A 72,089-nucleotide genomic window follows, 5' to 3' on the forward strand; every position below is an offset into this window, starting at 1 on the left:
TCAAAATAAAAGTTCATTGGAGAGTAGATGTTTGGATTGAATGGCTAGCATCTTGTAGTGATCAACCACATTAGCCGAGAAACTACAAAAGAGAGCCAAGGAGGAGATCAAGAAAAGAGCCCGATGGTTAACTTCAAAGTCCCAAAGTTTATGCTCCAGTCTTATGGAATCCAATTCAAGTTGACGATGAGGCACGAGGAGGATAGCACTAGAGAAGGCAGAAGAGATAACCTTTTGAGGAGGAGGAGAGGCCAAAGAGGACAAGGAATTTAAGGAAGAAAGAGCCTCTTTCTCACTATGGTCCAGGAGGTCAAAGTCCAACAAAGGATTGGCAATTTCAGGAATATTCTTAATTTCAAGTGGAATAGCTGGAGTACCGTTGAGAAGAAAGAGCTTGTTTACAATTGAGGTTAGGTAGAAAAGTTAAAGTTAAGATCCGAAGTGTCAATCAAAGGAAGGGAAGAAAGTAGTTTGTTGAAAGCTTCAAGAAAATCCAATTGGTCTTTTTTGGAAAGAACAAGAAGTGAGATCCATTCATTAACTGAGGCAATAGTAAAAGCATAATGTGACTTCTTGAGGGCAGCTTGCTTTTTGAAGTCCAAGAGCTTCTTGTGGAAGTCTGGACCTTTGAAGCAAGATAGGATGCACTATGTCCCAAGAGGAGGCACCGAGATGCTAGAGGAAGTAGCAGTGTAACCAAGTTTAACAAAGGAAGGAATCCATTGGTTCTGTCACACAGCACACATAATTAGTATCAAAAGAAAATGAGAACTCCACAAAGATCAATATTAGTAGACAAGTGCATATGGATTGACAAGTAATTCAACGCATAGTTAACCACCTATAATTTATCCAATAGCAATTTATACAATGACAATTTATCCACCAATGATTAGGAATTAACTATATGGTACTAGCCAGCCGACCAAGGGCTAGTTGCGAAATAAGAGTGTATCTTCAAATTTAGTAATCCCATCAAAATTAAACCATATAGTTAATTCCATCCTTTGGATAACTTGTACCACATACCAATAACAATTTTGGAGGTAAGTAATTAATGATACTAGGAGGAATGAAATGAAAGAAGATAATCCAACATCATAGATTTAATTGCAATGGTATTTGGACATGCAATAATTAATGGCAAACCAGTGTATAGAAATAATTGTCCAACATAACTAAAGAGTATACATGACATCCAAGTGCTGAATCATTCCAGAAGTCCAAAAATCAAGGTCGGGGTCAACTTACCTGCCACCATCCAAGGGAAACTAAGTGTTAGAACAACATAGTCTCAAATGGGTAGATAGGTAATGCCTGCTTACCTTGGCTTGTTATCACTTCTACCAACAATGAAACTACCTTCTAGATTCCAAAAAGCATGTCGTACTAGGCATGTTTGAGTCGGAGGCTAATCCATCCCAATACTAGGAACATTTGAGTGATCAACGTTTAGCATATTTTTAGCACCAAAGAGGTGATGGTGGGTAAGCGAGATTTTCTGAACCAAGGAACCTGTGCGTCCAAAGTTTAGAGATGACGGGCAAGGACAGCAGTCGGGACATGGTCGAGATGTATGGAATTGGAGACCCCAGGGGGAGAAACGCAATCTCACTGATTGTTACAGGGGCAGAGCTAGTAGAGTTTCGTAGTAGGTGCCAAAGAGCTGGCAGAGTGTCATAGGCGATAGAGGGTGTTGTACCAAGTAGAGCTTCATAGAGTGAAGGTCACATACAGTGTAGGTAAGGATGACAAACAGGGTGGAGTGAGGAATGTCTAATAATGAGAGGTTGGGGTTGTTGGGGGAATGAACCGATTTGACGATCAAGGGGGAGTGAGAAAAAGAGTAAGCAAAAAGGACAGTTGGGGAAAGAGTTGAGGTTGAATGAACTAGGGGTCAGGGATGGTTAGGGGTAGTTCAGTAGAAGGGTTGGTTAGGGGTAGAGGTAAAATAGGGAGAGAGAAGGGTTAGGTTAAGTTGAGGAAAGTATAGTTAGGGAGAGAGGTTACACAAGAACAAAAGGGTTGAGTTTAGGGGAGGTACAGTTAGGGGGAGTTTAATGAGGAAATTAGAGAAAAGAATATGAAAAAAATTAGGGAAATTCAAGAAAAAATATATGTAAAAATAAGGAATTAGAGAAAGGGGGGGGGCACAAAGAGGAGGGAGGGGGGTGTTGTAAGAAAGAAATACGAAAAAATTAGGAAATAAGCGGGATATTAGGAGATCATATTAGGAAAATAGCAAAAAAATTAGGAAAAGTTTAAAGATTTTTTTTTGGGAAAATAGGGAAATAAGGGGGAAAAGTATTTTTTTAAAAAGAAAACAAGAGGGAGGAGTAAGGAAAAATAGGGAAAATAACAGAGAATTAAGGAAAGTAAGGGTAAATAGGGAAAAGTAAGTAGATTTAGGGTGGAAAGGTGTTGAGATATGGTGCCATGTGCACATAATTAGAGGCTAAGGTATGGTATAGGAATGCATTAAAGTAGCCACTCTAGGATGTGGACTACATGATGTGAAGATGGTGGATCGATGACATCCACAAGGAGAGATGTGGATCAGAGGATTCCATAGGTGTTGACTATTCTAAGTGCTCTCTCTATATAAGAAGCCTATCTTGTATTGTTGAATAGAGATAAACATTTTCCATCTCTCTCTCATGTCTTATGTAGTGTGCTTTTAGCACATCCATAGCTAGAACTATCACCATAACAATCCAAAAAAATCCAAGGCAGATGCACATAAAATATCCTTGCACCGATCCTAGTGATGGAATTCTTTCTTCAAGTAGGATCACTCCATAGCTCACTCATCACTGAAAGCGATGGTAGCTTGCATAGAACATTAAGTGCACTCAACAATGTGAGCATTAGTGAACCATCATGTAAGAGATGAGTACTGTAAGTATGACTTGGCAAAGTACAACGAAGCCGTATTTGTATATGTGTGTATGAGAAAGAGTGTGTGTGTTTGTGTGTGTATATGTGTGTGATTGTGTGAGTGTGATGATGCTATAGGTGTATGTGAGTGAGTGTGCATGTGTGTGTGTGTGCGTGTGTGTTGTGTGTGTGTGCATGTGTTTGTGTGTTAGAATGGCTCGACAATAAGGGGTGTGTGCATGTGTGTGTGTTTGGATTAAAAAGTCCCATCAATAATTGAGCCATACAATTAATTCCATCAATTGGATAAGCAGTTAAAAAATGGGAACATATAAGGAAAAAATGTTTGAGACATCTAAGTAGAAAAATGCAACTAGAGTTTGCAAAAATTTTCACCAAAATTAAGAATTTTTAATAATATTGAGTTGGACAAACACAATATTGAAATAATTTTGTTGGTGGGGTGTCATCTTATGAGAGTTAAAATGTGCAAAAGTAGATAAGGTGTTTTTTTTTTCAAATTGCAATGCTATTGTGTTGATGTGATTCTAGTGTTTATTATTTAATCTTCATTAAAACTTGGTACGTAGAAATGTGATGTTATTTTACATAGGATTAAATTGATGTCTAATCTTGCAGATTTAGTTGTTGCTTTGTTGGCTTGATTGTAATAATTTTGTGTTTCACAATATTCCAAAATTTTGAATTTGCTCTTAAGAGGAAAGTAGACTAGACAGATGAAATTAATTATGGATTTGTGTTGTTAACAAAAATTGGCTTTGTTTAGGAACATCTTTTGTCCACATATCCATACTATAGAAGTTGATGACAAATTTTAAATGTGCTCGTGTAGATGTTGGGATTTAAAATTAAAATTCAAAGCAACAATAATAACATCACAATATCTAAGCTATCCCTATGTCTAGCCTCATTAGTGGTGTAGCATCATCATTGGATATCTATTCTACCTCTATACAAAAGGACTCTCTTAGAAGTTCAAGTGTTAAGCAAAGCCATAAAATATCCAAAGCACATGAGATGCTTTTCTCTTGTCCTAAGAAATAGTGAAACTTGAATGTCGTAAACTTCTCATCGTCAGCACTCAAGAAGTAAATCCTATTAATCCAAGTATTGATGCAATATTAGGAGAGAAAACCCCTCACCTTACCAGCACCATATGTTTAGGAAATCCAAGACTTTCTATTATAATGAAAGCTACACATGTGTTGGTAAAAATCAGAAAGAAAATCATGCATGCACGAATAAAGGATGGGTTACTCATCTATGCATCTTTATGGATGAGGAAAATACATTGGAAGATAAAGTTATACAAACACTTATTTGCTAATCACTTGCTGATCTCATGCCTCCGCTTCCACAGCCTCATCCATCCTGATGTCCTATTTGCTGCTGACAATGATGATGATGATGGTTATGATGATGATGCTGACGATGATGCTGAGATTGATATATATATATATATATATATATATATATAAGTACAACATAGTCAGGATATGACTATGTTGTACTTAGTACTTAGTACTTCCATTTAGCATTTTAATGCATTCTGCATTGGTGTGGATGCTCGTTTAGTAGCTCCACCACACAGCTCATTGTATTCAGGTTTTTTCACAGTCTCATAGACCCATCGGTCTTCCGAAGACTTGAATAAAATTTCTTTCTTTCTTTCTTTCTCCCTTACACCATCTCCCGCCTTCCTTCCCTTCCTCTCTCTCCCTTCTGCCTCCCTTCCTCTTGGACTCTCTCCCTCATTTGCTCTTTTATCCCCTTTCTCTAATTTGCCCCTACCCCCTATTCTACTGAGAGTGCTCTCAACGGAAGCAAGAACGAAAGAAGGAGAGAGAGAGAGAGAGAGAGCCACAAGTTTTGGTGGGTGCAGAACCACCCTAATCTTCTTTTTCATTCATTTATATATGTGTTTGAGTATTGTACATAACCGGGGTAAAGGCACAGTGACCTTTAACCCCCACAACCTCCCACTTAAAGGACAATGTGCCTTTAAGGGAGAACAACTAGTGAGCATACTATCCAATGCCCATCAATACACGACAATACTCAAGCCGCTGACTAGGTAGACTCTTCGTCAGCATATCTACAAGGTTATCATCTGTATGAACCTTGACAAGAGCTATGCGCTTATCCTCAAGTACCTCCCTGATGAAATGGTACCTAACCTCAATGTGTTTGGTCTTTGCATGAAAGACCGGATTCCGTGCTAGCTGAATAGCACTCATGGAATCACTATGCAATGTCGGTACACCTATACGAATCCCCAAATCTCCCACTAGCCGATCAAGCCATATAGCCTCCTTGCAACCCTCTATGGCTACAACATACTCAGCCTCTATGCTAGACAAAGCAACGCACTTCTGTGTGCGAGACATCCACAACACTACACCGCCTGCAAAGGTGAACACATAACCAGAAGTGGATCTCCTACTATCCACATGCCCTGCATAGTCTGAATCTGTGTACCCAAGTACATGCATGTCTCCTTTACCAAAGCAGATGCACATCTCCTTGGTACCCTTCATGTACCTCATGATGCACTTAACTGCCTCCCAAAGCCTCTTTCCTGGATTAGCCATATACCGGCTAACAACTCCCATTGCAAATGCAATGTTTGGACTAGTAGCTATCATAGCATACATAAGACTCCCAACTGCTGATGCATAAGGAACCTTGGCCATCATGGCCCTTTCCTCATTTGATTTGGGACTATTTGTACGACTCAGTTTCACATATGGAGGCAATGGAGTACTCACTGCCTTCCCCCCCTCCATATTGAAACACTATAATACTTTTGTAACATATTCTTTTTGTGAAAGCCAAAGGAGTTTCCTACTCCGATCACGCGTGATGCGCATACCAAGAATATGACCTGCAAGTCCCAAATCCTTCATATCAAAGGCCTCATGCAACTTGGCCTTTAATGCATCTAGCTGATAAGTATTCTTGCTAGCCAATAGCATATCATCCACATATAGTGCTAGGATTATCAGGCTACTATCCTTAGCCCTTTTAGTGTAGAGGCAGTGATCAATTTCACTCCTTCTAAAACCCTGGGACTGAATGAAAGCATCAAACTTCTGATACCATTCTCTAGGCGCTTGCTTAAGACCATCTTCTTCAGCTTGCAAACTAAATGCTCTTTGCCCTTTTCTTCAAAGCCTTCCGGCTGCACCATGTAAATTTCCTCATGCAAATCCCCATGTAAGAAAGCTGTCTTGACATCCATCTGCATAAGCTCCATATCCTCTACTGCCACTAGTCCAAGCATGCATCTAAGTGTGGTCATCTTCACAACCGGAGAGAATATCTCATCAAAGTCCACACCCTTCTCTTGCTTGAACCCTTTAGCAACCAAACGGGCCTTGTACCTAGGCACATCATCACTTATGACCTTCATTTTGTAGACCCATTTACATGGCAATGCTTTCTTTCCATGTGGCAAAGAAACCAAGTCCCAAGTCTTATTCTTCATAAGTGAAATCATCTTTGATTGCATAGCATACTCCCACTTGCGTTGATCCTCGCGCATGATAGCCTCTCTATAGCAAGAAGGCTCCCTGTAATCAGTAAGCATCACATAGTCTACCCCTGGAACAAACCTATCAGGTGGTCTAGACACTCTAGATGATCTTCTCAAGGGCATTTCAGCTTGCTATCCCACCTGCATATTAGCCACATTTGGCTCATCATTTCCATCAATAGATGATCCATCATCTACCCTTGATTGTATACCTGTGGGAGTACTTGGTGGTACCATTTCTTGCACATTTGGTGCATGGACAGCTTGCTGTCTATCAACATATGCCGGTGGATTCACATCTTGGAAAGCGATTCTCCTCATTTCCACATCCCTCATGGGTGGCTTATGCATCTTTTTCTCATTGAAGACTACATCATGGCTGCGTATGATCTTCTTTGCTTCTGGATCCCAAAGACGATAGCCCATGTCTCCACTTTCACCATAACCTAGAAAGATGCATTTCCTAGACTTAGGATCTAGCTTCTTTCGAAGCTCTTTTGGCACATGTGCATATGCCTCACACCCAAATATATGCAAATGAGAGTAAAAGGGCTTCTTGCCACTCCATGCCTCTTCAAGAATACCACCATCCAAACTCTTACTAGGTGATCTATTGATCACATGCACTGCAGTCTTCATTGCCTCAGCCCAAAAACCACCAGAAAGACTTGCATTGGAAAGCATGCATTGCAACCTTTCTTGAATGGTGCGGTTCATAGTAATCCTTTTTCATATGGCCCTTCTTGCCACAATGGTAACACTCAATGTTTCGTGCCCTAGATTTGCTACGAGACTTCCCTCTTTCTTGGGACTTCCCCCTGAATTGTGATCTGCCCCTTTGCACATTTAAGGCTGCATCCTGCTTGTTGCCATCCATAGACTTCCATAGCTACCCACAACATCATCAAATTTCAGTACTCCACCAGGTGTAGAGTTACTGACAGCTGTACGGAAGGTATCCCATGAGGATGGCAATGAACATAAGAGAAATATTGCCTTATTCTCCGCATCAAAATTCATCTTCTGAGCCTGAAGCTGGCTGAAAATAATATTGAATTCATTCAAGTGAGAAGCAATGGAGACCCCTTCCTTCATCTGCAGCTCAAACAACCTCTTCATGAGGTAAACTTTATTAGAGGCAGTTTCCTTCTCATAAGTGGCACACAGTTTCTTCCACAAATCTTCCGTAGTCTGCTCATTTCTACTGTGAAATAAACTGACTCTGCAAGATGAAGTCTAATAGTAGACTTTGCTAATGCATCCAACTCATTCCAATCATCCTCAGACATATTTGCAGGCTTTGCTTCAATCCCTGCCAAGGGTTTAATCTGCTTCTTTTGAATAAGCACATCCCTTATTTGTTCTTTCCACAAAGAAAAGTTTGTCCCATCAAACTTTTTAATGCTGAAAAACTCCTTTTCAGACATGGAAGAGGATGCCATGATGCAAATGAAACAAAATCCCAAATGCTAGTGCCTGCAAGAGAGAATCACACCAAATACCAGGTGCACCCAAATGTGTATGCCACAATAGAGTGAAATATCACCAAAACTCAAAGCTCAAAGCATCAAAAGATGCATCTGACTCGTGCATATACTATGCATCCATATGAGCAAATCTGGCCCAAAAGAAAATGCCAATAAGTGCCAAATGACTCAAGCATAAACACCGTCCACTGGCATATGCATCAATAATATCTCATCCAAGAGAGCATAGCACTATCAGTGCATCACCTGCAATGTGTCAAAGCTGTCCCTCAGCATAAAATAGCATCCATGTGCAAAGCGTCCATAAAAATAGCATCCCACAAGGCAATTTGGGCCTATCAACGCATCCAATAAGGACCGCAATGCATCCAAATGGCCTATAAATCATCCACTACAACCCAATGCATACCACGAATGAGCGCACATTGCTCAAATTGCAACCAGAGTGATTTGCATAAGGTATGCTCAAGAAATCATAGTCCCACGGTAATGACCGCTACTGAAAATAGAACCTGAGATGCCTCAAAACATGGGCGCCATTGCATAATCGGACTCAGCAAGAAAATCTGCAAATATCTCTCTGCTGCTGGAACTCCAAAATCCCAACCGATGAGTAAGAAATAAGAGTCAACACTTATTCACTGCCATGTGGCATAAATCTAAGTTTTCAAAACCTTAGAATGAAAAATGCATTACAGAGAGACGAAATCGAATACACAGAGATCTATAACTCTGAAAATCCTCCACCGAATTGCTCAAGAACTGAGAGGTAGGGGTTTTTGGGCATCCGGAACGCAATGGGATAGACGGTTTTGGAAACCGTGGTCTCAATCACTGGGTCCAACACACGGACTGAAAAACGTTTTTGGAAACAGAGCTATTTGTAAACTCCACCGAAGTGCGAATGATGAGCAACATAGAAGTTTTAGGACCTCCTAAGTCCACCGGAACTGACAGATCTGCAAATGGTTACTCCAAACTTGAGTTCCAACACCCGGGCAAAAAACGTAGAAACTGACACAGTGAGTCACAAATCCAATAAAATGATCCTAGATTCAAGAATGAAGGTGTTTCCAAGCTCCTGAAGTGAAGTGGACACCAAAAGCAAGTAATAGTTGCCTCTACAAGTCAATATGGAGTCTCTGTCATCGAACGGAACAGGGAAAAGCTCAAAAAAACGAGTTTTTCTTTGAAAACACTTAACAGGCTCTCAAAACCACTTTGCAAAGCCAAAGTGACTTTTCCAAAGGTTCCTCCAAGGTCTCTGCACACTCGAATGCAAGTAAAGTCGCCCACAAAGCTTCCCACAGAGCTTCTCCTTCCTCCCACAGAGCTGCTGAGCTTCAAGCATTCACGCACGCTCAGCTAGATCACCCGGGCTCTGATACCAATTGAGAGTGCTCTCAACAGAAGCAAGAACGGAAGAAGGAGAGAGAGAGAGAGACAGAGAGCCACAACTTTTGGTGGGTGCAGAACCACCCTAATCTTCTTTTTCATTCATTTATATATGTATTTGAGTATTGTACATAATCGGGGTAAAGGCACAGAGACCTTTAACCCCCACATTCTACAAAGAAACTATAACAACTTCCACTAGCTATATAGTCAAGTGTTCACAAAACTCTTTAGGATAAATTCCTCCACCTAAAGAATTTGGATCTTTGTACACGTCTCTCAATAGGTTTCTCCAAGTTTGTAATATGGTCTTGAAGCAATAACTCAACTAAATACCTTGGTAAGACTAGAATATATCCAATCGTACAAATTTAGATTTTTTGTTGTTCTAATTTACACAGAAATAAACGAGAAAAAGAGGTAACTTTTTTTTTTGAAAAACAAAAGGAAGACCTACTTAGCAAGCAAAGCAACACTTATGTCATTGCATAAGTAGCTACACTAGGTTTCTAAAGACTTGCGGAGTCTCTTGGGCAAACCCAATGCTTACTAAAATGCATCACATAAACAAAAGAGAAAGAAAACAAGAAATGAAGAAGAAAGGAAGAAGGTGAGTAAGCAAAATAAACAAGCAAATCAAGAAACAAAATCTTCCAAAAAACAGGACAAATCTCTCTATCTCTCTCTCTCTCGTGTAGGAATGAAGGAAAGAATTTAAATAACGAATGAATTATGTAAAACATAAAAAACTAAATGAACCCCTTACACGTATGTACCGCTTCCTACAAGATGCAAAATTACATTCGTAACTTAGAAAGCACAAGCATCGTCAATCTAACTCTCTTTTGAAAATAGTAGAAAATCGGGCTATTCAACTCCTTGATTTTTTTTTTCAGCTTAGGTTCAATCATTCTAAACATGCCTAAGGATGATACACCATCGATAAAAAATTGCATATCTAAGATTGTCCGTACTTTTTTCATGATTTTTGTTAGATTATACCTCTTGTGTATTAGTAAAGTGATCAAATTATTACTAAAGTGATAAAAGACTCCTTAGTTTTACAAAGGCGGTTTGAGCATTTGTCTACATAAGAAATCACAAAATTTTGCTGGGATTTAAACGATGATATCTCATCCTCAGCTAAGCAAATATGTAGAAAAATGACATCAGCCCAGAAGCATGATGCAGACATGGATGCCATGCATCTCATTATACTTCAGGGATACTATAAAGCTCAGCCAAGCAAATCCTGCATAGATTGCTTTTATGACCACTATCAGAGATTTCCAATCTTTTTAGGAGCCTTAAAAATGCATGGCAAATTGTTTGATATCTCGAGGGGAAAACTATGTAGGGTATGTATCACAAAGAGACCCAGACAACTGGCTGGCCGAACAAGTGGAATCACCACAAAAATTTTTCAAATAACCAAAGCTCGTAATGAATAAGAAGACCCTAAAAGCCATAGGAAGACATCCTTGTGTACCCGCCATATTCAAGTAGAAGCATGGAGACTAAGCTTCGGCTATCCACATGAACACCCAGGGAGCTAAGGTCAAGTTCAACCAACAAATTGCTAAGGTAGGCTAGCTGGGCAAGAATAGAGCAAGTGAGAGAGACGTACAATATAGATGTTGGAATGGAAATCATATAAGAGTGGAGTGGGTAACAAAAGGAGGAGACTCGTGTAGGTTGCAGGCCACCTCCATCTACATAGAGAATTTCCACCTCCATATCAAGTGTGTTATAATGGCTCGACATCGGTGATAAGGGGGGTGTGTGTGTGTGTGTGTGTGTTTGGATTAAAAAGTCCCATCAAGAATTGAGCCATACAATTAATTCCATCAATTGGATAAGCAGTAAAAAAATGGGAACATATAAGGAAAAAATGTTTGAGACATCTAAGTCGAAAAATGTAACAACTAGAGTTTGCAAAAATTTTCACCAAAATTAAGAATTTTTAATAATATTGAGTTTGACAAACACAATATTGAAATAATTTTGTTGGTGGGGTGTCATCTTATGAGAGTTAAAATGTGCAAAAGTAGATAAGGTGTTTTTTTCTAATTTCAAATTGCAATGCTATTGTGTTGATGTGATTCTAGTGTTTATTATTTAATCCTCATTTAAACTTGGTACATAGAAATGTGATGTTACTTTACATAGGATTAAATTGATGTCTAATCTTGCAGATTTAGTTGTTGCTTTGTTGGCTTGATTGTAATAATTTTGTGTTTCACCATATTCCAAAATTTTGAATTTGCTCTTAAGAGGGAAGTAGACTAGACAGATGAAATTAATTATGGATTTGTGTTGTTAACAAAAATTGGCTTTGTTTAGGAACATCTTTTGTCCACATATCCATACTATAGAAGTTGATGACAAATTTTAAATGTGCTCTTGTAGATGTTGGGAATTTAAAATTAAAATCCAAAGCAACAATAATAACATCAAGCTATCCCTATGTCTAGCCTCATTAGTGGTGTAGCATCATCATTGGATATCTATTCTACCTCTATACAAAAGGACTCTCTTAGAAGTTCAAGTGTTAAGCAAAGCCATAAAATATGAATGTCGTAAACTTCTCATCATCAGCACTCAAGAAGTAAATCCTATTAATCCAACTATTGATGCAATATTAGGAGATAAAACCCCTTACCTTACAAGCACCATATGTTTAGGAAATCCAAGACCTTCTATTATAATGAAAGCTACGCATGTGTTGGTAAAAATCAGGAAGAAAATCATGCATGCATGAATAAAGAATGGGTTACTCATTTACGCATCCTTATGGATGAGGAAAATACATTGGAAGATAAAGTTATACAAACAATTATTTGCTAATCACTTGAAAGTGATACAAATTAACAACAATAGTCATCTAAAAGAACTAAGAAGTCATAAAAGCTTTGAGCTCATTCAAAACACCCAATCATTCAAACATTGTTTAGACACCCAAGTCAATTGAATGGAAATTATAGTTATTGCCATCAAAGAGGAGAGGCAACATGTAAACCAAATAGGGCCCCCAAATGACTTTTATTCACCTATTTGAGAGTAAACGGAAGCTGGTGAAAAGATGTAGTGAAAGGTGGGGGTGTTAAGGCTAATAAGTAGAAGTAATAAGGTTTGTTAAGGGAGGGGTCGCCATGTTACGATGCGAATCCGGTACGTGCCTGCATTCATTCTAAAAGTACTCTCTCAAGTTCCAAGTTCCAACCAGATGATGATGATGCTCGCCCTCGCTCACAGCTGCAATGGCTTGCTGTCCGCCGATTCAATTATATTGGCCTCTTTAACATGCCTCTTTGCTGCATTTACCACTTGAGAATCTCGTGCCTCTCCCTTGCTTATGGAGGCGCCTCGATCGCATTCCAAGCCAGTTGCTCACAGATCCCCCGATCATTGCCTCCAAGCTGCACAACAGCCCCATGACGCCCCGCGCCCTCAACTCCCCCCTCGACTGCATCCTCACAAGGTGTCGCGACAATGCGCAGACGCCTCTCCTTGATCTGTAATCTTTTACGTGTGTTTACGTCTCTCTTAATTGTCAGCCAGATGTTTGATGGTTCTAAAGCCGAACCGTTTTTTTTCCAAATTGCAGGATGTTGGAACATGCGGGCGCAATGGTAAGTGCAACCAACCATCACCGAGTTCATCACCTTTCGGCTGAATATCTATGTTTTTGATTTTCCGAGTACTGATTGCAGATGACCGACGTGTTCTTCTGGCAATTACCGTGGAGATTGCGGACGGCCGCATGGAGTTGATTTCTTTGCGAGAGGGGGATTGTGCTGAAGAAGTTGCAACAAAATTTTGCAGAGATCATGCACTTCCGGATCGTTATGTAGCCCCTCTGACCGAGCATATTGTTAGCAACCTTAAAGACATCAGGTATGTAATCATTCGTGTTCAGTGAAATGTTTAGTAATTGACAGAAGTGACCGTACACAATCACTAAATGATTTTCTCGTGTTGTTTGGCCTATGCTCGATTTGGGACTTTCCAACGAAGTTTTAGCCGGATATCACCTCGTATAAACAAATTTTGTCGTGTCTGGCATGCCTCAACGATGGTTTTGTAGGGTATTGCATTCGAAGTGTCCTTGCAAGGAAATCAATGTTACGCATTGACCAGGCATTGTAGATTCGACCCTCTTTGAAAGGGTCGAGACCTTGCTGTGAAACATCATCGTGCTCTTGTCTTTTCTTACCCTGGAGACTGCTTCTTATTTAAGATTTTTCAGAAGCCACTTCATGTGCGTATCATTGACATTCGTCACGAGTCTTCCCTATGATACCAAAGTGGATACAAAGCTGTGATGCCTGGATGAACTGAACTAGAAAGGAAATTCTCTGTTTCAAATGCCAGAAAGTCTTTGTTACTTTTGTCTTGGGGACCAACACATGTGTTAATAGACCTAAAGTTTAGCCCTATGGGACAAGGATGTGCCTCGGAGGTAAACCTTTTGGTCTGAAAAAGCTTCTGCTGGGGGGGCTTCTCTATGTTTTTGCAGCAGCTTGGATGACACCACTGTCGGACAGGATGCTAATCCAGTGGTTAATGACGAGAGGCCTCAAAAGAACCTTGAGTCTGGTCATGGGGAGATTTCACAATCCAGCATACCAGAAAGACACAATCAAAAACAGCCAATGTCTGAGAACATCCAACCAAAACTATGTGACCACAAATTATGCTCTCTCAGATCTTTGCTTGAACACGAAACACACAAAGTGAAAACAAGGAAACCAACAAGTCATCACGTGTTACCTTCCTTTACAAGTCTAGCAAAAGCTCATAGGATCGAACCTATTTATGAAAAGAAAATGGAAGCACAAAGTTCCCCCCAACTTTCCCAAAAAGCGGTAAAAAATGCAAGGATGTTTAACTTTTATTTCGTAAAGCAGCAAGTTCAAGTTTATGCAAGATTCCCTTGAGGAATGTGGAAGAGCCTCCAGGCGTTTAAATAATAACTAGGGAACTTATAAAAATTGTTGAATTCTTGAACAGAAGGCTGTCTACATGAGGCTTTACGTGGAGTTTTTAAGACACAAGCAGAGGATGGAGGAAGAAAAGAAAATGTGTTTTGAACAATACCAGGAGAGGCTAGAAAGGGATAGGCCTGCGTATACAAAAGTAAGCACAGCTCTGCTCCCTTCGTTGACAGTCTTTTTACGCAGGCATAGAGTCTGTCCATCCGTCACCTGGTCTTTACTTTTTCTATAACTGCCAGAGATTTGGTTTGACTCTTTATTTCACTCTTCTCGTGTCCCATTCGATTAAGGTTCTTTATAACTCAAAGTTATGGAATAAGAAATTGTTTGAGTGACATGACAGTTTTCTTATTTTGTCTTCTGCAACTAATGAACAATAAGGTGACTGCATGGTTTCACGGGTTAGCATGACAGAAAAGAACTTGCTGGAAAGAACTTGATCAGGGGATAATATAAATTGTATTAATTGAGTAAATGATTTTTTTTGGCTGTGTTTGGAATAGATAGGAAGTTTTACCCTCAAGGTGACGGTTTTTGTCTCGTATTGAGGAGTGTCGAGATTTGAAGACAATGTACTTTGCTTGTCATCAAGCTGACGTAATCTTGACGTTTGCTAGAGGGCGCATGCTGATATGAAGACTATAGCCCTGACAGGAAAATTTGTTTTGTGAAATCATTATTTTCTCATTTTTAAAGAGTAATTGCTTCAATAGATCAAATATTGACTTGTAAGTAGTGAGCTTTCGAAGTTTAATCTTATACAGGCCTTAGCTTCAGCTAGGCACCTATGGGACCACCTATGGGACTTAGGTACTGTTTCACCGTTTCATGTATAGGCCTCAGCCTGTCTGCACGCCTTTTGTTTGTACTTCCCAATTTCTTGGAAATTGTAAACAAGTGTTTATTTTTCAGTAACTATGATCTACCAGGTCTGCAGGATAGCCATGCATATGTCCCTACTGTACTGCCCTCCTTGGCCTGCTCCACAGTAGCTCTGGATTGAAAGTCCCTGCATTTTCTTTATGCTCTACAGTCCATGCCCCTGATGCCGGTTCACTGCATTGAGGGCCCTATCTGCTTATTTCCAGTGGAAAAGTTGTGTTGATCGTCAATTGACAGACTGAAGGTTCCAGTATTTTCCATTTTTTCAGTCTTGTAGTCCTTAGTGGCTCTCATGAAGGGCATTGTATCTACTGTCTGCCCCTCTTCATCTTGGTTGCAGGTGCTCCGTAAACATAGGGACAAGGTAACCTTGAAAGTAAACTTTGAAAAATTCAAAAAAGGCTTGGGTGATAGAATGGAAGGTTGCTGGCACTAGAGACATAATTAAATAAACAAATGGTTAGGAGACGTTAAAGGTTTATCGTGGCATGCAGAAAGGTTTAAATTTAAACCTGCAGTGTGATTCTAGAAGGAACACAAAAACAAAGTGTGAGAGCAACAGTTGTTAACTCTTTGCTTATTCATGACATTTAGAGAACACGCAGAATCATGCTGATGAGAGGAAGAGCTGCGAAGCAATTCAAAAATTATGGTGAGCTTCTCTACCGGGAGGGTTTAAGCAAGGATGCCGAAAAGAAGAAGCTTGCCGAGAAGAAACAACTAGATGACGAGTCTCTTGAATTGAAAGAAGTCACTGCAAAACCTATAATAAGGTATCTCAAAAGTGATCTACTTCTCAGAAGAAAACTGGTTGTCAGATAGACAAAATGATGGGGAGTCTAATTATTTGCATGTTGTGTATACCTATAGACACAAAGGCTTTTGTGAATGTCGAAGAATGCGTATGTATTAATGGTGAAGGCATATTTGGAATGATTATGGATTCATCTGGCTATTTTTTTCCAGACCTTGTAATATTTGCGCCTATGCTTGAAATTGCAGAGTCGATTACAGTTACTTCCTTTCTCGTTTAACTATTGTGTTTTTCTAAATATCACTAATATTCTGAAAAGGTTGACAGTCTATTCATGCTTTTGTGAGTGAAGCAAGTTGGCAAAGCGGTTGAAAAGGCCTGATCAGAAATTTTGGGAGAGGCTTTCAACTGACACTACCAAGTTTCATCTTCGAGAGTTGCAGCATGAGGTAATTGCTTGATTGTGGACATAGTTGGTCTGTTTGAGATTGAGGAACGGTCCCTAAAAGATTTGGCAGTTCTTGTGAACTTTAATACAGTCCATTTGTTTGCAGTCTTTAGAGACAAAGCTCATGGAGTGCACTTTCAGACCTCGGATTAATAGAGCATCATATGGGGATCAGGACGCATCTGAAAATGCCAATCGTTTCGACCAATTGTTTTGGGATGCTGAAAACCGTCGGCGTCGACAAGCTGAATACATGCAATGGTATCCTGAAGGGTAAGAAAGGACAATTCAGAGGTTCTCTATAGCAAATGAGATCCTTTTAGTTTCTGACCCTTTTTTCCATGTTGCAACACCCCTCAGATTGTTTTTGATTGCACACTGTGCTGATATGTGAGTCTCTGTTTCTGTGATGAGTGTATGGGGGCAGCATGTGGTTCTAGTATTGGAGCAATTTCAGTCTTAAGGGTTCTTGAGGCTAATGAGGATACCAAATATAATCAGGTGTGCCAGGTGCTATGAGATTCATACTCCAAAGTCAAAGTTCTAGTTGGCCATTTATTGATCATAATTAATGAGTTCTTCATTTATTTAATTATGTTCAAAAAGTTACATTTATTTGGTCAAAGTATTGACTTGGGTCAGAGATACTTAACCTCGGTTAAGTAAGCCTAACCCCAATTAGGAAGACTTGGCTTCCGGCCAAGATGGTTAACCATGGTTAACCAAAGAACCAAAGCGTTGACTTTGGTCAGAGAGTGTTGACTTCGGTCAACAAGACTTGGCTTATGACGAGACAGTTAACTTCGGTTAACCAAGATGTGCCAACCTCGGTTGGAAGACTTGGCCATAATTAAGGCGCTTCAACTGATGGTCAAGCCCCTTAATTACGACCAAGCGGGTTGACCTCGGTCGACCAAAGAATTGGTTTTATGTTATGTGCATATGTTTGCTTGGTGGGGACGCCCATAGTGACTAGGATTAGTCCATAGATTATTATTTGCATGCAAAGCGCTAACCATTAATGGGTGCCATGGTTGTGCGCTTTAGTGAATGGTTGTAGGTACTAAGAGGGATTGAAGACCCAAACAATATGGAGCTGAGCGAGCGATTAGGAGATCACTCGAGTGACCAAGTGTTTCGAAGACTCAAGATTTGCCCTTAGGTGGCATGTAATTGGGAAAGTAGATTAAAATTTGACACTTGGCATGTTGCCAAAAAGAATGAGCCTGAGAGCTCTTTTGATTCTTCATGTTTTGGAATTCTAGTAAAAGCAGCTCTATGCAGAACTCATGTACTCTCAATTTTCTGAAGTAATAAAGACCTTCCGGGAGTCCAGCCTGACGATTGTCCTGGGCCCTAATGTGAGCACAGCGAGAAAGAGAGAGAGGGAGATTGTTTCAATGAAAAAGGAAAGAGAGTTGTAAGTAAAGTGCAGCAAAAGAATGTAGCAGAGGGTTGCATTGGTATCAGAGCCAGCCCTCTCAAACTTCCATGGTGGGAGCGATCAAAGCTAGAAAGAATTGTCAAAGCAATGCGTGGATTGATGGAGAGCTCCGACAGAACAGGGTTGTTGCATGATACTATGCCTAAGGCCCGGTGATGTGGACGGAGCGCTGCCTGTCAGTGTTGACAGAGTTGATGGCCCGACTGAATCGTGCGTCAGACGGGGGAATGGGCGTCGGTGGTCTTCACGTAGGCGTGCCCGACATACAATGCATGTTAAGCCGGGGGGTCTCCAAGCGGCGTGACATCGAGCTAATGTCCTGAGCAGACGACTGCGTGACGTGACTGACGGAGAGCTAGCGGGATGCAGACCATCTACGCCGGAGCGGAGTATTACTCTAGCGACAAAGAGAAATTGCATGGGAGTAGAGCGATGCTGCCGTTCAAGGCTTGTGCCGACACATCTAGTGATAGATGATCGCCATCCACCCCCTTGTGTTTTTCGACGGAAGGATTCCGACGCGACTAGGCGAAGGCTTGGACGGAAATTCATTCCGTCTGATTTCGGTAAGGATGCAGGTAACTAGCTTGGCTACCTAGGTGACACGTGGAGGGTGACTTGGCAGTGCGGGAGCAAGAAGCTGACGTGGCAGACACGTGGATGCTGATGTGGTACTGCTAGCTAGACAGTTGACATGGCAGTTGCCAGACCGGTGGTTAGTTTAGCCCTGGTCAGTTAACTCTGGTTAGAGAATCTGGTCAGAGGACAGCCTAACCAGACTATCTAACTAGACTAGACTGGTCCAGTTAACCAGTTTGGTTCCTAGTTACAGACCAACTAGTCTGTCCATCCAAGTAGACGAGAGCTCAGTTGGTGTGGTTAGTGTAAACAGACAGTTACCTATCTAGTTACTAGAAAAAAAAAGAGAGTTGCATAGACAGTTTTGGCCATCAGTTTCCACCTATGTGTCAGTTATTTTCCTGTCAGAAAATCAGCAGAAAACACAGAAAATCAGAGATTTGTACAAGTAAAGAGATGCATGCCTTTGTGGTCAGAAAAAGGGGAAAACAGATGCATTTTAAGTGCTTTAGCCAGCAAAAGGGCAACACATCATTTGATGCTCAAGTAGCCTTGTGGACTATGCCTTGAGGTGACAGCCTATTACTGGCACAAGTTGTGAATGCAATACGCCTCTTGTTGAGGTATTTTCTCCTTGAAAGCAAAGGCTGAGTGCATCAGCTACATACACAGTGTGTGTGAGTTTGCAAGTCTCAGATAAGTTGCAGTGATGGCTTCGCAGCAGGATGCCATACCCTCCCATGAGGAGAGTGCTAGGAATGATCAAACTATGCAAGAGCAGAGTCAAAAGACTGAGGCAAGTTATAGACATTACTGGTTAAGCTCATTGAGGCCAGAAGGGATCCATTATTTCGCAGGCTCGTAAATCCTCATACAGAGGAAGAGCAGCAGAGAACTTCTTTTGCGGCAATCCAGAGGGCCTGACAGCCAAAAAGAGATCCTTGGACGTAGTTCCTATTCTTCTTGTAGATGATGTTTATAGGAAGAGCAAGAAACCTTGAAAGGAGGACAACAAAAAGTGAAAAGTAGGTAGTCAAGAAGGGAGTACACCTTCCAAGAAGAAAAAGGCTAAGCACCATCATAGCTCTTCAAGTTCCTCTTCTTCTTCTAGCTCTACCTCTTCATCCTTATCATCGTCTTCTTCTTCTAGATCATCAAAGCCAAAGCATAAGAAGACGAAGAAGTCTGGCAAGAGAGCAAAGACCAAAGAGTTCAAAGAAGGTGGGAAGTCTGTTAGGTTTGCAACTTTTAATGGCCAGACAGAAAAAGCCGTGCAGTTCATTAGACAATTTGATGTAGCTTTTGGCAGGGAGAGATTTTCAAAGTCTTCGAAGCTGCGCATGGTTAGTTCACACCTGATAGCCACGGCTAGTGCATGGTGGAGCGCACAGACTACAGCTGGCACTGCTCCAAGAAAGTGGAAGGGCTTCAAGAAAGCCTTCTACAAATAGTTTATGCCCACGCAGTTCAAAGACCATGTCCTTGTCACCTAGGACAGCTTGCATATGGATACAGGAGATACTGTAGAGACCTACAACCAGAAATTTTGGGATGCATTTTTGCAAATCACTCCCTTCAAGAAGGTCTCAAAGAAGAACTAGGTAAGAAAGTACAGGTTTGGTCTCACGCCAAAGATTCAGGCTGTGGTTAGTACCCAGCAACTTAAGGGCATACAAGATATAATGCACACAGCCATTGTGGTGAGTTTAATGAATATGCAAGATCCCACCATTGTGCCTTGTCTTTATGCCGGGACAGCAAACAAGAAAAAGACAAGCCACACCTCAGACAGAGTTTCCCAAGGCTCAAAAGAGGGAATTTCAGCTTCAGGAGCCTAGGAAAAACCAAGTACCAAAAGCCTTAAAGGGAAAACCCCAGTTTTCCCCTGAGCAGATAGCCATATTTCGCAAAGAGGGGAAGTGCTTCAGGTGTCGGAAGAAAGGACATGTGGCTGCCGAGTGCTCCGAGAAATCTTCGGGTTCTAGGGAGTAGAGAAAGCCACTAGGACAGCAAAAGCCAATGGCAGGAGGAGTTCCGGACATTTTGGGCCGAGTGATAGACCCAGAGGAAAGAGAGTTGCTACTATCTTGGGGCAGGATCAGCAGAGATCAGCAGGCGTTGATTTTGTTTGATCCCGGGGCTACATTTAATTTTATTTAAGTGGATTTAGCCCTAAGGATGGGGATAAAGACGGAGGAGTTGGGCAGGGCTTTGCATGGCTTACCACAACTTTTGAGGTTGACATCATGACTGCCTGGCAGGAACTGAATTTAAACAACTGTTGAGATCTTGAGGAGTACAATGGTAAATTTTGGGCGGCAACAAGCTTGTAAGCTCCTATCGGCATGTTCCTTTTCTCTGAGCAGGTAGAGAAGTATTGATGTGGCCTACCAAAGGAACTTAGAGACTACTGTACGAAGACAAAGGTTTCGAACATGTCTCAATTGATTGAGAATGCTAGTACATCGTATGCCTTGATGCAGGGAAAGACTTCTAGATTCAAGGGTGGTCAGAAGTACGAAGTCAAGAAGGACAGCACAGAGTAGAAGTTTGGGTCTCGTCCTTTCAGGATAGAGAAGAAGGCCAATCGCCAGAAAGTTGTGTTTGTTTTGCAGGGCAGCGGCAAAAGAATAAAAAGGCGGCTGTTTATTTATATCGGGAAGAGTTGAAGTCTTTTTATGAGGAAAAGAAGTGTTTTAAATGCAAGGAACGGGGACACATATCCAGGGATTGTCCAAAGTGGAAAGAGGAGAAGGCTGATATAGATAAGAGTGATCAAAAGGGAAAGAAATTGAGGACCATGGCCGGTTTGGTGCCAGATGTAAAGTGAACAGTCCCAGGGTGAAGAAACAGAGTTATGCAGGGCTTAGGGTAAGATTTGGGATCAAACAGCCCTCATCTTCTTTGATCTTGGCGCAAAGGCCAATTTTAACTCTCCAGATATTGCAGCTAGATTGGGGATCCGTGCAAAGGAGATGGGGCCGAGTTATGAAGACGGCATGGCAAATCTAGAGTTTAGCACTCTTGTCACTCCCATTATAGGGAAGCTTCGCTTGCTTATTCAGTCTTTGGTGGACAGCGAAGACTTCTATACCATCCTCTCTCCGGTTGTGATGTTTTGCTGGGTATTCCATGGATGCATCGCTTGGATGTAGTGATAGAAGCTAAAAAGAGAAAAATTACAGTTTTCCATAAAGGGAGACCCATGTAATTGATGTAAAATTGAAAGGGGAATCTGTCCCAGTTGTAACGGCTTTTGCCATTAATTCCATAATGAAAAGTCATATTTCAGCGTACATGGTTTTTGCTAAGGGGATTCCTCTAGTGAATGAAGAGCATACTGTTTTTCAAATGGATAGACAAAGAGCTGTCTTTTTAAATCAGTTTTCAGATTGTTTTTCAAATGAATTGCCTGGTGAGCTTCTGCCAGAAACGCCAGAAGACCATGGGATTGATATTGTGGCTGGCAGTAGTTTGCCTAATAAACCACCCTACAGGGTCAGTGCGGTGTAGCAGGAGGAGATAATGAGTCAAGTTAATGAACTTTTGGAAAAGGGGCTGATTCAGCCAAGTTCGTCACCTTATTGTTTTGCAATCCTGTTGGTGCATTTATTGTTCCTTAGTCTTGTTGGTGTAGATGAAAGATGGTTCCTGCCGTATGTGTATCGATTATCATGCCTTGAACAAGATCATTATTAAGAATCGCTTCCCGATACCTAGGATAGAATGATATTTTGGATAGGTTGAAGGGTAGAGCTTTATTCACCCACATTAATTTAAAGAGTGGGTATCCCTAGGTTCGCATCCGTCCAGAAGATGTACATAAGATGGCGTTCAGGACGTCTTTTGGGTTGTATCAGTTCTTGGTTATGTCTTTCAGACTCACTAATGCTCCTGCGACATTCAATCGCATGATGGACAGGATCTTTCGAAATCATAGAGCCTTTGTTGGTACATTCTTTGATGACATGATTGTGTTTTCGAAAGATGAAGAGGAGCATCGGGAGTATCTGGCAATTGTGTTTGCAGAGTTGAGGAAACAAAGGCTGTTTATTAACCCCAAGAAGAGTGAGTTTGTCATGGCTGAAATTCATTTTTTGGGGCATATTGTTTCCAAGGATGGGGTTCGGATGGATCTGGCTAAAGTGGAAGCAATAAAGAGTTGGCCACAACTGCGGAACTTGCATGAAGTTCGCAGTTTCTTGGGTTTGTGTTCATACTACCGCCGCTTTATCCATCATTTTGCAGATATTGTAGCTCCTATGCATGCATTGTCAAAGAAAGACAGAGAGTTCCTGTGGACAAAAGAGGTGAATGACTGTTTTGAGGAGCTGAAATAGAAGCTCATAACACCAGTGCTGATTTTGCCTGATTTGCGGAAATCCTTTCATGTGCATGCGGATGAAAGGATGGTAAGAGCTGTTCTGACACATGATGGGTACCCTGTAGTCTATGAGAGTCGCATATTACAACCAGCTGAAAAGCATTTACAGATTTATGAGAAGGAGATGTTGGCTGTATTTCATGCCTTGTCCTTTTCCTGGGAGCCGATTTTACGGTACAGACGGATCATCAATCCTTGCATTACTTTTTGACGATATCCAAGCTGTCCGAGAAGCACATGAGGTGGGCAAACTTCTTGTCTATGTTTCATTTTCAGATTGTACATGTTGAAGGCAAGAGGAATGCGGTTGTAGATGCCTTGTCTCGAAAGCCACAAGTTTCAGTTGTGACAATTGCCTATCATAATGAGCTTGATGTCATGAAGGATCGGTATTCAGATGATAAGTAATTTGCTAGAATTGATGATCAGCTTGTGAATGGGCAGAGACATGAGCATTATGTGTTATGTGATGATGCATGTCAGGCTGTGTGTCACTAAGCAGTTGAGGCAGAAAGACATGAGTGAATGTCATGATCCACCGTATGTAGGACATCGTGGTATTGATGCTACAGTTAAGGCGGTAGAGCATTTCTTTTATTGGCCTACGCTGTGTCGTGATGTTGAAGAATATGTTCGTACATGCACGACCTGTCCGAAGGTGAAGTATGATCGTCGGAAGACTCCTGGATTGCTACATCCTTTGCCCATCCTAGATGGACCGTGGGAAAGCATAGCCATGGACTTCATTTTTTATTTACCCAGGTTCCCTACAAGTAATGATGGAGTATGGACGATCATTGATCGATTTAGCAAGCAAGCATATTTCATTCATGTAGGAAAGAAGATTGGGGCATATCATATGGTGAAGTTGTTTATGCATAATATTTTTAAGTATCATGGCATGCCTAAGTCTATCATGAGTGATAGAGACCCTCACACAACCAGCTTGTTTTGGTGGGGAATTTCTAAGAATATGGGTACTAGTTTTTAGTTTTCTTTTGCTTTTCATCCGCAGACAGATGGGCAATCGGAGGAGGCTAATTCCACAGCATTGGATTTGCTTAAATGCTATGTTTCAGCACAGTGGGAGAAATTTCTACTGTTGGTTGTATATAATAACATGGTACATTCTTCTATAGGTAAGGCTCCATTTGAGATAGTGGAAGGCAGCCGTAAGATTCCACCCATCTTGCAGATAAAAGATTAGGCTTTTGAGGCTTGTAAGTTTGTGGAAAGCTTGGATATAGCTTATCAGAAAGTAAAGCAAGCACTTCAGCGGTCACAGGATAAGCAAACGAGGGCAACTGACAAACACCATCTTGAAGTTGATCTTTAGAACAACAAAAAATCTCTTACAAAGGTATATTGATATTAAAGAAGGTGATTATGTCTTGCCGCATTTTTAGAAGGTCAAGCTGAAAAGTACAAGGGGTTGTACTCGGCTTTTTCCTTAGTTGAGTATGAGGTATTATGGGCCTTTTAAGGTAACTAAGAAGATTAATGATGTATCATTCCGGTTGTAGTTGCCTGACATTGGAGGATTCACAATGCTTTCCATGCGAGTCTTCTCAAGGATTTTCAAGGTGATGTGCCTGAGGATCTGCCTTGGGAGATGCAGCATGTTGAGACCACTAGTTGGTCCAGAAAAAAATTAATGAGTATGCAAAATCGAGCATTAACTTCTAACAATGCTTCAAATTATTCTCTATGTTAAGGATAATGGCTAGAAGTTTTTTTGGGATGAGATCTAGGTTGGCCATGCTTTAACTCCTACATAGAATGGGCTTTGAGGTTTAAAGCCTCAAATGCAGAATTGGAGCAAAAGGTATGGCAAGCCAAGGAGGAGGTCATTCATGTCCTCAGCCTATAAAACATGAAAACATAGTTGATGCAGCTTGTCATGGCAAAGCCTCAAAAATAGCATATAAGGAAGTCCAAGCCAAGGTTTGCCTTGCTTAGGCAGCTATAATTATGCAAACAATTTGATGAATTTAATTCTACGCATTGTCAAAGGAGGTGCAAATAGTGATTGGAAGTAGCATTGAGGGGATGGAAGTGCTGGTCATGGAAGGCAATGCCATATTCCCAAGGAGACCACAGAGAAAACCATGAGAACCGCTAGTGAGGAAGAAAGGACTGCTCATAGAAGCCGTATATGTATCTTCTTGACGCTCTAAAACCTTTCTTCTACACTATGCAGGGTAGGACCTCCATGAGAGGGAAACCAAAGCCCTATTAGAGTGTGAGGGGGTTATGTTCTTCCGAATATTTGTTTTCATGAAATGTGTGATTGGAGAAGCTAGAAGCTCAAGAATGGGAATGTGCAGTAGGTCTGTTTTAGATTTCTTATTTTGCAGATAACTAAAAAGCACCTGCCTTTTCAATAGTTCAAGCCTGCTGAAAAGTTTAAAGGTCTTGCAGTGCTATCGGTTTTCCCAGGCAGCTTTGGGTGCTGACCTCCTATCTGCCTTGATCGTTGTGTGAAAACCCTTTTGAAGGAAAACGTCTCCGAATTTAAATACTCTGGGCTTCCGTTTGTTTTGCTTTTTCTGTCCTCATATTTTTCTACTGTTTCTCCCTTATTCATCAAACCATCTGCAGAAAGAAGAGAAAGTGTACCAAGGGCTATTAGCGTACATGATCAAGTATGATGCTGGTATTCTTGATATATAAGGGGCTCAAATTTAAAACTCTTCACTATGATTGAACACTCTGCTGCTTGCTTGAACCAGTTTCGGTATTCATAGTTTGCAGTTTTGCATGGGAGCTTCGTAAACACACTATGAAGTTGTCCCTAGTAGGCTGTAGCCAAGGCTTTTCTTCTTTGTAGACATGTGGAAATGTTGGCATTGCCCAGCTTATTTGTAGCTAGGTTTTTGGAGAATTTGTCTGCCATTTTGTTGTATGGGGACTGTTTGAACAATGTGAAAAGTGTGAGTGGCTACCCTTGCGACAAAAGGTGCCACCTCCATAGCATAGCTGGCATAATATGACATGGTGAAAGCCTTGTCAAGAGATATCTCTGAAGTGGATGATGAACAATTCATTGGATTTGTATGATGATGAGGGACTGATGTTTGCAGTCGTGTAAAAAAAACTCGACCAAAACAAATCAATAGTGTGTGCTTTGAAACTTAAAAGAGCCTCTAGTTTAAAAAGTGAATTTTCTCATCTTTAATATGTGGACAGTGTCACTTTCCGACCTATAATCAATAGGCAATGGCAGTCAGACAATATATATGGCCATGAGAGGCCTCATAAGGGAAGCGTCTTCAATAGACTTCTGCAGTATGCTGCAAAGATAGCTGAAAAGAAGCAAAAATGGCATGACAATGAGATGAAACTCGTTGACCCTACCACTGGGCAAGAGCTTTTCAGACCTCAAACGGGACGGAAACCTTATGCTGAGGTAATAATGCACAATGCTTAACGTTTCTATCACTTCTCAGTTAGTGGTTAAAGAAAATTGATACTATCTAAATCTTCTGTCTGTGCAGAGGAATACAGATGCCATACCCATTGGTGATTTCTTGTACCAGCTCAAGTTTACCCTTGATAGCAAGAGGCGGTCTTTAGAAGACAGAAATGTGCAAAAAGCAAAGGAGCTTGCTAATTGTCAATATGTTAGCCCAAAGTCTTCAAAGCTACTTGAAAACCGAAAAGCTCGAAGCCTCCAAGAAATATTCAATCATCTTGATTCGGATAAGGTCTGCAACAATCTCTTGTTTTTTTTTTCAGAGAAGTATTTAATCTCTTGTTAGTCACTGAAGTTCTGAGATATATAATTCTAATGGGTATGGCAAAAAAAACTAACAGTAACTGTTAGAACAGGGAAGCAAATTATACCATTCAAAGAAGCTATAAGTTCCACATTGTACATTATCAGTCACTGTCGAACCACATTGAAGCCATTCTCATTTGATTATGTCCTGTTTTAGTATTATATCTTTGTGACTCAAATTTTTGGTACAGAGAGGATGTCTGGCTACATTATGTGCTTCTGTAAGAATTCAAGTGTCTGTTTTGTACTTCTTGGAATAATTTAGTACCCGAGATTTACAATGTTTGACCTGCAGGTTGGCTATATTGACATAAGTAAAGTTGATACAAAGGAGCTGTCAAATGAGATTGTTGACGATATCAAACGAGTGAAGGAACTTAGCTCTAATACAGAAAGACGTCTCTCCTTTAATAGATTTGAAGCTCTCATGATGTCTGTTCAGGTACAACAGGATTCTCTTCATTGAAGTTTTAAACTAGATGGGCATCCTTAATCATCATAATAAGAGTAATAGTTTTATTCTAGCTGGGTATTTGAGTGTCTCCACCAATATTTCTTTGACTGATGGGGGACTGCAGGACTTTCTTCTGTTGAAATGGGTATTCCTGTGAATTTTTTATAAGCACACACAAGTGAAAATGAGGGTATGGACCTGAAAGGGAGGGGTAAACTACGATGCTGGAATGCAGGCTCTTTGAACATTTTTTATTGTTCTTGTAGCAGAAGAAGAAAGCAAGAGGAATTCGTTTGGTGCTCAAACCTTGTAGAAAACACTCAGAGCTGCAGAAGTTTCCATTCAGGTTCAAGGTGGATCACCATTCTTCTCATTTAGCATCTGGTCGAAGAAAACCTGGGTATGATATTTGAGCCTAATAACTATCTTTAGTGATTGTGTTAATTTTGTAGATTTAAATAGGAATTAAGATTAACCACATGGCTACTTGGCATTGTGGTTGTCAATTTTTCATAACGTAGTTAATTTTTAGATTACATGCAGCAATAGTCGGCATTGGTACAAATTGATATTATCAGATAGAGAAAGAAAACAAGCTAAGATAGAAGCCTTAAGGAAAGAAAAGGAGAATCAGGAACTTGCTGAATGTACATTTAGACCTTCATTGTACAAAAAAGACCGCAAAGGTCCAGCCAGGGTATGCATTTTTTGTCTAGTTTTTGAGTTTGTAATTGTAAGGTATGTGTGAAGCATTGATAGAATGATGTTTAACACTGCTTACCTCTGCTGATCCATTTACAGTTTATTCATGGGGGCCCAGTAAGCAAGCACCTCTCTCCTCAGTCTACGGTGGTGGTGAAAGAGCAACAAGAGATCCATGGATTCATATTTCAAGAAGTCAATATGGAAGGATCTGGTATGTCATTTTACCAATCGGGTATTATTAATTGCGGAGTTGCATTTCTGGTATTTTCTAAAAGCCTGTGAAGCTAAGAACGAGACCTTTTTCCACACATAGCAAATGCAAAGATTTGCAGTCGATTTGCTCTGCTCTGGTCATTGTTAGCAAATGCATCAAATTGTGTATGTAGAGTAAGGAAGCTAGATCTCTCACCCATCGTTTTTACATCTCCCACTCTCGCATTTTTGAATTTCTGGCAGTTTATGCAGAATCAGCAACTGCTGCTGATACAGCTTCACCATTGAGCTTGTTGAAGTCGTTGAAGCGAATAGTGTCACGGTCAACAGAACGCCAAGAGATGAATCCCTCAATTAGTGATCGAAGTAATGGATTCTATCTGAGTGATATGCCTGAGGTCTAGGTGACCTCAAGGTGTCATACACTGTGGTGCTCATGTTGCCTTTTGAGGATGAAAGCTTTGATGGCTTCATTGAATTTGGCGTTTTGGAACAATGGTCACATGAGGCATGCTCATTGGCCAGAAACTGCTCTGTATACTAGTGAACGGATCGTAGGGAAGAAGATAACAGTATGAAGTATGGATGGGCTTTTCAAGATTCAAATCAAAATGAAGAATTGTATAATTACTCTTTGTATGGTCTTCTTCTCATTAGTGGCTCTCTATTTGGCCAAAGGTATAATGATTTTTCTGAAACTTGGCCTCTTCATCCATTTGCATAAAAACTATTTCCATTCTCTGCTTGCAGGGTGCAAAAGACATACTCACTCTGGCTATTTTTGGTAACTTGTTTTTGCTTTGGTCCTGCAGATGCATTATTTAACGATGGCAATTTGTGACACTTTGAAATAGGATTCCATTGGATAAAGATTGCCCATTATATGAGCTATTGTGTTTTGGTTATGTCACGAGGCTTGCCTGGTTGCCTTGTTGCCTTAAGTCTTTTGAATAAGCTTGCCTCAGCCCTCCTCTCAAATGTTTTGTAGTCCTTGCCTCGTAGGTTTGACCAGTCGGATCTGTAATAGAGGAAATTGAAACAAGAGTATGCTGAGTGTTCTGGGTCTTGTGCATCCTTTCGGTTAATCTGATTGATTTTTTGGTTCCTTAGTTTTGTAGTCATCACATTTATTGCAATATCCACTTGAGACGAGCATAGTGAAAGGAAGGAAATGTTCAAGGTTCATAGTTTCTTATCTAAATGTTTTTGTTCAAGGACTTGAGATTTCACTAGTGCAACATTTACAATATCATTGAGAGTACTTAAATTTGGCAATTGCACCAACCATTATTCTATGATTCTACCTTGATTTCTAGAGTTTGATCCTAAAGTAAAAGCAATTATGCATTGAAATAGCATAAGGCCTAATCAAGGTGCATTGACTTTTGTGGGACTCTTTATGTAAAGCACAATGAACACCTAGAGGGATGATACACAAGTGAGCATGAGAGCTTGTAAGCATTGACTACATTTACATGGAACACGGTTTAGGTGGTTCAGGTTTAGAGGTAAATGAAGGTTGTAATTGAGATTTTTGTTCCATATGTAGAGATATCATGGATATTTTAAATTACATGAAAAATGGAGCTATTGATGTGAGGGGGTATGAAGGTATAAACTTACAAGCACAATGGCTTTCAAAAGGAACATATGTATACTTCTCCAACTATGAATTATTCTTTTATGTACCCCCTGTGAAATCTCTCCTTTACACTCTCTTTTTAACCACCCCACACACCAAGCACACTAATCCTATAGCTCCTCTAATTCCTCTCAACCCATGCACTGATTCTCTCTTTACTCCACTTATGACTTAAACTTCACTTGTGACTTAATTTTAAAAAAAAAAAAAATCTAAGAATCCATATGGTTGTCTATATTTCTAGGTAACGCGATAACAAGTTGGGCAAAACATGCATTACCCATCTACCCAAACATAACTATGATGTTCTAAAACCTAGTTTGTTTGGATGGTGGCAGGTAAGTAGACCTTGACCTCAGAATCTAGACTCCTTGAGGATTCAATATCTTTTTTAAATATTGTGTTTGTCAAACTCAATATTATAAAAAATTCTTGATTTTGATAAATTTTTTTGCAAACTCTATTTGTTGCATTTTTTAACTTAGATGTTTCCAAGGATGTTTTTATGGAATCTATACTTATATATCAATATAACATCTTGGCGAAAGTTTTCAAGCTCATTTTTTAAGTTTCGCAATATTGGTAGAATGTAGTACCTTTTTATATATTTTCTTTTGAATTTTGAAAGAAAAAATGTAAACCTTGGCGAAACTTTAAATTTTCTTGCATAAAAGTTTCAAATCCTGGCGAATGTTTCAAACTTTTATTTTTATTAGGGCATACAAACTTTTGATGGAAATATAAAAGTTTAGCTTCTTAACAAAACGAACTTGAAAAAATCATCATAGGATGTCTCACACATTTTTTCCTTATATGTTCTCTTTTTTTACTTTTTATCCAATTGATGAAATTAATTGTATGGCTCAGTTATTGATGGGAAATTTTAATCTAAACACACACTTTGATTTCCCAACTAACCTTTGGTCGGGGCTAGTGCCATACAATTAATTCACATCCATTGGCTAATTCTTTAGCATGGATAATCCCTAGTCATTTTGTCATCCGCCTTATTTCTTACTAACTTTTATATCTATTTTGTAGAAGTGGTTTACGCATTTACTATTGGTATTATTTTTTTATTTTGATGCTTACCATACAGATTCAATTTTATTCAATTATTATCAATAGGTGGGGAGTAAGTTTCACATGGTGGGCTCTCTCCCCACCATGTAGATCCAATTTTATTCAATTATTATCAATAGGTGGGGAGTAAGTTTCACATGGTGGGCTCTCTCCCCACCATGTGGTCTTTACCCTCTGGGTTGGGGGTGGGACATACACACACACACACACACACACCTCCCCTTGGGGACCCATGTGACCCCAAGGTGTACATGTTGAGAGCATAGGACTCACATACTATGGCTCCCCACATTGGGACGAGCAAGGGGTCTCTTAGGCTTTTGATTATCGCATACACCTATATCGATGTCTCTTATGATAATTCCTAGACTTAATACTTTTATGCTTATCTAATTGGTGGCTACATATCTAAAGGACCACGATATGCTTTAGAAAGGAATTCATGAGAGAATGAACCTTTATACGTATGGCACATGTCGAGTGCAAGGACTACCTTGCCCAGTAACAATAGAAAATGTGGTTAATGGGATAGTGGACCACGAAGTGGATGAGTACCATTGGAGCACCATGTTTTTAGGCTGGTAATATAGTAATGGGGAAGATGGCCAATGATCTGCCAATTAAGTGTTGTGGACAGAGTACTCTCTTCCCTCAAGCATAGGACGGAAACCGTCTCTCTTTTGCTCTAGAGAAGAAAAACGGAGCATTTGAAGGACTAAGTAGATGGACTTACACAAAGCCATGCAGGAGGTCATTTGCATGGCGAGAGAGTAGCAGAAACGTGGAGAAGATGGAGATCCCCTCAGTCTCCCTCTCATTCGAAGGAACCCAACCAGGTATCCAAGCTTTGTATTCATCCAATGGATTTTATCTGGTAGTGTTCTTAACGATGAGATTCAAATGCTGAAATAGCTCACTGGTCCGGTAGGCTGTGGAACTATGAAGCATGAAGGGGCTCCGAATAGAGTTGTAGTAGGCCGTGACACATTCTTGGGGACTGCAGCATAGTTCCGCTTTCATTCGGCTTCGAGACCACAATCATTGGAACCTTGGAGTGACTCACGAGCTACGTTGATAACTATGCCACCATTTCACCGTTACTGCATGATTCTTTGATCTGTAATGGTCCTTGATGACTAGCAGATTTCTCACTGTGTGCATCTAGTATGCACAAGCTAGATGCCCACGCCTTAACCCCTTGTGCGACTTCTCTAACTATACTCGGCCTCACACTCTGCTAGTAGCTATCTGTTGGGTGTGTGAATTGTGAAGCCTCACACTTACTTCAACCATTGCTTCTACTATCACGGATTCTCTACGTTGTCAAGTGACCAACAGAGACTTACACTTCTAGGATCACAAAGCTACACAACTCTATGGCAAACAAAGTTATACTTCTGTTTCCAAGCCTGGGAGCTCAACTGTGTCGATGCAGATTGGCACCGAATAGAGGATTGGAGCTTTGTTTCCATTTTGATCCATGCTAATAAGCTCTGTATGGATTCTGCACCATATCCCAGAGGACTGCAATATCAAAGCTAAAAGATCTCTGGGTCTCCTCACAGGCGCGTTACTTCTTGAAGCAATACTTCCTATAGATTATTTTGAGAGGGCCTACTGGTGGCTACGTCCATTGAGAGCTCATACTTGGCCTACTGGAGCATTGGCAGTTGATGCTTTGCGAAGTAACGATAGTTGCTTATACCTTTTACTCCAAGGCTTGTTTGGTTCAATGTTTTACGTTTACAGAACTTTGTTCAGAGGCATTTACGGATTACCTCCTGGCTTGGAGGCAAAAATGTCCTACTCGGGTGTTGCTTCGACTTAGTGGAGGGAGCGCAGTAGCCATTCTCTTCTGAGTTCTTTGAATATATAGTGCAACGTGAAGGTCATGGTCGCACTATAGACAATACTTTGATATATACTCTGACTTACCTTCTATTTAGATGATTCGATACTCTCCACCATAAGCGTAGGATGGATTTCGATCTCTATGGATCTCAATAGTCTCTGACTAGCTTGAGACATGGAAGACTCGCTTAGTCCTGGAATTACTTCATATGCTGTTCATATAGTAGAACTTGTACACAGAGCTTGTTCTGACACGCTGGTTCTGAGATATATCTTTATTAAAAGATCATTGATGACCTTTTTTTCACATAATGCCCTCGCAAGGAGATACTAGATATGGAGGCACATACATCGTTGAGTTGTGGGCACGCACCAACAGTAGTCTGCTAGCCCAATGCATCGTTTCACACGAAGGCTCCTACCTGCTTCATGTCATGATCGTTAGAAGTGTGGCGCTGTTGTCTCTAACTGAGGGCATAGCACAATATCCCTCCATACGTTTCTTACTATGATGACTACTAGTCTAGATTGCCAACACCATTCATGTTTTTGCTAGCCTGAATGATCAGGGACTGTCTGCATTTTTTACGTCAATAGTTTAAAGTATTGGGATTATTTTCGTTCTGCATTTGTATTGGGATTATTTTGGTTTACATGGGATAGCCACACAAACTCTGTATTACATTACAGGGCTTTTCGTAATCTATGCGCAGTGGCCAATGATGCCCATCTATATACACAGAGGACCATCTATACGTTGATGGAGCTGTCTACTTAGAATCGCCCATCTATACAAAGATGTAGCGGGACCCTGAGTAACATGGTCATGGTACAAGTCACTAAGCCTAAACGATTCGTGCACTAGGAAATAAAAATTTTTCCGCTTGAAAAATTGTTTAAGTCCCCGTACATTTATGGCTTCCCTATATTCCTTAGAATTCCTCTAGGAATTCATAAGCAATTTGTGGCTTCTGAACCATGCCAATTCTTTGGTAGGAAGGATTTGCATCTTGGGCAACATCACCCACTGATGTCCATCCATTCGTTTCGGAAGTGGGGAATAGATTTTGTTGGGCCCTTGCCCATGATTGCCGCAAAAAGAAGTATTTTCTGGTAGCCACTCAGTATGTCACTAAGTGGGCTGAAGCTATCACCCTCCCCGCTACAAATGGTAAGGCAATTTCAAATTTCATATTTGAACGTATCTACACAAGGTTTGGGCACCCATGGAAATAGTATCTGACCATGGGAGTCCATTCTTAAATGAAGCAGTGGAATTGCTCATGGATCACATGGGAATTGATCACCGCACTTCTAGCATCTATCATCCAGCGTCCATGGGACAAATGGAGTGGACCAACGGCCTCCTTTGTAAATCCATGGGAAAAATGGCCACAGGGAACAGGAGCAAGTGGGATCAGAAGGTCACTGAAGCCGTGTGGGCTTACAACATCACCCATAAGACATCTACAGGTCACACTCCTTTTGAGTTGGTGTACGGTACTGAGGCAGTTTTACCACTAGAGATAGAGATTTCGGCCTTGAGATTGGCACGAGCAGGATGATAGAAGATGAACATGTAGAGGCCATGTTGGTACAACTTGAGAAGCTAGATGAAACCCGACGCCTTGTATTCCATCAAACAGAGATCCAAAAAAACCGACAAAAGGCCCGCATGGATGCTAAGATTCGCAAGGGATGGGAAAGACACTTTGTTGAGGGGGATGTTGTGCGATGCTTTGATAATAGATTGGACCACTAGATGGATAAAAAGTTCCTTCCAATGTGGACCAGTCCATACAAAGTCATCAAGGAATGTAGTAATGGGTCTGTACAATTCAGGAGCTACATGAGCCATATGGCAAGAATGTGATCAACAAGTGTTATCTCAAGCCCTTCTTTATTCGTGATGGTCCCAGGCATGGAAATGCTGTGCATTCCCTGCTTGGGGGGGAACTATTATGGATAAATTTGACCAAGGTAAAAGGCATAAATATATGTGTGTGCTTGTATGTGTGGCAATAGTATAATAAAATATGGTGTGCATAGGGCCCAGGGTTGAGGTGACAGGGCATGACCATGTGCCACCCTTCCACGTAAGAGGACCCATAAGGTGTGTTGTAGATAATCCATGGTAGTTATATTATAAAATGTTAAGGTGGCATGGTTTCTCCATGTGCCACCCCTCCACCTAGGCAGTCCCATGCCTGCATTTAGTGAGACATGGACCAAGGACCATGGGAGAAGTAATATAAAATAAGTGGAGATGGATATTATATTGGATTATTCCCTCCATGTAGGATAGGCCCATGTGGGGGGGGTGTAGATAGTCAAAGTATGCAAGTTAAATAATGGGAAAAGTAGGATGAGGTAGCAAGACTCCTTGTGCCAACCCTCCACTTGTCCTCCTAGATGTTTGAACGTATTATAAAATTGGGAAGAGACCAAGGGAGTATCTTAGACATGGGATATGGGGTTTGATTTATGTGGAAAAATGAGGCAAAGGGTTGTCGCACACAATTGAGAGTGCATACCCACCTAGCCCACATGGGAGACTTTTCCACACACACCATGCATGTGGGAGGATGCATTTATTGGGAGAAACCCTCTCTCTTGGCTATAAAAGGAGGGGGCTATTCCTTGATGTAACACGCTCATTCTTATAAAGCCACCTAGCTAGTACTTTGATTTCCCTCCCATCCTTCCTTTCAAATAAAGCATGACTCTCTTCCCTTGATGTCTCCATCTCTACATTCCACCTCCCATCATGTACATGCTCTTCTTCCCCCCTCTCCCTTCCCCATTGTGGCATAGTCCCTCTCTTCATTCCCACCCCTCTTAATCCTTTTTCCCCACCTATGTTAATGCTTCTTCCCTCACGTTCCCTTTTCCCCTATGGCCCTCGAGTGTCGCCATGCCTCGCGTCTAGCATCATGCCTCGAATTCTTTTCTAGTTAATAATACACACACACACGCACATACACACACACACACACACATCATTTCATGACAGTCTTGGTCTAGAACTGATGTTCTTTATAGAATGATTTGGTCATTAAATGATGCCCTTTATAGCCAGTTCCAAAAATAATTTTTTACATGACATTCAATTAGTCATTAAAAAAACTATGGACAAAAGCATCAAAGTTCATGGCATATAGCACATGACCATAAAAGGTTTCTATTTGGTCAATAATATATAATTGACCTTTGCTTATGGATAAGGGAATAAAAATGTGCACAAAAGTGTGTATAATCAACCTGAGCATACAGATAAAAAATAAGAATGGATGCACATGGGTTGAGGGTTATAAAAAATTAACAAGGGACCCAGTCAAATGAAGTGGCTATGAGGCCTCCTATGGAAGAGATGCCTCTTGCCCTTAGGCTTGCAACATAAGCCAAATTTTTTGCCTTGTAATATTTTTGAGACACCATGTGTCTATCAAACTTATTGTAATAAACTTCTTGTTCAAAAATAAATTATTGGCCTTGAAAGAATTTATAATTCAAAAAATATGTCATTTATGTTGTGGATGTACAACCTTTTATATTTTGTAAAGATTGCAACATTTGAAAGAATTCATTCAAGATTGCAACATGTACATTTTCCATGGCATTTGTAACATCTTCATCTTTCATCAAGCATATTGTACGTGACATTTGCATCTTGTGTCCTATCTCACACAAGATGAACTCACAAATATTGATTTTGATGCATGCATACTTTGCATACTACACTCAGGGAATTTATCTATATTGAGCTATCCAAACTACAATATCTGCACTACACTTTTGGAAAATGTCACAAGGAGAGGATACTCCTTTGCACAGGGAGGAGGAAGTCTCTAGAAGAGCAAGAAAGGGTCCATTGACACAAGAGGGAGGCTGAAGAGGAGGCATGACGTGTCGAGCATCAATGGTTACAGTTCGAGCGACTATGCAGGGTTGCCAATGCAGCGCTCGAGCATGTGTCAGAGACTATTGCACGTACATCTGTGTATGCTCAACTTGGAGGTCTATATGTTTAATAATTCAATTTTTGTTTGAAGATATTGCCAATAAGTATTTGAATAGCAATCGACACCATGGGCATTGGTTTTGTAGCCATGCAATGGAAAGAAGTACACAAGTTCGTGTCCAAACAAGAGCTCCAAGCAATTTGGCCCTTAGAGGCAGATGAAGAGGTAGCCTCAAGTAGTCACGTGAGGAGATGCAAAAGAATAGAGGGAGATGGAAGCACCCAAACCCAAGCTTTGGACCAGCACGGGAGGTGGAAGATAGTTAATTTCCGAGATGAATGGATTCAGCAAAATGCCAGGGAAATCTACATTGAGGTATATGGAAAGCCTCCACACCATAATGAAGTGGCAATGTACTTCGCCAAATTCTTGTATGTGCACTTCATTAAGCGCATAGAGGTGGACTTCTCCTCATACAAGGACAAGCGTACATGTGGTCGTACAGAAGTGACAATCACCCAATCCCAATTGTCTACGGCATTGGAGGGTGTGTGTGGAGCAACAAGTGGTGCAACTTTGCGAAGAGAATGTGGCCCGATTTGAGCAGGTCTAATGCTTGGAGACTGAAAGACCGCTAATTGAGCCAGAGTTGCAAAAGCAGAATATTGCTCTACGTGCCAAATTGAAGAGCTTGGAGGACCTCAATGCGTAGTTGCGGCAAGAGGCCCACGAAGCATGTGCAACACTAATCGGAGATGCAAGCGTGGAGGTGCGATTAGCTATTTGTTGCCATTCATCGTCACAACCATATGCAATGGAACCCCTTCCCTCCGATAGCCTAGACATTCTTGTGCCCAATATGCCAATGCTTGTTTGATAATTGTAATGGCTATTACTCTTTGCCTTGCGGCCACAAATTTCATCTTTATTGTCTAGTAGATTACTTGCCAACTAGGTCAATTTGTCCACTCTGTAAAGCTCCAACTATCAATGGCATTGTACATGGTGCTGGACAGTTGTATCCAGGACCAGTATCTAGGACCATGACATTGAATGAAGTTCATGACCATGTATACAATGTCTTTATGATGAAAATATATGCCTTTGTTTTAAGTTCATTGAAGTTATATGATGGTGTACTATATGATGTGGTGGGATTCATATATTTAACTACTTGGTTATTAATTTAAACGCATCCAATGTTCATAATTATTTTGTACTATGCAATCGAAAAATCCATCACATGCAATCCTAACGTCATCAATTGGAATAGTGTCAATATATTATTTCATAATAAATAATTTAAGGAAAGCTATGGTTAATTAAAAACAAATAATTTAAGTGCACGAAGGAAGGCTATGGTTATTTCATAATAACTAATTTGAGGAAGGTTATGGTTGCATCAATTGGAATTTGGAATGTAAAACACTATGCAATCTTATATAAAGTAAGCTTTAAACTTTAATAATTATAAACTATTAAAGTAAAAGTTAAAGCAATTTCTATTTGCCATTGAAATATAATTATACGCACTTTCATCACAAGCTCTCTCTCTCTCTCTCTCTCTCACACACACACACACACACACACACACACACACACACACAAATTAAACTTTGCACAAGAAATTAAACTTTGCACATGCTTCCTCCACACGTCCTCGCATAGGATTCTATTGCATATGAGACAAAGTGGTATGCCAGTTGCCATGCTCTTGATCAATTAAACTTGGTCAAGAGCACAACAGTTGGCATAACCACCTAGAAGCCTATGCGATGGTGACACATGACCACCCAGAAGCATTGCCATAATTCATGAGTCACTATCCTCATCATGTTCATCATCAATGTCCTCATCTTCCTTGGATGTTACACCATCAACCCTAGTTTCATCCTCTTCTTGGGGTTCTAGAATCTACAATGATGGGACTGCTTCAGGTTGTATAGCATCTGGTGGGATATTGTAGGTCCATTTTGGAACTTTCTCCTCATATCCCACATCTCCTAATGTTTCTAGGATTTTATGATTGGCATAGATGTACACTAACTTCTTAGCCCGATCCTCTAGAAGTCTATTTCATAAAGTACTGTGAATGTACTTGTAATGACTCGAGTTTCTTTATGAGCTCGAGTTTGAGCACGTCTAAGAAAGAACCCTCATTGCAATCGGGCGTAGAAGCTCACACGTGCCACCATTCATCATCCACCATTTCCAAGTAGATGTAATTTCTGCCAATGCTTGAACATCGCTCGATGCAAACAACCCATCCTTGCATGGATACTTGGCTAACTCGTTACAACACTTTGCAAACTCATGGTTGTGGGGATAATATTGTCGCACCACCTTATGAAAGTCATGCATAACAATTGGGATCTCTTCGGGCTTCATATTCCACCAGTCGGGTTCAAAAAGGTACCCAACACTATGGAATGGATTATGAGCTTGCTCCCATCGTGGCCTAAACAATTGCTACAATTCCTTGCATTTTGTAGGATTAAATGGTCTTCTCTCATTCTCTTGGCCCGAGCGAGCAGAGGGGTTCCTCGCAATAAGAGCTTGCTCAATACTCCAAAAGTGCATCCATGCTTTTTCAATTGTTGGAGACTTTGAGTCCAATGCCCTAAGTGCATATAAAACAGTTTCATAGCATTAGCGGCATCCTTAGACTGTTTCCATAATGTAGGGGATCCCAATGTTTCTTTCAGGTCATGCATTTTCTCCTTTGTTGCCCTATCGGGGTCAACTCTGACATCCATCGTTCAAATGCATCACAATGAAATGTCTGTAAGAAAACTCCTATTTTTCACAAGAGATTGCAAAGTGTAGAAGTACATGGAAAATCTTGTGGTTGCTGGCAATTGCAACATGGTAGAACCATCACGAGACATAAACATTGCTTCCAGACATTGCTTTGACCGTACTAACTTGACGATGTCTTGAGCCTCACAAACAATCTCTTTGAACCATGGCACTTGTTTATACCAATCTTTCAATGCAAGATTTAAAGTATGTGTACACCACGCAGATGCATATAAATTGGTATACTCCCTTTGCGATATTCTTCCTACCTTTTTACAACTCTTGGCATTATCCATGACAACTTGAACAACCTTTTCAGGGCCTAACTCTCTTATAACCTTGGATAACACACCAGCCATATATGTCCTCGACTTCTTTACATGTGAGGCATCGATCGATGTGTGGAAGGCCTCCCCACATGGCGATATAACCATCACATTCAATAAAGCATTGCGTTTTATGCTTGTCCACCCATCTGAGACAATTGTGCATTTGGTGTCATGCAGTTGCTCGAAGATGCTACAATTTATGTGCTCTTTCTCTTTTGCATATGCCTTATCTAACAACAATGTATGCAATGTGTGGTAAGAAGGCGGCTTGAAGCCCGGCCCATAGTTAGCAATGCAATTCCATGCAGCTCTCATATCATCGTTATCGACCATACTCAGTGGATATCTTGATCGCAAGATGATCTACCAAGTACATACTGTGCATTCTCCAAGTCTTGAACCCGGATGCTCTCAACTATCATCGATTGCCTTAAGTTAGGAGTAGCAATTACCGATCTAGCTTCATGAGCAATAGGTGGTGATCTATCTTGCATGCTAGTATCCACCCAAGGAGTTCTGGCATGGGAGCTTGCAACACTAGTACTTTCGTCACCGTGTATGCTTACAGACTCTACTCCACTTATACCTTGACTTTCCCAAATTGATATTCGTCGTATTTTTCCAGAAGCTTGCACTTTTGTGTCAAGGTGCAAGCTGTCACAGTAGCTCTTGGGGCCGCACAACGCTGAATGCTCTTTCTTAAGTCACCAAGCAAGTGACCCCTTATGCAAGGCACTCCCCCAAATTTTTGTATTCCACAATACTTGCATTTCCACTCGACATAGTCACGAATATTAATAACAAAGTCCCACTTTGGACCATGTGACTTACATTTTTCCCCCTATGCACGTGGAACAACTCTTTGAGAGGATTGTGACGCTTGCATAAATCCTCTCCTCGTATCTTGGTTAAAAACCTCACAGGGTGGATCAAGCATTGGGGTAGTGCCCATTTCGGCAATGAGATCCTCTTTTGCAACTTCTTCTTCAACTCCGGGAACATTTTCAGGCATATCAATACTGACATGGGCATGACTCGATGCATCCACAGTTTGCCTAGTCACAACTCATCTTGAAGATTGTGAATGAGCATTTCTAATTTCAGGCATTTTTGATTGTGCATTCGTAGTCGCAACACGTGCCCTATTTTTGCTCGTCATTGCCATATCATCTCCCCCTTCTCTCCATACCTAAGGCCCTTAGCTTAAGAGTCAAGACTGCTCACTAACAATTGTATTCATTGGCACTCATGATCGTGGTCTACAAGTTCCCCAAAACATAAGGAGTCAGAGCATAAACCATTCCTCAAGAACACACAACAAACACTCGCATCCACTAGCCCTTGTGTTCGTGGTCTACAATGTCAAAGACGCAAGGAATCAGAGGAGAAAACCACACCCACAAGTATAATGAATGCTGATTCACTCTAACCCACTTAGCCTTCCAACTGTTCAGATCCAAATCATGGTTCACTTTCTTTCCAAACTTATCGGGATATGAACCACAACCGGATCAAATGACGAGCCTCTATTGCCATTTCCACTAATATATAGCCTCGAGGCATATGGGAAACTGGGAATCTGCACCCCGCAGCACCGTCGGTACCTAGGACACTATCGGTGGTAGAACTAATATTCTTGGCGGTAATATTAATTATCCTAGCGGTATATATTATTACCGGTATTTACACCATCGGGATAGTTAACATTACCGACAGGAATATTAGTTCTACCACCGGTAGTGTCTTGGGTACTGGCGGTACATTTATTTTCATGCTACTTGGAAGAGTAATTAACGAATGTTAATAACCCATTAATGCAAACGTGAAAACATGATCGTAATCCTTGGTTATGATCATCAATACATCTTGGGCTGCTATGCATCAGGAGTAGTTCATTTTTGATGGGTCATAGGTCGAGATTCTCAACATACACATACTTCGGAGTTCTCTTTTTTGGACCTGGTTTCACTATGATACCGGTGATGCAAGCTCGTTTGAGCAAAGGGTACGCCTCATTGGCCAAAGTAGAGAGGCAGTGCTTTTGCTCACACTTTCAAGACCCTCAGACCGAGGGCTTACTTTTTGACTCCCTGGTCCGCCTAGTGGGAATGTATGGGAGCCCTTGCTGGGGGCCAAATCTATTAGATATAGAGTAGGCTTGTGTGGAGCGCTTACAGGTTCTCATGTTATCACAGATGATTCATAGTAAGCCATCAGTTCCTCAGCAGATTCATCCAGGGGTCATCTTCAGCTCAATGTAGCATTTTGGTCATTAATTACATATATTGACTCAAGGGATATGGGGACAAAGAAGAAGATTAGGGTTATTGACTCAAACACATATATAAATGAATGACAAAGAAGATTAGGGTGTTTTGCACCCACCAAAAACTTGTGTGGCTGTCTTCTGGCTCTCTCACTCTCTCACCTTCTTTTGTTCCACTTCCATTGAGAGCACTCTCAATTGGTATCAGAGCATGGGTCGTCTACCTGAGCCCATGTGTGAACCTAGAGCTTGAAATTTATTGTTGCTGCAGCTCTATGGAGGAAGGAGAAGTCCTATGGGTGGCTTTACCCGCATCTTGATGTGCAAAACCTTCGAAAAGAGTGACATTGGAAACTTGGAGAAGTCTCAAGGTGGTTTTACCTGCATCCTAGTGTGCAAAACCTTGGAAAAGAGTGACATTGGAACCTTGGAGAAGTCTCTGGGTGCTTTAGAAAAACCTCTTGTGGTTTTCTGAAGAAGAAAGACGAATTCTCATGTGGTCTTGGTGTGTGTGATAAAATTTTTCTCCTTTGAGAGCCGAAATCATTTCATGGAGACTTGTGGGTGTGCCTGTTCTATGCCTTGGCCTGTTCTGGCTCATTTTTGTGAGCTCCAAGCTCATTTCATCCCTTTTTCTCCACTGTGGTGGCTTCCAATTTCTCTAACGTCTTGTTCGATCACATGAGTTCACCACTACCTCATTGCCTTCCAAATCATCTTTGAACTTCCATTCAGCCTTCAGTCAGTCCAGGAGAAGGAGTAGGAGTAAGAAAAATTCGGTGAAGGACTCGTTTTGATCTTTTGTGAGATCCTACTACTCTTGAAGATTCATAGTTCAGACCCGCTCGCTCGGTCTACCATTTTTGGATTTGTCTATTCCAGTGGATCATCAGGGATGGTGGACCAAAACTGTTATTCGTTGTGCAAAGTCTTGAGCGATTTGGTGGAGTATTTGTGGAGATCTAGAACTCTATGTCACCATTTTGTCTCTTTGTTTGAGATTTCTTGATGGTTTTTACACAGGTGCCATGTGGCATTTTGGCTAAGGTCTAAGTTTCCTAAGGTTTTGTTTATTGGTCAACTACAAGGGTTGACTCCCAATTTCTTGGATGAGACTTTATTGATGCTTATTCCCATGGACGGTGTTTATGCTTGAGGCATTTGGCCCTTATTGGAATTGGGTTTGCCATTGTTTTATCATTGCAGGTTGACATTTTCTTTTGGGCCCAATTTGCTCATATGGATGCATAGTATATGCACATGAGTCAGTTGCATTTTGATGCTTTGAAACTTTGAGGTTTGGTGATATTACCTTCCATTGTGGCATACATATTTGGGTGCACCTAGTATTTGGTGTGATTCTTTCTTGCAGGCACTAGCATTTGGGATTTTGCTTTATTTGCATCATGGCATCCTCTTCCATGTCTGAAAAGGAGTTTTCAGTATGAAAAAGATTGATGGGACAAACTTTTCTATGGAAAGAACAGATTAGGGATGTGCTTATTCAAAAGAAGCAAATTAAACCCTTGGAAGGATTGCAGCTAAGCCCGCAGCTATATCTATAAATGATTGGAATGAATTGGATGCATTAGCAAATTATACTGTTAGACTTCATCTTGCAAAGTTAGTTTATTTCACAATATTAGGTGAGAAGACTACGGAAGATTTGTGGAAGAAATTATGTGCCACTTATGAGGAGGAAATTGCCTCTAATAAAGTTTACCTCATGAAGAGGTTGTTTGAGCTATAGTTGAAGGAAGGGGTCTCCATTTCTTCTCTTTTGAAAGAATTCAATATTATTTTCAGCCATCTCAGACTCAGAAGCTAAATTTGACACATAGACAAAGGCAATATTCCTCTTATGTTCATTGCCATCCTCTTGGGATACCTTCCATAGAGCTGTCAGTAACTCTTCACCTAGTGGAGTACTAAAGTTTAATGATGTTGTGGTGGGTAGCTTGTTGGTCGAGGAGATTAAACAGAAGTCTATGGATGGTAGCAAGTAGGATGCAGCTTAAATGTGCAAAGGGACAGATCACAGTTCAAGGGGAAGTCCCAAGAAAGAGGGAAGTCTCATAGCAAATCCAAGGCTCAAAACATTTAGTGTTACCGGTGTGTCAAGAAAGGCCACATGAAAAAGGATTGCTACAAGCTGAAAAGGGAGCAAAAGGATAAGAACAAGAATGCAAATTGGGGTGCAAATAAGAAGGAAGAGAGTTTAAGAGAGGACAAAGGAAAAGTGAAGAACGAGGAGATCAATGTAGTCACTAATGATAGTGACAATGACATTCTCTTCATGTCTAGTCTACCTGCTACAGAGTTGTTTACCATTTTAGATGATTCAGATTCCCAGGATTGGACTTTTGAATTCTGGTGCTTCATTCCATGTTACTTCTCATAGGGAATGGTTCTCCACTTATGACAGTGGAAAGACAGGTTGTGTGCATCTTGGAAATAATTATGCATGTGACATACTTGGAGTAGGTGACATAAAGTTTTCTTTTGCAAATGGGTCTGCTTTTGTTTTAAAAAATATGAGACATGTGCCTAAGCTGACCAAGAGTCTCATTTCAGTGGGTCAGCTAGATGATGCTAGTTACCAAACCACCTTTGGTTTTGGGAGTTGGAAAATTCAAAAGAGCTCTTTGGTTTTGGCAAGGGGTGCCAAGTGTGGGACATTGTATCCCTTACATGGGGCACATGAGCCAGAATGGAATGAAAGTCTTATGCCATTTGGCTTATGGATCGCATTTGAGTTTTTCTAACTTTGAATTTTGTGAGCATTGTCTCTATCGGAAGTAGAATAAATCAGCCCATAAAAGAAGGGGAAAGAAAGAGCTTGGAAAGCTTGATCTGGTGCATTTAGATGTATGTGGTCCCATGCCTACACAGTCATTAGGTGGGGCTGAATACTATGTGACATTCATTGATGATGCAACTAGGAAAGTATGGGCTTATGCTATAGCTCAAAAGAGCGACGTGATCCACGTATTTCAAAAATGGCTAGCTTTGGTTGAAAATCAGTTAGGTAGAATACTTAAATGCCTACGAGCTGACAATGGAGGGGAGTATCTCTCTCATGACTTTCAAAATTTCCATGATACATGTGGGATCAAGAGAAAGCTCACATCCCCTCATACTCTAGAGCAAAATATAATTGCAGAAAAGATGAACCACACCATTTAGGAAAGGTTGCAATGTATGCTTGCTAATGCAAGTCTTTCTGGTGGTTTTTGGGCTGAGGCAATGAAGAATATAGTGCATGTGATCAATAGATCACCTAGTAAGAGTTTGGATGGTGGTATTCCTAAAGAGTCATGGAGTGGCAAATAGCCCTCTTACTCTCACTTGCATATATTTGGGTGTAAGGCATATGCACATGTGCCAAAAGAGCTTTGGAAGAAGCTAGATCCTGAGTCTAGGAAATGCATCTTTGTGGGTTATGGTGAAAGTGGAGAGATGAGCTATCATCTCTGGGATCCAGATAGAAAGAAGATCATACAAAGACATGATGTGGTCTTCAATGAGAAGAAGATGCATAAGACATTCATGAGGGATGTAAAAATGAGAAGAATTGCTTTCCAGGATGTGATTCCACTTGCATATGTTGATAGATAGCAAGCTGTCCATGCACCAAATGTGCGGGAAATGATGCCCCGAGGTACTCCCATAAGTATACAATCAAGGGTAGATGGATCATCTATTGGTGGAAATGATGAGCCAAATGTGGCTGATATGCAGGCATGACAACAAGCTGAAATGCCTTTGAGAAGATAAACTAGAGTGTCTACACCGCCCGAGAGATTTGTTCTAAGGGAAGACTATGTGATGCTTACTGAATGTTGCGGGGAGCCTTCTTGCTAAAGACAGGCTATGATGCATGAGTATCTACACAAGTGGGAGTATGCTATTATGCAATTAGAGATGAATTCACTCATGAAGAATAACACTTATGATCTGGATGCATTGAAGGCAAAATTGCATGAAGCCTTTGACATGAAGGATTTGGGACCTACAGATCATATTCTTGGTATTCGCATCACATGTGACCGGAGTAGGAAACTCCTTTGGATTTCACAGAAGGAGTATGTTACAAAATTGTTGCAGTGTTTCAATATGGAGGGGGGGAAGGCAGTAAGTACTCCATTGCCTCCATATGTGAAATTAAGTCAAGAAGATAGTCCCAAATGAGATGATGAGAGGGCCATGATGGCCAAGGTTCCTTGTGCATCATCGGTTGGGAGTCTTATGTGTGCTATGATAGCTACTAGACCGGACATTGCATTTGTAGTGGGAGTTGTTAGCTGGTATATGGCTAATCTAGGAAAGAGGCATTGGAAGGCAGTTAAGTGCATCTTGAGGTACATGAAGGGTACCAAGGAGATGTGCATTTGCTTTGGCAGAGGAGAGATGTGTGTACTTGGGTACATAGATTCAAACTCTACAGGGCATGTGGATAGCAAGAGATCCACTTCTGGTTATGTGTTCACCTTTGCAGGTAGTGCAATGTCGTGGATGTCTCATGCATAGAAGTGCATCACTTTGTCTATACCACAATGGCCGAGTATGTTGCAACCATAGAGGGTTGCAAGAATGCTATATGGCTTGATCGGCTAGTGGGAGATTTGGGGATCCATACAGCTGTACCGACATTGCATTGTGATTCCATGAATGCTATTCAACTGCACATGGAATCCGGTCTTTCATGCCAAGACCAAACTCATTGAGGTCGGGTACCATTTCATCAGGGAAGTACTTGAGGACAAGCGCATAGAGCTTACAGATGATAACTCTACAAATATGCTGACGAAGAGTCTACCTAGTCAGCGGTTTGAGTATTGTCGTGTATTGATGGGCATTGGATAGAATGCTCACTGGGTGGCTGGTCTCCCTTAAAGGCACATTGTCCTTTAAGTGGGAGGTCATGGGGGTTAAATTTCACTGTCCCTTAACCCCACTTATGTACAATACTCAAATACATATATAAATGAATGACAAAGAAGATTAGGGTGTTTTGCACCCACCAAAAACTTGTATGTCTCTCTTCTGGCTCTCTGACTCTCCCACCCTCTTTTGTTCCCTTTCGTTTGAGAGCAATCTCAATACACAAAATCATCGACCCCGTTCACTAAGGATCTTTGTTGGGAAGTTTTGGGTCTCTTCACATAGACTCCATATTGAGAGTGGTCGAGAAGAGGGTTTACCTAAACAGAGATGCATATGCACCTTATGTGACCTACAAGAGATTGAGTGTGAGAAGCATTTCATTTTTTAGATGCTCAATGTATTATGAGATTCAAGGGCACTTCTATTTCCTATTCAGTGATAGCTCCAGGTTGCTATTCTATTTTCTCTCTTTCCTAGACCAGAGATGTTTGGCTGCTTTCATTCATGAGACAGTCAGACACTATGAGCGCCTACTTTGATTGCAGAGATAAGAGCAATGTATCCTGGTAGACTCTTCTCATCAAAGCATGATCAATGAGTTCTTCTAGTTGGACATATAGGCTTCCACCCTATAGGCCTTCGCCATGATCACAACCCAGCGTGAGGAGACAATAGCTCAGATAGACGGTTGATGCACATATTACACTTGGGGACATTCCCTCCTTGTTCAGAGTTGGAGCGTGACCAATAGGGGTCACTGTAGCCCTTGTTAGACATAGATCCATTGACTAGGAGACAACACAGGACCACGCCCATAGGCAATCATTCTATCTCTGACTTCATGCTCCCACTCCCTCACCCTTGATGAGAGGAGATAGAGAGGACCTTGTCATCGTGACACTAGAGCATATTTCACTTTGTAATCTAACGACATATGATCTCATGATGAGGATGATGGTGGTGATGTAGGGGATTATTCTGATATGACTATGTAGCATTTAGCTTTTTGCCTTATGCATGGGTGTTGATGCTCGGTTAGTAGCTCCACCCTTTTAGCTTGCTTGTATTAGGTTTCTCACAATCTCATAGACCCCCATTAGTCTTCTGAAGATTTTAATAAACTCTCTCTCTCTCTCTCTCTCTCTCTCTCTCTCTCTCTCTATCTCTCTCTCTCCCAATTTCAATAAGACAAGAGCTTTAAAAATTGCTAACAAGTACTTAAAACTCCCAAAAGGTAAAGAAAGATTTAAAAAGTGACAAAGTATACGAAAAAATAAGAAACTCCTAAAAAGTGATAAATATTACTAAAAGTGCTCTCACAATGTGGTTGCAACCAGCACGGTAGTCTCTTGCAAAATATATTGCGTCTCTCTCTCTCTCTCTCTCTTTGTGCCCCCAAAATTTCACAAGATGCAAATAAAAATTAACGAGCATAATGATTTGTGAGGAAAAGAGATAGCAACTGATAGCATTGGAAGTCAGACTACTGATCTATGTAAGATGTGCTCTTTATATTTTTTAGAATTTGCATCTCCCTAATCAATTCCTACTATAGCTTTGCTGAGTTTTTTAAAGGTCTCACTCCTAGTATCTTCTACTACATTCCAATTGTCTAGTATTCCTCCAATCCTGATTTTCTTTAAGTTGTTGAGCTACCTTTTAGCTTGCTCCTTTATTTCCCTTTGAACCTAAGCATCTAAAGAGCTCTTCACTTCTCCTTTGAAATTTTCTTGAATCTTCCCCTTAATCTTCTTATGCAACTCTTCCATTTGAGTTGAGACTAGCTCCTCATCCAAAACTATGTGGGGAGTTGGATTTATAGTCCAAGCTCAGCAATTTTCCTCTCTCTTCTAGCTTTTGAAATCTATTGTTCAGCTTACTGTTCTCCCACTTGATAAGGAGAATATAATCTTGGAGAGTAAGGATGACTTCATTTTACTTAGTGCTATGTAAAGGTAATGCTATTGTTGTAGCATGGAAGGCTGCTTCTCTACTTTTTTGTTACTCATTGCAAAATAAAAAATGAGAGTGTATAGGGATCCCAGCTTCTATGGCTCTAATGGCACACAAATGATGCAAAATTTGACTTTGACTTAGGGACAAAAAATTTGTAGATTATCTTTTAATAGCTAAAATTTCATTTTACTTTGAATTGATTTGAGAAAACCTTGAATAGTTATGCTTATTTCTTTATGTGTGGAAAAAATTGTCAGGAGCACGAACCTAGTAAAAGTTTGGATGAAGGTGAATGATAGTTAGAGAGGGACCTCCTATCTTTTGTTTTGAATAATATCATCTTGTTGGAGACAAATCAACCTTGCTAGGATTGGGAGCATGGGAGGAGTAGCACAATTGGTGAGATTTGGGGGTCACTTTGGTCTTTTCCACAAATTCTTCATGTGGTAGTGAATGAGTAAATGCACAATGGAGTCAAGAAGCATGTGGGAAATTATAACTCAAGTAGACATAGCAACTTCATGATTTGTCATAACTAATCTCTATTAACTAGTTTTCCGGTGGACTACAAACTTCCTTCAAAATCCCATTTAAGAACCCAATTGGCTCCCAACTTGTAAGTATACTTTTGAAAATTTTTAAAATTTTGGTAATTCAAAAGCCCCTTTTTGAGCACATGTGCTAGATTAACATATTCTTGAGTGAAGGTCTATCAAGATGGGAAGAGGAGTGCTTTGTTGTTGTGATGTACTCAAAACTATGAGCTCTCTCTATGTTATACCTCTCCTTGAAAGCATTATCTTTGTCACCTTTAAATTTAACTCCATCCTCATCTTCTTTGCATCAACTTTATATTTAGCTCCATCTCTGCCATCAACTCTTATCTTCACACCTATCTCTATCTCGAGTGCTTTGTTGTTGTGATGTACTAAAAAATATGAGCTCTCTCTATGTTATATCTCTCCTTGAAAACATTATCTTTGTCACCTTTAAATTTAACTCCATCCTCATCTTCTTTGCATCAGCTTTATATTTAGCTCCATCTTTGCCATCAACTCTTATCTTCACACCTATCTCTGTCTCTTTTATTACCAACTCAATGAAGGAGGTGGAGGCATAGCAATAACATTAATGCAAAAGACACTTTATTTATAACTTGGATAATCACATTGGTGTGAAAGTAGATTGATGAAAAACTTGGCCAATTATATGTTAATGGATGATAACAAAACTAGGAGATGGTAATGGTGATGGGTTAGAGATGAATAATTCCTAAAAAGTAAGATGGCCAACTCGTTTGGAGTAAAAGTAGAGAGATCATGAATAACAGAAGGAAGAATGAGTTGAGGAAGAAGCCAATGATAGCTATGTGTTCATTTTCATCCTTTGAGCATCCTTTTCCTCCACACTTTACACCAAATCTCATTTTCCTTCTCACATTTTTCTACATTTTTTCCCAAACCAATCACTATCTTCTTTTTTAGTAATGTCCTTTTTTTCCTCAACCTACTTAGGAACTACCCGCATATTTAGTAATTGTATACTCCATTATTGGATGATTGATGTCTTTCTATACAAAGGTCCTGCAACATAAGAGCATGGCTAAAATAAATAGGTCTTGAAATGCTCAAGTATGGAAGCAACAATACTTTGAAATAGTCAACGAGCTTAATATACCTTACACATGTGGACATCTTAAAAATTGATTTGATTGATTTGGCAAGGCACCTTGGTAGTGATTGAATAACATATCTCAAATGTAAAGAGAGAAATATAAAGCCAAGGTACATACTAATAGCTTGTTATGTTAGCCAGACAATTTCAAGACACTTTGCCTTTCCTCTTTTTTGAAGGTTTTTTGAAATGAACAAGCGTTCCTAGTTCAATTTTTCAACGTTTGTATCATTTCTTCTTTCACACATGCTAAGTCCTAGTTTGTTAGTGTTGATGGAGCTTTTAGTCATTTCTTCCAATCATTCCCTTGTCTAATCCATAAATTCCTCGATGTATTTGAAACTTAAAGGTCCAAACATCTAGACTTGTATGTATTCTTCTCATCGACCATATGTTTCTACAATGATCCAAATTGGGTGCTCATAGAATAGGGGCTGATGCCAAGGCCAAGTTAAGGGTCTCATATGACAATTAACATTCTTTTGTCTAATGGAATATAATCAACAATTTGTACTAAGGTCACCATCTCTACATAATTATAAATAAATCTATGGTACTAGTCCATATGCTTGGTGAACCATTGCATTGGTGGGTGGGGGTAACTCCAAAATTCGTTTGATTTTGTTAGAATCAGTGGAGATCCCATTTTGGACGCTACATGTCCGAGTACTCTTCGATTATTACCCCATGTTTCACCCAAAATTGGCACTTAAGGGGATTGAGTGAAATTCTATAGAGACAGCATCTTTTGAACACCAATCTCAAATACTTAAGATGATCATCCCACTTAGAGCGAACACACAGATCATCCAAGAAAACTTCCAAAAAAATCCCTCAGGTATTCCTTGAATGCAGTGATCATTAATCGTTGGAATGTTGCGGGCACATTGGTGAGTCCAAAGATCATCACCCTTGAAGCATAGACCTCCCATTCCATGGAAACGGCTATTTTATGCTAATCTTTGTGGTTCTATGGACACCTGATTATACTTTAAAAACCCATCCAAGAAGCCATAATATTTCTTTCCTGCGACTCTTTCTAGGATGTGCTCTATGAAGGGCAGTGGGGTAATGATCCTTATGGGTTGCTGCATTGACCTTTTTGAGGTCAATGCGTACCCTAAAATTGGCATTCTTCTTTAGAACTATAACAATGGGGGAACCCAATCTGTATGCTTGATCTCATATATGAACCCAACGTCGATCTGCTTTTGTATCTCCTCTCGAATGATCATTGCATACTTTGGGTTCACGGGGTAGGGTCGTTGCCATATTGGTCTAATGTCATCCATCATAGGGATGGTGTGTTGCACTACTCCCAACGGCACACCCTTCATGTCTAAGTACTTCCAGGCAAAACAATCTTGAAATTCATGCAGCAAGGCATGTTCTTGCTCAAGATTTGGGCCATCAGCTCTGTAAATCAAATTAGGGTCCTCTCTGGAACCAGCCAGATTCACTTCCTTGACCTTTGCAAGTCCATCATACCCATTTTGGTCTCCAGGCCGACCTCTTAGCTTGTTCCAACAGTATCCTATGATCTTGTACCGTGTAGTTTTTAAAGTGTTTGGGAACCTAGCACGGGTCAGTTTCCTCCTCATTCTCATCATCTTCTACAACTTTCGAGACAATTTACTTCTCCTTGTGGGATGTTTTAGGATCCTGGTCCTTTGAGGCCTTGACTTTGTGGGGTGGTTCTTTGCAAGGGAAACCTCCACTACTTTAAGGGAGCCTAGGGGGGCCTTTAGCCTATTCAGTCAGGCTCCCCAGTTTGATGAGAATTTGAGATGTGTAATAACTGCACCAACATATCTTAGCCAATGAAGGTATGTTTTGAATTCCCTTATCCCCTAGTCTTTTGTGGGGACTCTTAAGATGTTTATCATATTAACAGGCACCACCATGCCTAGCCCTTAAAGATCTAGAGCTGCCATCTTGGTTCCCATTCTTTCAGTTGCATCTATGGTTGCCAAAACATGCATGCAATTTTGGGAGAACTCAGGTTCTGGCAACAGAGCATACCAGCGCTCATCCCAAACCCCACCTTTATCCTCCTTGATTGCTTCTCGATGGCCGGGTCAGGGTATTCATTTTGACCCAATTGGCTTGCATCCCATCTACATGGCTGTGTCTCACTAGCCTTACCACTTACCTCGGGCCATGGTGCGGTAGGTTCCCTATTTGATCGGCCAAGTAATGAGGATGTTGACGTGGAGATTGTTGTAGTCTCTTCATCTGAGCCACTTTGGATAATGACTCTGTCTGAACCACCCCCCACTTTAATTGCATTCGCTCGACCCTTGCCATGGCCATCCTTCCCTATTGGCCTATTGACAGAGCTCCTTACTCATGGCTTTGGCTTGGCCCCTCATAATCACATTCAGTGACACTGAAGATACCTGCCCCTTTCGATACTTAATAAGTTCATATTGGCTTTTGGGTTGGAAACTAGCCTAGGTGCCCTTCTCATAGGGCAATTCTTATAGAGATGATTCACTCCACATCCTAAACACAATGGAGTATTTGAATTGGTTGGCATCAGCCCCGGTATGAGGTGAGATCATCCTTGTATGGGCAATCCCTCAATAAGTGAGTCCCTTGACATTTGTAGCAGGCTATGGCCTGGTTAGCAGTGGTTTTGTAGGGACACTCACTGGTGCGATGCAGACCTTGGCAAGTACAGCACTGGATGGCCAGTCTATGATTTACAGCATTCATGTCCCTAGCCCACTGCATTGCAAGAGTTGTTTGATACACTGGAATGTAATGCTTGTCTTGCATCGCATAATGGGGTTGATTTGATGGGGTTGATACACAGGACTCTCATGAGAGATCTCAATGGAAGTGGAACAGAAGAGGGTGAGAGAAAGGGAGAGCCACACAACTTTTTATGGTTGCAGAATGGCCTAATCTTCTATGTCATCCATATATATATGTGTTTAAGTATTGTACATAGTCGAGGTTAAGGTACAGTGGCCTTTAACCCCTAAAACCTCCCACTTAAAGGCCAATGTGCCTTTAAGGGGGGGAAAAAACTAGTGGACATACTATACAATGCCCATTAATACATGACAATACTATCCAATGCCCATCAATACATGATGATACTCAAACCCCGTTGACTATGTAGACTCTTCATTAGCATATCGAAAGGGTTATCATCTATATGAACCTTGACAACCTCTATGCGCTTGTCCTCAAGTGCCTCCCTGATGAAATGGTACCCAACCTCAATGTGTTTGGTCTTTGCATGAAATACTGGATTCCGTGCTAGTTGAATAGCACTGATGGAATCACTATACAATGTTGCTACACCTATATGAATCCCCAAATCTCCCACTAGTAAGCTGATCAAGCCATATAGCCTCCTTGCAACCCTCTGTGGCTACAACATACTCAGCCTTTGTAGTAGACAAAGAAACACACTTATGTGTGCAAGACATCCATTACATTGCACTACTTGCAAAGGTGAATACATAACCAGAAGTGGATCTCCTGCTATCCACATGCCCTACATAGTACCAATGAAAGATAACATTCAAATACCTTGTGCCCTTCCGATTGTCGACATTATGTAATTTGTATGTGCATATCCTTACCTTTGGCTACATGCAGTCCGTATTCTGTTTTTGTCTTGCTATGTGTCACACATCGACTTTCAATGAGTATTATTTATTGTAGACCAATACCATATTTTTTGTTTGCAGACGTCCATGTTGGTATTGATAGAAATCGCGAAGGATGCAGTGGAAGCAATGCAGTGATGATAAACCTGGGTGAATGTTCAAAGCACGTCCTTGTGGTGAGGCTAGGAAGTCATCCCAAAGTTGCAAACTAGCAAAGCAAACATGAAGAGGGCCTTTCATGAAGTAGCAAGATATGAGTATGAGGAAGGTATGGTGGTTTGCATAGTATTCTATAATTACCACAATGTATACGTTTGTTTTTTCTTCCACCAATGTGTTCTTCTGAGTGTTTGAGTGGGTTACCAACTGCTTGACTTATCGTTGATGTACAGGGTATTACTTCAAGAATCCGCATCTGGATAGTTACTATTCTACCTATGAGGGATGTTGTCATAGTTTATGCATTTTGAATTAGTGTAGTCTGTCCATGGTTCATTCTAGAAAGCACATGATTGGGCACTGTATTATTTCTGCATTGATAGTCTAGTCAATTTTACACTAATTTTTGAGTTCAATGGAAGTGTGACCTCACGACGTGAGTGCTTTGCGTTAATGAGGATTTTTTTTAAATGAACAAAGATCCTTTCGGCAATTACATTTTCTGATCCCCCTTTCACTGAAGTCCCTTGTTTACAAGCCCATATAATTGTTTTTGGCAACTATGATTAAATGTTCCTCGTTTCTTCATGGAAGACACAGTGAATACGTCGTTTTCTATTTAAGTTTTCTATTTAAGTTTTAGGAATGCACATCTTATTTCCTTCTTTTCTTTAATTTTTAGCATCCAAGCGTTCATGTGTGAAAATAGATTTGCAAGATGATGCAACTTTGAATACCTCCATAACACCAAAGCATGTCAATGGCCCACCACTTTCTAGTACTCATTACAATGCTGGCCCTATAGTTCCACTACATCATAACTTTATAGGTGGCAAAAACTCACTACCCACTCTGTCAATAGATGTTCTTTCAAAGTATATAATATTATATGTTAATAACATTTAAAATTATATACTTTACATACTAATAACCTTAACAATTAAAAAATACTGTTAGTAAAAAAAAGACATTAATTAAAAAAATGTAACAATGAAAATATTTTTGAAAGGGAGGTCTTCTAGCATATGTACTTTATATAATACTTATTCTTCAAACAATGAAGAATTAGTAAATGTATTTGTAAGGTAGTTGTTAATATGAAAAGTCTCTACAATATTCTTCCTACTATTAACTAGATATTAAGTTTTAATAAAAATATACATTATTAACTTAAAAACTAATATAAATATAATGTAATTATTATATAAATTTAAATAAATATATAAATTATTAATATTATACATTAATGACATTTAAAATTATGTGTATTATATACTAATAACCTTTAAAATTTAAAAAGGTAGTCAATCAAAGAATTGAATTAATTTAAAAAATAAGGAAATATTAAATTTTACATACGCGCTTTTAGCATGTATGCTTTTCTTCCATGTGTATAATACTTGTTAGTCAAAGAATCAAGAATTAGAGAATGTATTTGTAAGGTAGGTATTTAAAACCATAGAATTTGGAAGAGGTTTAGCATACTTGCTTATCTTTATTACATTATGTAATACTTTGCAAAAGCCTTAAACTTTGTTTAAGACTTTGCACAAAACTACACTATCATTGAATCCATTGGGATATCATTTTTCTACTTTAGCAACCACCAGATATCCATGGTATGAATCCATGATTTGGAATACATATTTCTTCTGAATATTTCTACTTCTTCATTTCTTCTGATACACCATGCTGCATGAATGTAAGAAAATATGAATCGGTGTGCTTTTAGCCGATGTGCTTGTCCCTAATCTCAGTAGGATACTTTGACTAGGTCTTATAATTACTTAAAGTAAAGCCTTTGCAAAGGATCGTACCTAGTATTGGATATAAACAAAACACTTTGGAAAGCATATAATATATAGTCTATATATATCTAAACTAAATACTTTGGAATGCATATTTTATATAGTCTATATACCTTAAATCTTACACCCTAAATCTTAAATCCTAAAGTTCCCTAAATCTTAGGTTATACAATCTAAGCTCTTAAACTTATATAACAGTTCTAATTCCTAAACCCTAGACCCTAAACCTTAAACCCTAACCCCTATACCTTAAATTCTAAAACCTAATTTCCAGATCCTAAACCCTAGATTCTAGACTCTAAGCTCATGAACTTATATACTAAACCCTAAACCCTAAAACATAAACCCTAAATCTTAAACCCTAAAAGCTAAACCTAAACCCTAAACCCTAAATGCTAAATCCTTAACCCTAAACCGTAAACCCTAGATCCTAAACCCTAAACCCTAAATCCTAAACCCTGAATCCTAAAACCATAATCATAAACCCAAAACCCTAAACACTAAATCTTAAACCCTTAGATACTAAACCCTAAACCCTAGCCCTAAAATACAACCAAAATTTATTGATTTTTTTCAATTTGTGCAAGAGGTTTGATATATCCCCCAACCTGAGGTTAATGGCGCACCCAACCTATTGAAAAAATCAAGGAATTTTCTTGATTTGTGCAACATGTTGGATATATCCCCCAACTTGTTGCTTGAGCAACAGGTTGGGGTCACCCCAATCTATTGTACAAATCTAAAAAATTCTTGATTTGTGCAACACGTTGGGGAATATATCCAACCTGTTGCACAAACCAAGAAATTTCTGGATTTGTGGAACAGATTGGATATATCCCCCAACCTATTACTCGAGCAACAGATTGGGAGTGCACCCCCAACCTATTGCTTGAGCAACAGGTTGGGGAGTATATCTAATCTATTGCACAAATCACGAAAATTCCTTGATTTTTGCAAAAGGTTAGGTGCACCCTTATTCCTTGAGCAACAGGTTGGGGGGTATATCCAACCTATTGCACAAATCAAGAAAATTCCTTGATTTTTGCAAAAGGTTGGGTGCACCCTTAACCTGTTGCACGTGCAATAGGTTGGGGGATATATCAAACATATTGCACAAATTAAAAAAATTCATTAAATTTTGGTTGTATTTTACGGTTAGGGTTTAGGGTTTAGGATTTACAGTGGCTAAGATGTTTTGGTATTAATTGTTTAAAGTTTAGGATCTAGGGTTTAGGTTTAATGCCTTCTCTACTCGTTTTGATATAAAAGTTTTGATTATTTATTGTGTCTTTTTTTGAGTTGCTAATCTATTTTTGTACATAAAACAGATATTCACCCTAACAAAGGGTATAGATGTGGTGTTATATAAGAAGAATGAAGTGGTGGCTTTTGGAGGAATTCATAGTCTTGATCTTATGAATGTGTGTCATTTCCAACATTGTAGTGATAATCACCAACGTTGTAAATCGTGAAGTACATTTAAAGTATCCACATGGAGACTTTGAAACATTGGGAGATATCTTACAATGTGACATATTTGATATGCAAGCACAGAGAATGCTTCAGGACCAAGACGAAGTTGTTCCAAAGACATACTTTCAAGATATCATGAAACTTATTTTGAGGGGGAAAAAGTAGAGATGTTATCTTGCTTCGGAGAAGTTTTAGCAATTGGCAACTTTAAGCGCTATGCTCAGAGTTTTCTCTGTATAGTGGAGATAATTAAGTTGACTAGTGTAGGTGTCATTCAAAATGCAATGGATAGTACTTCACATCTAGACGTCCATAATACTACGTCTCATCTACAAGTTCATAGTACTTGTAAATGGGGGTTAGCTTTCTTGAAATCAAGTTTGCCCAAGACAGTTTCCTTCAATGTCATGGAAGACATAATAGAATATTATCAGAAGAAAAGGACTATAATACAAATGGGATCCAAATTGATAAGAAGCTATAGTGGTGATCAAGAGTATCATAGTGACATGCTCATAGGTATTGAGGACATTATAGTAACATATGTTGATGCAGAAAAGGTTTCTTATGTTGCAAGTGACTCAAAATATACTCACTGGTATAGAAGACTTGTCTTGTGTTGCAAGTGATTCGAATAGGCTCACTAGTATAGAAGACTTGTCTTGTGTTGCAAGTGATGCGAACAGGCTCATTGGTATATAATACTTGTCTTGTGTTGCAAGTCAGTCACTTGAACAGGCTCACTAGTATAGAAGACTTGTCCTGTGTTGCAAGTGACTCGAATGGGCTCACTGGTATAAAAGACTTGTCCTGTGTTGCAAGTCACTCAAACAAGCTCACAGGTATAGAAGACTTGTTTTGTGTTGCAAGTGACTCAAACATGCTTACTGATATAGAAGACTTGTCTTGTGTTGAGAATAATAAGAAGGGACCACAAAGAAAATACACGCAAAGATCGATGGGATAAGTGATGCAATAACAGGAATTGATGATATTAGTGACAATGATCATGATGTTACCACTCGAATGCAGGGCAAAGGGGGCAGAGAATCTAAGACTTGTCATGTTGTTCGTAATATTGTTGCTAGCATGCCAGAGAATATAGATGGGAGAATCTTGAGTTACGAAGGAGAAAGAGTTCAACCACAAAATTCAAGAGGCATTGGCAACAAATTGACAGCAATGAACATGTCTACCAGATTGCCATTTCCAAGATATTATAAGGCATCAAATAATTCTCAAGCCCACATAGCATTTGATTATAGAGATGAAGATTCAAGGGAAATGGATTGGTCTTACAACTGGAAAACACAAGACACTATTTACAAAAAGAAAGTACGTGAGTGTGAAGGGGCAAAGAATCATGGCATTAATTCCAAAACCAAAGAGACATGTAATGTTATCCGAGGAGAATATGGAAAGCATGCTTATGCGAGTTTGTTGCAAGAGACTTTGCATTAGAAAAGTTGGAAAAGATGATTGACAGCCATACGCCTTGGTATTTGGAGTAAAACAATGCCTAATAGACATAACTATCTTCTTCAAGAGTTTTCATGCTTTCTTGATCAAGGCACTGATCAAGATTTGAGCACAAGACACTGTAAACCTAGATTGAAACCTATGGTTAATGGGAGATGCATTCACAAATTGAGGATATCAATGGTTAACTGGACTATCACATGGCACATACTGGACCATCTGGGTAGAGGTGAAAGAAAAAGTGGTCATACAATTCATGGAAATACCTACAAGCTTAAATGCCATGGAAGCACTATAAATGCAATCGCAACATTAAAGCAAGTTCTTGAAGGCCATGCATTACCATAGCCTCATCTTCAACAAATAATGCTAGATGGACATGTCAAATCTCAACAACATCTTCCTTTGGGAATGACAAAGAAGGTCGTCCTAGAAACTGTCAATAAAACTTTACAAGACAGAGATGAGAGCATGATTTCACGGTCAACCTTGTACAAAATTTGGCATAGATATTTTTGCCATGTCAAGACACCATCAAAGCAAAGGATTTCAAAATGTAAGACATGTGATGAATTAAAAAATGCCATTAAACATAGTAAATATGATCAGCAACAGCGAGGAAGATATATTAAATGGCGATCAATCCATTTACGTCATGTGCAGGATGCTCGAAAGTTGTATGCTTCTTGGAGAGAGGAAGCTATTTCACATGTCGATAAGTCCATGTGCATCACCATTGATGGCATGGACTAGAATACAACAACTTTGCCACGATATAGACGTATCCCACCGGCATTGGAGGGCAAACGTGGACTAAAAACAGACTTGTGTGCAGTATTAGTACATGGATACCAAATCTTTTGTGATGTATGGATTGATAGTTTGCATGACCATGATAGTAACCAGGTTGTTACATCAATCATGAAAGCAATAAGAAAGGTTAGAGATGCTCGCGTATGTTTACCTAACACATTACGAATATAAGCTGATAATTGTTGGAGAGAGGACAATAATAAATATATATTTTCTTTATGCTCTATGCTGGTTGGTTTGAAAATATTTGAAGAAGTGGAAGTTCTCTTTCTTCTTATCGACCATACACATGAAGACATGGATCAAATCTTCAGTGTTATCTCTAGTGAGTTGAAGTCAATGGATGTTTTGATAATGGAGGATATGCTATTTTGAATTGGGAAAAAAATTGGAGGGTCTCACAAGGAAGAATCAGAAGTGGCTATCTTAGAGAGGATGGTAGATTGGAGAGCATTCATAAAGCCACATTTACAAGTAGGAGATGATGCCCTAATAGGACACACAAATCCACACTACTTTTGGTTTCACATGCATAACAATATTCCAGTGATGCAATGGAAGCAATACTCAGTAGATGGAGATCATTTATGGAGTGAGTCATATGCTTTATAACAATGAATAATTGCATTGGAGGAAACTAGATTTGTTCTTGCAAAAAACAAATCACTTGACATAGATGAAATGAAAGGCTTGAAAGCCTTCATTAAAAATCTTTAAAGTATGATGCAAAAATATCATGAGCAATCAACTGAGAATTGAGATAATTAAATCAACTGAAGCACTTATCCAATCTTTAGAAAGACAAGAAAACTTAATGAGCATTGAATACTGTGAATCCTTTTGGTCGGAACAAGCTAGGTCACCCAGTTTTCCTTTGGATATAAATATGTTAGTAGATATGGAGGAAGTAGAGGAATGCCTTTTACCTCAAAAATATTGTGGCAGGAAGGGAGACAAGCCCTTACTAGAGTTTATACCATCTAATGAGATTGAAGAGGGTCTATTTGTTATAGTTTGGGCATTTGCCAGATTCAAAGTTGGATGACCAAGGTGGCCCAATCTGGGTTGCAAAGGTTGCTAAGATAGAAAGGGATGATAAGGGAACTCCTATAACATTCACAGCTTTATGGTATGAACCAAAGCCATTGAAAAATCTCCCTAGAAAATATACAATAAAACAACTCTATGAGGGATGCTTGCAAAAGAAACATGAATGGGTTCCAAACAATGAGGGATTAACAGAGGTGCAAGTCAGTAGCATTATTCATTGCTGGAAATCGAGGACACGAAGTTTTAAAAAGAAGCATGGATACAATGTTGAAAAATGTATCACAATCCCTAATCCAAGTCGTGTCCATATTAAACATCATTTGGCAAGACTTGACCCATCAAGTGCAAATATATTACATGAATCTGATGACTCTAAACGAGATTCAGATGCATAAGATAATGTTTTGTATGCTTTTTTCCATACAAATGGTGTATCTATACACTACCAATAAGATAATGTATTGTATGCTTTGTTTTTCAAAAGGTGTATCTACACACCACTTATATATTGAATTCAACAAACTTTTTTTTTTCAAAAAATGGTGTATCTATACACCACTTATACATTGAATTCAACAAACTCTTTTCATATGGTGTCATATTTTCACTTTATCAGCATAGTGTTAAAATTGAACTAGAGTTAGGAGACTACTATTATTATTATTATTATTATAGTTATTGGATGGGGGCACCATGCACAAGTTTGGGAATTATAGCTTCATTGAGCCATATTTTTTTTTATTAGAGGTCACCACTTGACCTTTTAGCTTAATAAGGCCATATTTGTATATAAGTGACCCATTTAGTGCTCTTAAAAACCCAATTTTTGAGCTCACTAAGTGAAGTTGAGTGGAGAGGATATGCTCCCAAAAAAAGAGAGAAAGTCCAAAAATTTTGAATAGTGTGTTGCTAGTAATATTTTCCATTGCATGCCACTTCTACATATCACTATATCTTACGTATAAAGGCATACTTATAACTAGGTGAAAAAGGTTAAGAGGGACATAGCAAAGAGAAAAATGCCATACAATGTCTTTCTATAATCATGGTAGAAACTTATGCAATGTATAGTCAATTCTAGCATTTTGATAGCATTTTGAGAATAAATAAATGTTGAAATTTGTGACTAAGAAGCCCTGTGCTGAGGTGGCAGGAGTGGTCACATGAAGTGACTGTGGAGCACTATGTGTGCCTATAGAGGTCAGTGCTGACTGGACAGCTGAGGTGGCACATATGATGATGTTAGTAGATGACATGGCAATGATGACATGGCCAATGACGTGGCACTGATGACATGGTAGATGATGTGGCACTGATGATGTGTCCCTGATAATGTTCTAGACCAAATGTTCACCAAGCATGACAAGTCTACTGATCATTTTCCAAGCAATATCAAATCATTAATTACTTTTGGTAAGACAAATCTATACCAAATAGATAAAAGAAAAAGGGTACATTTTATTAATGGAAAAATTACAGATAAGTAATTTTCCAAATAGGCCTTGAACGCACGTGATATTGAGGTTTATACATAGTGACCCCCCCAAGAAATTTGGGATGATGTGAGGGCTCTTGCAGCATGTTATTAATCATCTCTATGGATCTAAGAAGGGCAAGGAAAAGCCGCAGTAAGAGCATTGTAAGTGGTCTCATTTGTGGGATGCTTAAGTGGTTAGATGGTCAATAAATTTGGGATGAATTGAGGGCTCTTGGAGCACGTTATGCATCTTCTCTATGGATTGGATCATCTTATAAGACTTTATTGCTTAATAAGATGGACACTAAATGTGTGGCAATTGAATGCTGACACACTGTTGCTCAAGATCAAGGTGAGGGGAATTTGTAAAGTTTTGTGGAAGAAAAATATATGTTGACATGTTGAATGCAATATGGCCTTAATGTAAGAGCTTGTTAATGTGGAATCCTATGTAAAAGGTTTCAAAGTGTTAGTTTTTTGTAACACAAAGCATGTATCCTCAATGATTTTGCTAATTTGAGAGAGAAGTTTAAGAAATGGGCTATTTTGGAAGTGAAATTCTCTCAATGAAAGATAGCAAAGGAGAACAACTATTTTTGAGGGTGAATTTTTGTTCAATAGTTGTTCAGGCTAGACTAGGGATGGCTATGAGAGATGCTAGGGTCAAAGTATGTTTGATGCATAAGAATCTTTTCAGAGGAATATGGTAGAGTGCGCTTGTTGGAAGTGCTCAAGACATGGGCATCTTTGTTTTTGGAAACTTCACACCATACAAATCAGCTTCCAAGAGGAGCTAAGTATGGTAAATACAAGTAGAAAGAAAATTGATAGTCAGAAGAAAATAGACTGTGAGAAGAAACCAACATGCATCCAAAGATCCCAGCTCACTGCGTAGGGAATATTTGGAGCAGGGGCTAATAGCCACAATGGTGCTCTATGCATCCTATAGCTCTCCCCCACAGGAAGGATGTAGAAAACTCCTATAGGACACACCTTGCAGAAATCCTTCTACCTCACTGCAGGTGCTCTTAATCTAGGAGTACCACACTCCCAAATGGTGTGCAAAGTAAACATGCTATCCTACCAGATGGCAACTAGAATAGTCGTCAGATCTGATGTCCTCCCATCACTTGACGACACTGTGTGACCCAAATGTTCCAGGTAGTGATGCTAGACACTTCCTCCCAAACAATATCCTCTAGAGAGGGTGTCGGGAAAATAGGGGATGGTGGTGATGCCGACATATATCTCTATCCAAAAGACATACTTGCCATGTACCCTATATGCCACCGAGACTAGATCAATCAAGAAGGCGTGTCCTCCCTTTGTGGCCATGCGACCATTCCCCAGGTGATGTATTGCTACATCCTCCGTGTATGAACCAATATCTTGAAGGCCACTAGCCAGATCCTTTGAGCTTCAGAACATCCCCATAGGAAATGGGGGATCATCTTTAGAACTCCCTCTAAGCATCAGAAGCATCCATCTGCCCACATCTACACTAACCAGGGGCCAATGGGAAATCCCCCATGAGCCACTAAGCTAGAAGAAATATGAGAACTTTGGTGGCCTCATGAGAGTCCAACAATGAGGCCGGATTTGGGAAACAACCTCCCAAGGACCTCTTGCTCAACCTAATGACAATCTCTTGATGGTGTCTATGCAACTGCCTCTAGTTGAAGGCATCATTTGATGTGAGTCATGTATGAGAAGAATAGGACCTCCTCTACCTTATCAGAGTGCCTTACTCAAGGTGGCCAAAACCACTTCCCCCAGTCCCCTTGAATGTTGCAGAGAGGTCAACCCTCCTAGAGCTACTTTGGGGCTAATAGGACTATGTCTAGATCAATGTGCCACCCCTTGCCCAAGTGGCCCACTATCTTGATCCATTGCCACTCCAAACCACCTAAGTTTGCCTCATCCTTGCCCTTATCTGCCATGGCCTCTCAAGATTCTTCCAGGCCCCACCCTGTAACTATGCAATGGAAGGATCCAAGGGACTAAAAAACAAAGAATCTTGAGAGGCACCCCTGTCTATGAGGATCGCCTAGACCAATTTTGAGGGGTCCATGGACTATGTAGCCATTCCCACTAGGAAGCAAAGATCACTAGATCAATATTCGCTATCTGTGTACCTGCCTCTCTTAAGTGTTAGAGAGCCTAGAACCTAGTCTCTGCATACTGAGAGAGCTATCTTCAAACCCCAAAGGACCTAGCTAGGCCATTGTCCCAATGTGCCCATCCAATGTGTGCTTGCTAGCCTAGCATACACCCCTTCATGTCTCAGACCTCTAGGTGCCATATGATTGGCTGCCTCTCATACTCCTCCCTATAGGAAGGATTGGCTCAAATAATCCCACCAACCAACTGCTACTAGACCCTAACAAGGCTCCTCAAAAGGGGGGAACCCTTCTCGATGAGGTGAGTCATTGAAAAAGTTCACTTGTGGAACTGCAACCACTACAACGAGTGTTCTCAAGGAGTCCTGGCTAGAGGAGGAGCCTCTGGGTGAGGCCACATACCAAGAGTTCTCTACTCTACATCTCTAGATAATGATATCCAAACCTCCATGTGCCTATGGATAATCAGTGTCTGCCACGGCACTTGGGCTCTAGTCCTGCTCTAGTATTCCATGTGCCATCCAATCTTTCCTAGAGGAAGGTGTGCACGACTCAGCTGCCTCATGTACCCCCAGTGAAAGCACCAACAAGAGCCTATTGATTAGGATGTGGTAAGAAGGACCTAGTTGACTATTAGTGCTCTACCTGCGAGGGAGAGTTTGATCGCGTTCCATACAAGAGCTTGTGCCAAACGCTCTCAGAATTAGTGCAATATATTGCTATGATGTGATATCCATGCCCACCTGGTAGCCTAGGTATCTTGGTGTTTGTCCCCATGGGATCTAGCAAAAGCCCCCCCATCCTAGATGTCCTGCACCTCCTCCGTGGCCATGAAGAAGCCAATAGATGTTATCCTATTGATGGGGGCCCTTGAGGCATCACAATAGATAATGGGACCCCCTTGACTGCCGCCTCAAGGCTTGTTGTTGATCCCTACATGTACAAAGCTATATCATCTCCAAACTTTGAGTCTAACAACGTCTCCTCCTACCAGATCAACAACCTCATACATAGCTATGAGGTTGGTTGCTTGAGAGAATAGAAAATAGCCCAGTGCCTTTGCTAAAAGGAAGAGGAAGGAGGCGATGGGGTAGCCCTCTCGAACCGAACAAGAAAGAGAAAAATCCTCCCCCATGTGCCCCCCCATAATCACTTGGATTGAGCTCCTTGCATATAGAGCTTACCCCTCTAATCAACCTCTCTGAGAAGCCCAAGCCTCTGCATGGTGCCCTCTAAAAAAGACCACTTCACCTTGTCATATGTTGTTCCCAAGACAAGGATGGAAAAAGCCTATGACTCCTCCCTAGCCCATCCACTACCTTCCAGAAAGACAAGATGTGTTCTTGACCAAAATCAGTATGCATGTCATGAATGATGTCCAGCAAGTGGGACCTCAACAATAAGCTCAAGACCTTGGCCAAAATCTTATAATAAGCAATGTCCAATATAGTGATTGGTCTCCATGGTCTAGTGTCTGATCTATCTCCCCCCTTTGGGATCATGCAAACCCATCCTTGGCTCAAGGACTATGGGAGAAGGCATGAGTCAAAATCTCCTGGCAAGCTAGACAAAGTGGAGTGCCAATGTGCTCTTGAAAGATCCAAAAGAAGGTCAAGGTCAAAAGCCATCCTCTGCTAGGCACTTATGAGGAGCGAGAGCTTTGAGGGTGTCTCAAAGCTCCTCATCCATGAATGGAGCCTCTAGTTGACTGGTCAAACTCTACAGACAACCCAAAGAACCTACTCCCAAAGTGCCTCTTGAGCTATCTTGGCGACTCCTTCTTTGATTGAAACAACTGTTGATAGGAATCCATAGTCAGCTGAATGGTCTTCTGAGGGTCCATGTGTATTTGCCCATGCTCATCCCACAATATTTGTAGCTCAGTCCCAACTGAATGAGTTAGGAAAATTTTAGACATCAGACTAGACACAAGGTCCACAGACTTGATCCTCCCAAGAAATACCAGAGGAAGTGCTTTTGTTATCTCTGAAATAGAAAATAATTAGTGCTTTTTGGGAATTGAAGTCTACCGATACATGAATAAGGAATTGCTCGCATGAGCTTGTGAGTTCTCTCTTTGATAACACTAGAAGTAATTATCACTATGATCTATAAGATATTATGGGATGGACTATGATCACATGAATGGTGTTATCGTCCATCAATTTTTCTCTACCAGGGTCATTATGTTTGATTCCATCCCATGGAAAGGGAGAAAGGCACCATGAGCTCCATCCACATGCTTTAGTAAAGTTGCCACTCCCTAATGTCATGTACCCCATGTGCTATGATAGGTCATTAATCTTCTTCTTTTTCAACTTCCCTTAAATCTAAGTAATCATGGAAAATGGACAGCCCAAGAGGGATGAACCATGATATTGATCCCCAACATGGCAAGCGACGGACGTGCAGTAGGGGTTTGGTGATGGCGAGGATGGAAGCTAAGAACCTAAAAAAGTTGAAGAGAGAGAATTGGAAACATCGATCTTCTGATCCTTCAAAATGGTCTTGAAATAGCAAGCCCTTAGAAGATATCCATGGGTTCTAACATGCACACACTTAAAGAGAGGCCATCTCTTCCTTTTAGGGACTAGACTGGTCATGTAAACACACATGAAGTGCTCCATTAACTTCTAATGTTGTTGTATAAAATTTCAAATAGGGACACATTGGCAATTGAAGAGGGGAATCCATATCATGTGTGATGAGCATGGCAAATGACCTAATACCCTGAAAATTACATGAGTCATACATAAGTCAACTTGTGGTATATTTGGTAATTGCACAAGATGAGAAGGTTTAGCTAAAACTTTTAACAAAATAAATGCTACATTGCTAGCAAGATTTGCATTTTGATATCATTATATTTGATGAATTACTCCTTAGAAGAAACATACATGAAGGTTGCATTAACTTCTAATGATTCAAGTTCTTGCACACAATTTACTTGGGATTATGGCATGAGCATGCAATTCTTTGTTCATTGATGATGATCCACATCTTAATTTGAAGCTAAATATTTGGCAACCAAAATTTCTATCGTTTATATTTTTTAATTCCTTGAAGGGGCAGTGCATCACCTTAATTCCATAGCACTGGCATGACTTGTTTAATACATGTTATGTCAATTCCCAAAGGTGAACTAGAAATAAATTTGAATGCCAACACCAAATCAAGGGAGAGAGGAAGCATGCCACTTCTTTTCTCATGCTGATACTTGCATATTTTGCTTGATGGTTGAATTACTAGTGGATTTAAGTTATGCTGTCGTCTCTCAATTATGTATTTGTGCTCCCTTCTATAGCCAACTAGTCTTCATTTTTATGGAATTCCAAGTATGGAGATCGCAAAATATGAGTTCAGGCGCTTGAGGTTTCACATTATAGACCTCATACTAGCTTTTTAATCATCTTATTCAGATCTCAATTGAGACATTTGACAACAGTTTACCTTCGTGTACTTGGTAAGAGATGTATTCCCCTCATCTTGCAAGGGAGCAAACTTCATGTACTTGGTAAGAGATGTAGTCCCCTCATCTTCTTGAAAGGGAGATTGGGTCCTTCTCGACCATGGAGAGTGTCCCACGTTCTTTGGGTGAATGTTTACGGTTGGTAAATAGCTTCATGACATGAGTGATGAGTATCACATGGCATAAAGACCGCACAAAATCTTTATAAGTACGCCGCGAAATGAGTTGCGATTACCAAATGTGCTTTATAAATCAAAACTCGATTTGAATCTTGCGATAACTTCATATGTTCGCCCTACAAAATGGACATGAGCAGTGATTTTGAAGCCAGGGAGTCAAACATTCACAGTGAAATCTGTGCTCACACGGTAAGCAGATCACAATTTGCCCCGATATAAGAAAGTCCAGACACACCGGGCAATCGCGCTGATCGCCATCATCGTAGCCTATTCCTTTTGTTTTCGTCGGGAATCTTTCCTTTCTTAACTTTGTATCAGAACATGCTTCCCAACTTAGAGGGCCAAAGTTTGAGTCGCGGCTTTCCGTAACTTCATCCTGATTGCAGACGCTGCTCTGTTGGCAGTTGTACTGCACGGAGCCGGAAGACAGAGAGCTGTCGCAAGAAAGCTTCCATGAGGGAGATGTCACAAGATGTAGGAGGAAGATGCGAGTGGGCGTATGAGGTAAAGATTTGAGTCACCTGCGACTGGAAGGAGCAGCTCGGAGTTTTTCGTGAAGACGTTTTCGTGCTGCCATAGCAAGTCCATGCAGCTCATCCCTTTGCAAACGCTTTGTGGTAGGTAAGCTTGTTCTTGACCTCAACATCAGTTGCCTGAGGAAAGCTAGAACGCATCCGCCCTGACTTTGGGCGCTGTGTTCAGTTGCTGGGCAATCCTGATCAAGCAAAAAGGTAGAAACATGGCATCATCAACAGCGCCAGATGAAATTAAGATATTGGAAAGCGTGTTGAGTATATACCAGTTGAGAAGTTGCGCAGGGAGCAGGGAGTGCAGGGGGGTGATGAACGTGACGACGTGAAGAAGGGAGGAGTGGGGGAAGGAGAGAGGGGGAGGAGCGGGCGTGAGAGGCGCGTCGTCGCCGGGCGATCTCCACTCCAGGGATACTCATGATGATGAGGTGGGACGAAGCATGAGGTAAGGGAAGGAGGAAACGACGCTGCATGCGGAAGTGGGTGGTGGAAGAGCATGAGAAGCAGAAGTAGCAGGAGGGAGGATGGAGAGGGGGAGGCAGCGAGAGGTCCGGTGGGTAGGCCTCACAAGCACAAGCAAAAGAAAAAGAGAGAGAGAGAGAGGTCTTGGAGGGCCAAATCAAAATGTACCATTTGGGCTTGTGAATCGTTATGCCACCCACCATCCCTACAATCCTGCCAAAAGTTTCTCTCCTCCTCCTTGCTCCGTGCCACTTTCCTTCTCCCCCTTCTCGCCACTGCTCCCCACCTGCCAGGCTTGCAAACCTTGATGCTCCAACACCATCTCTTGCACACTATGTATCTCTTGGCCTCTCCTCATCCCCTTCCACTCTTGGCAACCCCCTTCCACTCTTGGCAACCATGGATCAAACCATGGATCACATAGGTTGGTGGCCAACATGACCTCTAATGGACCCTTTCCGAACATCACTATAGAACATTAAGACAATGAAAAGCCACTTGAACTTGAAATATAAAGTTGGCAACACAAAAGAAACATCCATCCCAAAAAGATATCATGTAGGATGGACACCTAGATAAATGTACTCCACCCCACGAGAAGCAAGACGCTCTCTTAGTAAAGTATCTCTTGTTTATCTCTTTTATTGCGATCAACATTGCTTATTTACATGAAACCCACTTCAAGACCTAGACTACTTCAAAAGCAAGTGTGGAAGAACAAAAGTTGATAGCAAACCATTAATGGAAGGAGGACTACAATAACTCTCATTCTCTCTCACTAACCACGAAGATAATTTCCCATATCCCAATCATTTCAAACATCATTCGAAAAAGTTTCTCCAATAATAGGTTCAAAGTTTTATTTACAAGACAAGGGAATCTACGTCCACATGTAAAGTGTCTGCACCTCCATATATGATTACTAGTAGATGTGTCCACCCAATATTGATCCTTGAAACACTAATATGCTAATGACAGAGATTAAGTGATTAAGGTCATTCTTTTCTGGCACAAGAGAAACTACATTAGCATTGAAAGTATAAAAAAAGTGTTGCATCTCCATTTATTCACTACTAGTAGGTGTGTGCAAATTGAAATTCATCCTGGAGATTGTATATATGGACATTGATAATCCACTATCATATTGAGCTACATTTACAAAAGGTGTGTGCTACAATTATATATACGCTAGTATCTTAAAAACATGACTACTCAAGTACTATTGCACAATGTGTCCTTAAGATACATCTCAATTTCATTGACAACTACCATGACAACTACTTCAAGTGAAATGAGAAATGTAAGGGTCCTACTGTAGTAAACATACATACCATTGTTCACCAATATAAATTTACTATACTTTCATATTCCGTATACTTTTGTCTTCCTCCCTGATATTCAAGTACACCTCATTCCAACTTTGCTACTTTCTAGCTCTCTAAAATTTGTGAGGAGATTTAAACATGAGAGAGAGAGAGAGAGAGAGAGAGAGAGAGAGAGAAAGTGCACATCCAATCAATTATAATGTACAATTTGTATTTAGATCTTAAAATGCTCAATTTAATTATTTGCCATATGTGTAAAAGACAACAGAATGCGTTATGATCTCAAGATAGAGCATTGGGTTTTGGAAAAAATGACCAATTGTCATGTTAAAACTCATTTTACTGACATGCTTTTTCATTTTACTTTAAGATGCACAATAAAGGCCTATCAAGTGAAGAAGTTGGAGAGCTTTATCTTTGATCCATTGGATCATGAGTATGATTGTTCCATTTACAAATTATACTAATTATATGGTTCTTTAAGGTTTTGTAGCATAATCACCTATAACCTTTAAAGACGTGGTACCAATTATATTTTCATAAAGTGCAATAATGGGGCTTTAGTATCAACATCAAGTGTCCCCACTTTAACTCTTCGTAATAAGCGAGTGTCAAATTATAGTGTAGATTCAAGGCATCATTTGATTGGAACATGAAACACCTTTGGACACTCTATGAAAATAATGCGCACTCTTTGATAGCCTTAAATGCTTGTTTTTAGGTGGTACTTTTGATGTGAGAAATAATAAAAAACAAGAATCATTACTTTGAAATCTTACAATCTTATTTAGCTCACTGACTATATAGGAAAATCATGCTCATAATTGATCATGTCTTCATATGCCATTTACTTTCTCCTCCTCCTTGCCTTGTGATGTTTTCTAGACTAACATTTGTTTTGTTCCACAACATATGAGGTATCCATGAGTATTCCCTGAGTATTCTAAGAAGTGTATTATCTTCCTCGAGAAGCAATTGTGCTAGAAGGAGATGATCATTTGAAAAATATCCTAGGAAAGGTATTCTTACATTTTTTAAAACATGGGGGTGAGAAAATGTAAACGTTATCTTTTCCATGCAAAAAAAATTGTATGTTGGGGGAGTATTTGGTAAAGATAATTGAGGGTTTGTGAAGGCTTTATGAGGTTATCCCCAAAAAAAAAGCAATGTAAATGGGCCAAAACGAGCTTAGATGTAGCTAATTATAGACCCTTGTAGAATCATTTTTAGGGGCATGCCATGATAGGGATGGGCAACAATGGCCAGGTAGATAGGTGTGCTCTCAAGGTTGTAACATTACTCGTGAGTTCTCACTTGTGGCTGATGTATGTAAAAGTTCTTAGTAAATAGATCCACTGAGATAATTGAGAAATATATTCTTAGCATCAAGAGGATACGTATTTCAATTGTTGATTTCCTCCAAGGAAATTAAAATTTTGATAGTGTGGCATAAGGTTCTTCATATTCTTCTCTCCATTGTAGTTAGAAAAACCTTTTTGCTTCTTATGTAGCATTATACCTTTCAGATGGTCCATCTAGATTGTGATTGAGCTTGTAAATGAGTTGTATATGCATATTTTTCACACAATTACTAAGTATTGTTTTTGTATAAAACATCCATCTGTTTGAGATCTCTTCATTCACTGCTTTCTACCATTTCAAGCTTCTAAACTACATCTTCAAAATTGATTGGCTCATAGTGTGCTTACATGGT

The 72,089-nt window shown here is 40.1% G+C and overlaps 2 protein-coding genes across 5 annotated transcripts; one reads left to right on the forward strand and one right to left on the reverse strand.

The window, feature by feature from the left end:
• The first annotated feature begins 12,553 nt into the window (after window positions 1–12,553).
• LOC147906327 (uncharacterized) lies at window positions 12,554–28,616 on the forward strand. Of its 4 annotated transcripts, none has more exons than XM_087384223.1 (15): window positions 12,554–12,796; window positions 12,923–12,947; window positions 13,029–13,212; window positions 13,835–14,183; window positions 14,329–14,454; window positions 15,789–15,967; window positions 16,301–16,397; window positions 16,503–16,669; window positions 25,993–26,212; window positions 26,301–26,510; window positions 26,880–27,026; window positions 27,305–27,438; window positions 27,582–27,735; window positions 27,840–27,954; window positions 28,200–28,616. In XM_087384223.1, exons 1-15 carry the CDS (start codon window positions 12,671–12,673, stop codon window positions 28,358–28,360), a joined length of 2,394 nt encoding a protein of 797 aa, XP_087240349.1. In that variant the 5' UTR covers window positions 12,554–12,670; the 3' UTR covers window positions 28,361–28,616. The 4 variants fall into 4 exon arrangements, 3 of the variants coding, with proteins under 3 accessions (XP_087240349.1, XP_087240356.1, XP_087240352.1); XM_087384230.1 differs by having other exon boundaries at window positions 28,209–28,616; XM_087384226.1 differs by having other exon boundaries at window positions 27,308–27,438.
• A 39,249-nt stretch (window positions 28,617–67,865) lies between these two features.
• LOC147906328 (putative E3 ubiquitin-protein ligase RHY1A) lies at window positions 67,866–69,135 on the reverse strand. Its single transcript, XM_087384238.1, has 3 exons — window positions 68,858–69,135; window positions 68,580–68,773; window positions 67,866–68,492 (listed from the first exon to the last, which is right to left on the reverse strand). The coding sequence occupies exons 1-3, from the start codon at window positions 69,059–69,061 to the stop codon at window positions 68,162–68,164; spliced, it is 729 nt and encodes a 242-aa protein (XP_087240364.1). The 5' UTR covers window positions 69,062–69,135; the 3' UTR covers window positions 67,866–68,161.
• Between the last annotated feature and the right edge of the window lie 2,954 nt (window positions 69,136–72,089).

Source organism: Dipteris shenzhenensis, chromosome 1 (genome assembly GCF_047967505.1).
Source record: "Dipteris shenzhenensis isolate YYH24624 ecotype China chromosome 1, Dip_SZ_1.0, whole genome shotgun sequence".
NCBI lineage: Eukaryota > Viridiplantae > Streptophyta > Polypodiopsida > Gleicheniales > Dipteridaceae > Dipteris > Dipteris shenzhenensis.

Excerpts from the sequence above, each read along its gene's own strand:
- LOC147906327 (XM_087384223.1), top strand. The coding sequence starts at position 12,671 with ATGGAGGCGCCTCGATCGCATTCCAAGCCAGTTGCTCACAGATCCCCC. Across the intron at positions 15,968-16,300 it reads ACTGCAAAACCTATAATAAG|CAAGTTGGCAAAGCGGTTGA; the intron begins GTATCTCAAAAG and ends TTGTGAGTGAAG. Across the intron at positions 27,439-27,581 it reads TCTGGTCGAAGAAAACCTGG|CAATAGTCGGCATTGGTACA; the intron begins GTATGATATTTG and ends GATTACATGCAG.
- LOC147906328 (XM_087384238.1), bottom strand. The coding sequence starts at position 69,061 with ATGCAGCGTCGTTTCCTCCTTCCCTTACCTCATGCTTCGTCCCACCTC. Across the intron at positions 68,774-68,857 it reads CCTGCGCAACTTCTCAACTG|GATTGCCCAGCAACTGAACA; the intron begins GTATATACTCAA and ends TTGCTTGATCAG. Across the intron at positions 68,493-68,579 it reads GCTGCTCCTTCCAGTCGCAG|CTCTCTGTCTTCCGGCTCCG; the intron begins GTGACTCAAATC and ends TTCTTGCGACAG.